This window comes from Hordeum vulgare, chromosome 7H (genome assembly GCF_904849725.1).
Source record: "Hordeum vulgare subsp. vulgare chromosome 7H, MorexV3_pseudomolecules_assembly, whole genome shotgun sequence".
NCBI classification, from domain to species: domain Eukaryota; kingdom Viridiplantae; phylum Streptophyta; class Magnoliopsida; order Poales; family Poaceae; genus Hordeum; species Hordeum vulgare.
The window spans coordinates 45,430,557-45,502,645 of NC_058524.1; the positions used below are offsets into that span (position 1 = coordinate 45,430,557).

At 47.1% G+C, this 72,089-nt stretch overlaps 1 pseudogene; it reads right to left on the bottom strand.

Moving 5' to 3' along the window:
• Positions 1 to 12,941: 12,941 nt before the first annotated feature.
• On the bottom strand, positions 12,942 to 53,907 carry LOC123408217 (annotated as a pseudogene).
• Between the last annotated feature and the right edge of the window lie 18,182 nt (positions 53,908 to 72,089).

Sequence of the window (72,089 nt, forward strand, 5' to 3'; positions counted from 1 at the left end):
GGACTAAAGACACGCTTTAGTCCCGGCTGGAGCCACGCACCGGGACTAAAGACCCCCTGCTTCCCGCCTCTTGGTCTGCCCGAAAAGAGGCCTTTAGTCCCGGGTCGTGGCTCCACCCGGGACTAAAGGGGGTCTTTAGTCCCGGCTCGAGCCACGCACCGGGACTATAGATCCACCTATATAAGCGGGACTTCGAAAATTTCCAACCCAATTCATCCATTTCTCTTCTTCTTCCTATCGTTCTCCTACACGGCGCGGCACAGCGACGAACTAAATGACGCCATCAGGCTGCCCGCCGTCCTGCTCGCCGCCGCCTGCCGTCCTCCTCGCCGTAGCGCCGTCCTCCTCGCCGCCGCGCCGTCCTCCTCCCCGCGCGCCGTCGACACCTCCGGCCGGTAAGCCCACTGCCCCCTCCTCCCCAACACTCCGGCCAGTATAGAAGAAAAGAAGAAAAGGAGAAGAGAATAAGAAAAAGGAGAAGAAAGGAAGAAAAAGGATAAGAAAAGAAGAAAAAGGAGAAGAAAAGAAGAAAAAGAAAAAGATTTTTTTGTCATTTAATTCCTATTGTTATTAGGTTTGTGCTAGATTATTAGGGTTAGTAATATTTAGAATTAGGTTAGGGTTACAAGAAGAAGAAATGTGAACAAAAATAAGAAAATAAGATTAGGAAAAATGAAAATAAGAAGAGGAGGAGAAGAAAAGAAGAAAAAGTGTATATTGTATAGTGTATATGCTTAAGTGTATAGTGTATATAGTGTATAGTGTATAAGGAGAGGAGGAATTTTGCTATAGTGTTTATAGTGTATAGTGTATAAGAAAAGAAGAAAAGAAGAGGAGGAGAAGAGAAGAAAAGAAGAGGAGGAGAAGAAAAATGAAAATAAGAAGAGGAGGAATTTTGCTATTGTATAGTGTATATGCTTAAGTGTTAATAGTGTTTCTTAGATTATTGCTTAATTTTGCTATTGTATATGCTTAAGTGTTAATAGTTTAATTTTGCTATTGTATATGCTTAAGTGTTCATAGTTTATTTTTAGCAAGAAAATTAATAGAACTAGTTTATTTTTTTAGTTCATTTTACGATGCCTATCCCGCATCCTCGTCGTCGACTCGGCGGAGGACACCTGCTTGATCAGAGGGGCCCTGTCCGGGACTGGGCTCCGCCCGGCTGGTATTGGGAGGTGCTACCTTCCGGGGGGCGTAGGTTGGTGAGGAGCCAGCCCGTCGTTGACCCGATCCTTGTTTGGTGGCGGTTGCGTGGGCCAGTGAGGGTGCCGAGGCTTCCGGACACCGCGGAGGTGGTACGTCACCGTGTCAGCGAGGAGGATGAGCACATCTGTCGCTACATGGTTGCGTTGGAGGGAAGGTTGGAGCATACCTGGCAGGTTCTTCGGGGATCTCACTGGAGCTATGATCCTGTGATGGTTCCTTCTCTTTGGGTGTCCACCGCCCGCGCTGATACCCGTCGGGCGCAACGGTTCTAGATGTATTAGTGATGCTATATGTATGATAGTATTCGAGGAGTATTAGTGATAATATTCGACGATGTACGGACAAAAGTGATGATGTATTAGCTTATAATTGAATGCATGCTAATTTGAATACTACTTTATTTTACGATTTGGTTTTGCTTATTGAATGCTCAAATTGGAAAAGTACTCCTACTTTGAATACTATGCAGAAATCTAGGAGTCCCGGGTGGAGCCACGACCCGGGACTTAAGTTGTTTTGGAACGGAGTTCCTGATAGAATAATTCTTTTTTGGTACAAAGGTTAAGAGAATCTGTTTTTTGCAGAACTATGGATCCACATATCAGGAACCTCGAAGAGGAAGAACTTCTCGAAGATATAATCAAAGACGGCCCCGACGTTGAACCAGTTGAATCTCCGTTGTCATATCTAAACCAGGACGTTGGAATGGAGGTCGAGCGACACGAAGATGAAGCCGATGGGGCAGGAGATAGGTCCAATGACGGAGAAGGTGATAGCTCCATTGATGGAGAAGCCGGTGAAGAGGAGAAGTCCGGCCAGGTATACATATGAAGTTCGACAATCACTTGTAATATGTGAAAAATATTGGAGATGGCTCTATATTGTATACATATACATTCATTTGACGAATGTTTCTCCCTCTTAGGCCTCCACATCGAGCAAAACTACGAAACGAGGCCCGACTAGAAAGTTGGATGCACGGACGCATTACACATTTGAGGTGATATTTCCTACGGGCGAACCCAAGCTTCCTAAGAATGCTGCTGACACATTCAAGAAGCAATGCGGAGTTTTCGTTAGGGATCACGTCCCGATCAGCGTTCGGGAGTGGAACAAGCGCAAAGGGGCAGCCGATAGTGACTATGTCACCGAAAGGTACAAAGATAATCTTTGGAATGATCTCATGTCACATTTCAACCTGCCAGAATGTGAGAATGAAGACGCCGCAGACAAACTGAGGGCCAAAGTCAAGCAGTGGACTCTGAAGAAGATGGCCGAACTGTTCCGTAGCTGGAAGAAGAAGCTATGGAAAAACTATCTGAAGACACAGAAAGTGCCAGTATTCGAGGGGTATCTAGCCAAGCAGGCGAATCACTGGAAGGCATTTCAAGAGTACAAGGAGTCAGAAGATGCCCAGGCATTATCAGAAAAGAACAAGATAAATGCAGACAAGAAGAAATATCACCACAAGCTGGGGCCAGGGGGCTATGAGACTGCCATCCCAAAGTGGGATAAGAAAGAGCAAGATCTGATAGATAAAGGCATCGTACCTGAACCACTCCGTGATGAGTGGGAATTGAGAGAAAGAAATTGGTTCCTTGCGCATGGTGGGTCGTACTACGAAACAACAGGGGACCTCATCTGCAGTGACGATCTTAGGATACACACGGAGAATTGGAAAAGGATAGTGAAAGAAATTAAGGAGGGACAAAGAAAGTTCACTGCAGATAGAGATAAAGATTTGCTCACACTGGTCCTCGGCAATGACGAACATGGAGGACGAACGCGAGGCTTCGGTCCTTCTTACCCGTGGGTTTGCTAGAGACGGCAAAGATGGAGGGGGAGGCAGACGGCAAAGATGGAGGGGGAGGCAGACGGCAAAGCCTCCGTTAACCCCTAACGGAGGCAACGCCTGTCGGCTGCCGTCTCAAGCGCTTTGCCAACTGCTCCTTAGGAAAGCTGACGGCAAAGAGCTTTGCCGTCCGCCTTGCGCGGGCAGACGGCAAAGAAGGTCCTATGCCGTCGTAGGCTAACGCAGAAATATTGCCGGCCGTGACAATCTTTTTCGTCTGTGGTATTGTCTTTGCCGTCCGGGATATTGTCTTTGCCGTCTGTGATGGCAGACGGCAAAGTAGGTGATTCCTATAGTGACGCCTGCCCCAAGGTGGGCGCCAACTGTCGTGGGTATAAGCCTGACAGTAGATGTGTAGGGTACGGAAAGATGGGCAGAGCCTTAGCTACGGCGAGGTTGTATGAGTTCAGGCCCCTCTGCGGTGAAGGTAATAGCCCTACGTCTCAGTGCTCTGGGAGCTTGTTGTCGAGTGGAATATGGAATACAATGATTTGCTAACCCCTGCACCAGTGGGCGAGGGTGGCTTATATAGAGTGCGCTGCCCTCCACAAGGATAGTGAAAGAAATTAAGGAGGGACAAAGAAAGTTCACTGCAGATGGAGATAAAGATTTGCTCACACTGGTCCTCGGCAATGACGAACATGGAGGACGAACGCGATGCTTCGGTCCTTCTTACCCGTGGTGGCTTGGGTTTGCCAGAGACCAAGACACTTACAGAAGCCGAGAGAGAGCAAAGAAGCGGCAGCAGGATGAGGAGAATGACAAGTTCAAGCAGTTGCTTGCCAGGATTAACGAACAACAGAAGCAGATTGATGAGCTTAGAGGAGTACCGCGCCAGGAAGATCCTGCACTTGATATTACCGGCGCCCCAGCTAAGCGGAAAAGCAACATGGCTGAATCTGAGGCCCCGCCCAACGATGAACGAAGAATGATAGAGGGCGGTCTCGGCTACCCCGTGGATGGAATCAAGGAGTCAGCATCATGTGAACTCCATCAGAAATTCAAGAACATATCCATGAAGGTGGCCATCGGACAAGCTTTACCTTCTGGCCCTGATGCACGCTGGCATGGCCGTGAGATTCCAGCTGGCTTTGCTAAAGTCGGGGTGGATGAAATCTTGACGGGGTTTAATGATATGGAGCTCGACATAGCTGGACCCGAAGATGAGAGGACACTCGGAGAAGTACTGGGTGGAGTCATCCTATGGGACAAGAACTACATCAAGCTTCCAAGCTCGGCCCCAAGGACAACACCGCCTCCGAGTCGTCGCAGGTCACCTACACCTCCATTACCTCCAAGCCCTCCACATGACGTCGGCCAACACAACACGAGTCCATCTCGATCACCGCCGCCGGACTTGGGTCGTCCGTCTCCGCCGCCGCCCACACATGATACTAAGCTGAAGCGTGCCAGCAAGAACGCTCCGTCGATGATTTCTAAGCGACGGAGCTCCCCAAAGCGCAAACTGTCGCCCCTCCCAAAGGTACCTCATGCTAATCTTCCTATCAGACCTTATGATCGTACCCCCGAGGAAAACGCCAGGATAGCAAAGGAACAGCATGATGCGCAGATGAAAAGGAAGGAACCCGAGCCCTCCCCGGAATACACCGAGAACCACATAGCATGGGCAAAAGACTTCATAACCACTCCATCACAGTATGACTTACACTATAAGCCTGATGACTATACACGCACATTGCAGAAGGAAGTGAAAAAGAGCAGCTCACGTGCAAGTGCAAGTGGGAGCAAATCAAGTTCAACTACAAGCAAGAAAAAATCAGACGTTCCTCAGCTTGGACAACGGGCCAAATAGTCGATCCCACCCCTCAAGGTGTTAACCGAGAATGTTCCCCCTTCGGTGCAGGGGCAAGCTTTTGAAAGAGCAAAGGAGTTGGCGGATGAATGTGGTATCTCGGTTGAAGATTTACTGGCTTCCCAAGACGACAGGATACCCAAGGCTGTGGTAGCCCCTAAGCCACAGTTTTTCATGGGAGAGCCTTTGGTCAGCAAAGATGATCTCCCAACAAATATGCGTTACTTGCATAAATGGTACTTAAGTGAATCAAAGAATGGGAGAACGATGATCGTGCTGAGTGTCCCACGGGACTACTACGGCCGCTCCGAAGAAATCCATATCAACTTTGATGAACTCTTCCAGATGTACAATGGCGACGCCCTCGACAAATCGCTTATGAGTTGCTATTGTCTGTAAGTTTTTTAATTCGTTGTCTACATATAACTTGTTTAGTTATTTCAATTCATTGTCTATATATAACTTGTACTCTATTATGCAGAATGAAGATTGTGGAGTGTAAAAGTAAGAGCATCCTAAATATTGGGTTTATTGACCCAGATAAAATACATATAGCGATGCTAACTGACAAACCCAAGGAGACGGAGGAAAACCTTCTAAGGTTTCTAACAGATCAAAATTTCTGTGACCACATACTGTTTCCATACAACTTCAGGTGAGGGTCTTTACTCTGTTGTGTCCATTCACTTATAAGTGTAATTGATAAGTTACTGACACACACACACACACACACACACACACACACACATATATATATATATATACATATATATATATATATACATGTGCAGCTTCCATTGGATTCTGTTGGACATTCAAATTGATAAGGGAAGAGTTGATGCCTTCGACCCATTATCGAGACCCTTGGAACAGTTCCAAAGCCTGCAGGACATGCTCCAAGGGTAATTTTAATCATTCTAGCGCTCTATCGGTCTCTTTCGATGATTTTCTGATATATCAATTAATGAAAAACTTAGCAAATCATTATCCTTGTCGGGCAGGGTTTGGAAGCGGTTCAAGTGCGTGACTCCCGGTAACTTTCCTGAGAAGCTGACCTTTAGAGCGGCTCAGGTAAGTAGTAGTATGATATACTTCTATTAATTTTCAATACATTTATGATGCTAGATTATTATTTTGATTATATATATTCTATTCTCGTAAAGTGCGACCAGCAGCCACGGGGAACGCATCTATGCGGATACTAAGTTTGCAAGACCATTCGCACGTTTACCTCTGAGTTCAAGGATCACATATTCGACGTAAGCAATGAACATTCACACCTCTATTTTTACCCGTCATTCTTTGTTATCATGATTGATATTCATATTCATCTCCTCTTCTTATATAGCAGACGGCCATGAGGACGAAGGTCCTACCACAGCAACGCGCGATTGCTGTTGCAGAGGATCTTGCGGGATTTCTGAGGACGGAAGCTATAGAAGACAAAGGACGATTTAGTGTAGCTAAGGGCCATTACTGATGTTCGTCCATGTAATCGAATAGACGGGCTGTAGTCCCGATAATTCAGATCTCCATATAATTGTATATATATGATCGCTTGTAAGATAAGTTAATCTTATATATATATGCATAATTATTTCTATTTAAATTATATGAAAACTAATTCCCGAACACCAAACGAGGCATCATGTTAATCTCCCCAACACCTAAACCCTAAAACCCTAAAACCCCAAAATAATTTCATTCAAAAAAACCCAAAAAACCAGCAAAATCTGAAAATCGTTAGTCCCGGTCCGTGTAACGAACCGGGACTAAAGGGCCTGCCCCTGGGGCGCTACGAGGCGCCCACGTGGAGCACCTTTAGTCCCGGCGTGTAAGAGGGCCGGAACGAAAAGGTTAGGCCTTTAGTCCCGCCCCTTTAGTCCCGGTTGGTGAACCAGGACTAAAGCCCCTTATGGGCCGGGGCTAAAGGCTCCGTCCCCACTAGTGGGTGGTGCCATACATGAAAGGGGGGACACACACGAGAGCGCCGCGACGGGCGTCTACGCATGTCAGATCACTTTCACACATGCATGAGGACCCGAGCGATGTTTCGGTGGCATAGCTACCCCGGACAGCCACCCGATCGGTCTAACCCTAGTCCCGTTGACCTGTAGATCTAGGCCTTTGACTTGTGTCAGATGGGCTTTGACCAGTGGATTCTTCCACCTCGTTTCGACAGGTCAGCCCATAGGAACATGTAAGGACATGGTCTGAGTCCAACCCATCACTAGGTTCCCTCCGTGTCGACCCGGCGCGGCTATTTCCGCCCTCAAAGTGACGACGACATTGCCGTACACAAAGGGGGGACACACACGGGAGCACCGCTATAGGCGTCTATGCATGTAAGATCACTTTCACACATGCATGAGGACCCGACGCGATGTTTCGGTGGCATAGCTACCCCGGACAGCCACCCGATCAGACTAACCCTAGCCTCGTTGACCCGTAGATCTAGGCCTTTGACTTGCATCGGAAGGGCTTTGACCAGAGGATTCTTCCACCTCGTTTCGATAGGTCAGCCCATAGGAACATGTAAGAACGTGGTCTGAGTCTAACCCATCACTAGGTTCCCAACATGTCGACCCGACGCGGCTATTTCCACCCTCAAAGTGACGACGACATTGCCGTATATGAAGAGGGGACACACACGGGAGCGCCGCGACGAGCGTCTACGCATGTCAGATCACTTTCGCACATGCGTGAGGACCCGACACGATGTTTCGGTGGCATAAATACCCCGAACAGCCAGGCGATCGGACTAACCCTAGCCCCTTTGACCCGCAGATCTAGGCCTTTGACTTGCATCAGACGGGCTTTGACCAATGGACTCTTCCACCTCGTTTCGATAGGTCAGCCCATAGGATCATGTAAGAACATGGTGTGAGTCCAACCCATCACTAGGTTCCCTCCATGTCGACCCCCCGCGGCTATTTCCCCCCTCAAAGTGACGATGGCATAGATTGTCGTACATGAAGGGGGACACACACGGGAGCGCCGCGACGGGCGTCTACGCATGTCAGATCACTTTCACACATGCATGAGGACCCGAGCGATGTTTCGGTGGCATAGCTACCCCCAACAGCCACCCGATCGGACTAACCCTAGCCCCGTTGACCCGTAGATCTAGGCCTTTGACTTGCGTCGGACGAGCTTTGACCAGTGGACTCTTCCACCTCATTTCGACAGGTCAGCCCATAGGAACATGTAAGAACATGGTCTGAGTCCAAGCCATCACTAGGTTCCCTCCATATCGACCGACACGGCTAATTCCACCCTCAAAGTGACGGCGGCGGTGCCGTACATGAAGGGGGGGACACACACGGGAGCGCCGCGATGGGCGTCTACGCATGTCAGATCACTTTCACACATGCATGAGGACCCGACCGATGTTTCGGTGGCATAGCTACCCCGGACAACCACCCGATCGGTCTAACCCTAGTCCCGTTGACCCGTAGATCTAGGCCTTTGACTTGTGTCGGATGGGCTTTGACCAGTGGATTCTTCCACCTCGTTTCGACAGGTCAGCCCATAGGAACATGTAAGAACATGGTCTCACTCCAACCCATCACTAGGTTCCCTCCATGTCGACCCGGCATGGCTATTTCCGCCCTCAAAGTGACGACGACATTGTCATATAGGAAGGGGGGACACACATGGGAGCACCGCTATGGGCGTCTACGCATGTCAGATCACTTTCACACATGCATGAGGACCCGACGCGATGTTTCGGTGGCATAGCTACCCCGGACAACCACCCGATCCGACTAACCTTAGCCTCGTTGATCCGTAGATCTAGGCCTTTGACTTGCGTCGGACGGGCTTTGACCAGAGGATTCTTCCACCTCGTTTCGATATGTCAGCCCATAGGAACATGTAAGTACATGGTCTGAGTCTAACCCATCACTAGGTTCCCTCCATGTCGACCCGACGAGGCTATTTCCCCCCTCAAAGTGACGACGACATTGCCGTATATGAAGAGGGGACACACACGGGAGCGCCGCGACCGGCGTCTACGCATGTCAGATCACTTTCACACATGCGTGAGGACCCGACACGATGTTTCGGGTGCATAAATACCCCGGACAGCCACGCGATCGGACTAACCCTAGCCCCTTTGACCCGTAGATGTAGGCCTTTGACTTGCATCGGACGGGCTTTGACCAATGGACTCTTCCACCTCGTTTTGATAGGTCAACCCATAGGATCATGTAAGAACATGGTGTGAGTCCAACCATCACTAGGTTCCCTCCATGTCGACCCCCCGTGGCTATTTCCCCCCTCCAAGTGACGATGGCATCGATTGTCGTACATGAAGGGGGACACACACGGGAGCTCCGCGACGGGCGTCTACGCATGTCAGATCACTTTCACACATGCATGAGGACCCGAGCGATGTTTCGGTGGCATAGCTACCCCCGACAGCCACCCGATCGGACTAACCCTAGCCCCGTTGACCCGTAGATCTAGGCCTTTGACTTGCGTCGGACGGGCTTTGACCAGTGGACTCTTCCACCTCATTTCGACAGGTCAGCCCATAGGAACATGTAAGAACATGGTCTGAGTCCAACCCAACACTAGGTTCCCTCCATATCGACCCGACACGACTATTTCTGCCTTCAAAGTGACGGCGGCGGTGCCGTACATGAAGGAGGGGACACACACGGGAGCGCCGCGACGGGCGTCTACGCATGTCAGATCACTTTCACACATGCATGAGGACCCCGAGCGATGTTTCGGTGGCATAGCTACCCCGGACAGCCACCCGATCGGTCTAACCCTAGTCCTGTTGACCCTTTGATCTAGGCCTTTGACTTGTGTCGGATGGGCTTTGACTAGTGGATTCTTCCACCTCGTTTCGACAGGTCAGCCCATAGGAACATGTAAGAACATGGTCTCAGTCCAACCCATCACTACGTTCCCTCCATGTCGACCCGGTGCGGCTATTTCCGCCCTCCAAGTGACGACGACATTGCCGTACAGGAAGGGGGGACGCACACGGGAGCACCTCTACGGGCGTCTATGCATGTCACATCACTTTCACACATGCATGAGGACCCGACGCGATGTTTAGGTGGCATAGCTACCCCGGACAGCCACCCGATCAGACTAACCCTAGCCTCGTTGACCCGTAGATCTAGGCCTCTGACTTGCGTCGGACGGGCTTTGACCAGAGGATACTTCCACCTCATTTCGATAGGTTAGCCCATAGGAACATGTAAGAACGTGGTCTGAGTCTAACCCATCACTAGGTTCCCTACATGTCGACCCGACGCGGCTATTTCCACCCTCAAAGTGACGACGACATTGCCGTATATGAAGAGGGTACACACACGGGAGCGCCGCGACGGGCGTCTACGCATGTCAGATCACTTTCACACATGCGTGAGGACCCGACACGATGTTTCGGTGGCATAAATACCGCGGACACCCACCCGATCAGACTAACCCTAGCCCCTTTGACCCGTAGATCTAGGCCTTTGACTTGCGTGGGACGGGCTTTGACCAATGGACTCTTCCACCTCGTTTTGATAGGTCAGCCCATAGGAACATGTAAGAACACGGTGTGATTCCAACCCATCACTAGGTTCCCTCCATGTCGACCCCGCGAGGCTATTTCCCCCCTCAAAGTGACGATGACATACATTGTCGTACATGAAGGGGGACACACACGGGAGCGTCGCAACGGGCATCTACGCATGTCAGATCACTTTAACACATGCATGAGGACCCGAGTGATGTTTCGGTGGCATAGCTACCCCCGACAGCCACCCGATCGGACTAACCCTAGCCCCGTTGACCCGTAGATCTAGGCTTTTGACTTGCGTCAGACGGGCTTTGACTAGTGGACTCTTCCACCTCATTTCGACAGATCAGCCCATAGGAACTTGTAAGAACATGGTCTGAGTCCAACCCATCACTAGGTTCCCTCCATGTCGACCTGGCGCGACTATTTCCGCCCTCAAAGTGACGGCGACATCGCCGTACATGAAGGGGGACACACACGGGAGCACCACGACGGGCGTCTATGCATGCCACATCACTTCCACACATGCGTGAGGACCCGACGCGATCTTTCGGTGTTATAGCTACCCCCCGACAGCCACCCGATCTGACTAACCCTAGCCCCGTTGGCCCGTAGATCTAGGCCTTTGACTTGCGTCGGACGGGCTTTGACCAGTGGAATCTTCCACCTCGTTTCGATAGGTCATCCCATAGAAACATGTAAGAACATTGTCTGAGTCCAACCCATCACTAGGTTCCCTCCATGTCGACCCGACACGACTATTTCTCCCCTTAAAGTGACGACGACATTATCGTACATGAAGGGGGGACACACACGGGAGCGTCGCGACGGGCGTCTACGCATGTGAGATCAATTTCACACATGCATGAGGACCCGACGTGATGTTTCGGTGGCCTAGCTACCCCCGACAGCCACCCGATCGGACTAACCCTAGCCCCGTTGACCCATAGATCTAGGCCTTTGACTTGCGACGGACGGGCTTTGACCAGTTGACTCTTCCACCTCATTTCGATAGGTCAGCCCATAGGAACATGTAAGAACATGGTCTGGGTCCAACCCATCACTAGGTTCTCTTCATGTTGACCCGGCGTGGCTATTCCCCCCCCCCCTTAAAATGACGGCAGCATTGCCGTACATGAAGGGGGCACACCCCGAAGAGCCGCGACACGCGTCTATGCATGTCACATCACTTCCACACATGCATGAGGACACGAGCGAGTTTCGGTGCCATAGCTACCCGCGACAACCATCCGATCGGACTCACCCTATCCCCGTTGACCCGTAGATCTAGGCCTTTGACTTATGTCGGATGGGCTTTGACAAGTGGACTCTTCCACCTCGTTTCGGTAGGTCAGCCCATAGGAACATGTAAGAACATGGTCTCAGTACAACCCATCACTAGGTTCCCTCCATGTTGACCCGACGCGGCTATTTCCCCCCTCAAAGTGATTGTGGCAGTGTCGTCCATGAAGGGGGGACACACACCCGAGCGTCGCGACGGGCGTTTGTGGATGTCACATCACTTTGACATATGCATGAGGACCCGACGCGATGTTTCGGTGGCATAGCTACCCCCGACAGCCACCCGATCGGACTAACCTTAGCCCCGTTGACCCGTAGATCTAGGCCTTTGCATTGCGTCAGACAGGCTTTCACCAGTGGACTCGTCCATCGCGTGTCGCCTCTTCGGACATGTCACCACACCGTACGACATGTATGAGGGCCCGGTGCGATGCTCTGGTCCCACTGCTACCCCAGGGCCCCCGTCCCGCCTAACCGTCTAACGATTGAACACGAGATCTAGCCTTTGACTTTCCGTGAGGGGGGCACACCCCGGACGTGAGGGGGGTCACACCCCGGAGACGCGTGTAGGGCGTTTCCAACCACCACAATATTTCTGTAGGCAGAGCTGTTTTTGATTTTAATAAAATATAAGGACCTATATTCAAAGAAAATGACGACACATCATTAACGTATTCGAAAAAAGTACAAAGTACATATATATTCATAAAAATAATAATACATTTATATTTACACATGGTACATGTAAGTTAATCAATTATATATATATATATATACACACACACACACATGGTGCAAAGAAAAAAAAATAAAACTATGCCTATGGCAAAGTCGTCGGCATAGATACGGCCATGGCCGGTGGTCGACACGCTGCGGATCAATGACGTGGCAGATATGCCGACGGCAGTCGTCGGCATAGCTGCTGGTCGGTGCGCCCCGGATCGATGACGTGGCGTTGTGTATCTATGCCGACGGCCAGACGTCTAGTCGTCGGCATAGATTCGACGGCATCAGCCCCCCGTACCGGGGGCTGTCGCCGGCCCCACATCTATACCGACGGCTCATGTACGCCGACGATGGCCGTAGGCGTACTATTCTATAGGCCGACGGCCTTTGCTATGCCGACGGAGGCTGTCGGCCTAGATGTAGATATGCCTACAGCTTTTCTGTGCCGAGGGCTTTTAGAAAGCCGTAGGCATAATGCCAACTATGCCGACGGCCCCGACAAAAAGCCATCGTCATAGAATAAGCCGTAGGCGTAGTAGGTTTTTCTCGTAGTGAGAGGCAAACCCACATTCTCTGAACTTCATTGAAGTACTGAAATTTTCTTTTGCGTGCTTTAGTTCAGCTAATGAGAACTGGCAGCACATCGCTGTACCTCTCCGGCATAAAATTTTTACCTCTTTGAGTGTAGTATCTCGTTCCTTTAGCAAGACATCATGCTTGGACTGAAGCTGGTTATATCGCTCCTTGGATTCAGTGAGCTGATGTTGCAAATTCAAACTATGCTCATTGACCTTCTGAAGTTCCTCACTATGAAACTTTTTTGACTCCAAAAGCTGATGTTCAACATGCTCAATATGCTTATTAGCTTTCTGTAGCTCATTAGCAACTTCATCTTGTCCTGCTATAACTTGTTGCATATCTTGTAGCACTTTGGAAAGATGTTCCTCTATTTCTTTCTTATGTTGAACATGGTTTGCCTCTGATGTCCTGGCCTGCAGAAATCACACACTAACATTCATATTTAACTGTGATATATGGCTTGAGTAATATGGTTTCATTTAACATAAACAGCATCCAGTCCAGATAAGATGTAGTGAGAATCTCTTAATCTAGAGAGTATGCACATATCCAATAGGGCTAATGTGCGACCTTCAATCTAAATAAGCTAGTTTTTTCAAAAATAATGCTTATCACGCTTTAGAACATCATGATATAGACTTACTGTTTGTTCAGATTCAATCCGCCTCAAGCGCTCATCAGAAGCTTCTTTCCTGACTACTGCAACTTCTTCCATGCACTTTTTAAGTTCATTAGACAAATGAATGTCCGAATGCCAATCTCTCTGAAAGGATTATTGAGAGCAAATAATTAGTCACTATGCGTAATAAAACTCAACCAGATAGTTTTGAAGTGGGAAAGATTAACTAGTAATTAGAAGGTTTTTATTGAGCTGTGCTTCATGTACACCATACATACTATTTAAGATTTCTAAGTGGTACTTTTAAAGTTTATCTACTAATTAGAAGGGTTTCATTGCCAGTCAGGATACAATTTCAGAGTCACAGTGAACCATGCATGCAAGAAATGTATGTGGAAAAATTAAAAAGAAACAAATGATGATGAAAGACTTGTCGCAAGGAAATAAACTAGACTAACCAAAATGTCTTCTAAATCCTCAGGCCCAACACCACCGTCTTTAGACTTCTCAATGCATATCACACATCTAGTCCAACAAAAACAAATGTCAATACATGTTATAGTGTCAAGAAGGCAAACAAAGGACTGGAATGCTACCTCTTAAAGCCATCAATAACAATAGTACTGTTGGGATCACACTTCAAACCCTCTATGTATATTGCCATAGCACTTTCATAATTCTGCATCAGGGCTTGAAGCTTCGCTTTACACACATAACCCATCAGATAGATAGGATCCAACTCGAGACATTTTTTTGCATCTTCCAAACCTTCGGACAGAGCTCCCAGAAAAATGTGACATTGAGCTCTGTTTCCGAAAACCTGGATGGCCAATCATAAAAGTAGCATTATCATCATAGTAAAATATTACAGTGATCAGGTGCTAAGATAAAATGGTGACCCCCATAGCATGCCATATAGCTAACGATATAAACATATAAGACAGGTCATAGATGACATATGCTATGTTACTGAATTTTTTGTAATCAAAGAAACAAATCGGTGTTGGGCCTGATTGGATAAACAAATTTAAGCAATGTATTATGTACAGTATGACAGCTCATAAAAGTGCTGTGATAGAATAATAACAGATATAAAACAGCTCATACAAGTTGCCTTCAAATGTTTAATAAGGCATAATCGCTGTAAACCAAAATCCTTATTGCGGGTTCATTTGGATTCTTTTTCAGGGCGTCGGTATAGTGACCTGCTACTTCCTGATATTTTTTGTTGTAGAAGAGTTCATTGCCTGCAACATGCATAGCAGTGTACATTCAGATTCCAGAGGCAGTAGTTCTACATCACAATAACATGTCATAGTACTAAATGGAGGTGAATGTTTCATGCTTGAAGAAAGAACATAGGTTGCTAGCAGGCTGTCCACCTGTGGTATTATCAATCCACAACACAATTCTTCAAACCGAACATGGTTAGCAAGTTAGTATTCCAGTCTAGCCATTGCATGACACATTTTTGCAAAGTTATAAGCCATAGTCCACTCATGGCATTTCTTATACATACACAAGAAGTATATATCTGCAACACGAAATGCCCACATAATATATTTTTAACTTACTACTTGCTCCCATCTAAGTTCTTTTTCTTTTGAATTTGATTCCAAATTTAGGCCTTTCTACACTCTGACTGCAAATTTTCTGATGTTGTTCCAGTTCATCCCCTAATTCGTTTCTTCGACAATTGGGACCGTAACTCTACTATTTATTGACTTGTTGTAGTTGGGAGGAAACACTAGTGGGGACGGGGCCTTTAGCCCCGGCCCGTAAGGGGCTTTAGTCCCGGTTCACCAACCGGGACTAAAGGGGCGGGACTAAAGGCCTAACCTTTAGTCTCGGCCCTGTTACAAGCCGGGTCTAAAGGTGCTCCACGTGGGCGCCACGTAGCGCCCCACGGGGCAGGACCTTTAGTGTCGGTTCGTTACACGGGCCGGGACTAAAGAGTTTGAGATTTTTCTTATTTTCGTGTTTTTTTAATGAAATTATTTTTGGGTTTTAGGGTTTTAGGGTTTAGGTGTTCGGGAGATTAACGTGATGCCTCGTTTGGTGTTCGGGAATTAGTTTTCATATAATTTAAATAGAAATAATTATGCATATATATAAGGTTAACTTATCTTACAAGCGAGCATATATATACAATTATGGAGATCTGAATTATCGGGACTAGAGCCCGTCTATTTGATTACATGGACGAACATCAGTAATGGCCCCTAGCTACACTAAATCGTCCTTTGTCATCTATAGCTTCCGTCCTCAGAAAGGTCGCAAGCTCCTCTGCAACAGCAATCGCGCGTTGCTCTGGTAGGACCTTCATCATCATTGCCGTGTGCTATATAAGAAGAGGAGATGAATATGAATTACAATCATGATAACAAAGAATGACGGGTAAAAATAGAGGTGTGAATGTTCATTGCTTACGTCGAATCTGTGATCCTTGTGCTCAGAGGTAAACGTGCGAATGGTCTCGCAAACATAGTATCCGCATAGATGCGTTCCCCGTGGCTGCTGGTCGCACTTTAGAAAATAGAATATATATAATCAAAATAATAATCTAGCATCATAAATGTATTGAAAATAGAAGTATATCATACTACTACTTACCTGAGCCGCTCTAAAGGTCAGCTTCTCATGCTCGATACCGGGAGTCACACACTTGAACCGCTTCCGAACCCTGCCCGACAAGGATAATGATTTGCTAAGTTTTTCATTAACTGATATATCAAAAAATCATCGAAAGAGACCGATACAGTGCAAGAATGCTTGAAGTTTCCCTTGGAGCATGTCCTGTAGGCTTTGGAACTGTTCCAAGGGTCTCGATAATGGGTCGAAGGCATCAACTCTTCCCTTATCAATTTGAATGTCCAACAGAATCCAATGGAAGCTGCACATGTATATATATATATATATGTGTGTGTGTGTGTGTGTCAGTAACTTATCAATTACACTTATAAGTGAATGGACACAACAGAGTAAAGACCCTCACCTGAAGTTGTATGGAAACAGTATGTGGTCACAGAAATTTTGATCTGTTAGAAACCTTAGAAGGTTTTCCTCTGTCTCCTTGGGATAATTAGTTAGCGTCGCCATATGTATTTTATCTGGGTCAATAAACCCAATATTTAGGATGCTCTTACTTTTACAATCCAGAATCTTCATTCTGCATAATAGAGTACAAGTTATATAGAGACAATGAATTGAAATAACTAAACAAGTTATATGTAGACAACGAATTGAAAAACTTACACACAATAGCAACTCATAAGCGATTTGTCGAGGGCGTCGCCATTGTACATCTGAAAGAGTTCATCAAAGTCGATATGGATTTGTTCGGGGCGGCCGTAGTACTCCAGTGGGACACTCAGCGCGATCATCGTTCTCCCATTCTTTGATTCACTTAAGTACCATTGATGCAAGTAATGCATATTTGTTGGGAGATCATCTTTGCTGACCAAAGGCTCACCCATGACAAACTGTGGCTTAGGGGCTACCACAGCCTTGGGTATCATGTCGTCTTGGGAAGACAGCAATTCTTCAACCAAGACACCACATGCAGCCGCCAACTCCTTTGCTCTTTCTAAAGCTAGCCCCTGCACTGGTGGGGGAACATTCTCGGTTAACACCTTGAGGGGTGGGATGGACTGTTTGGCCTATTGTCCAAGCTGAGGAACGTCTGATTTTTTCTTGCTTGTAGTTGAACTTGATTTGCTCCCACTTGCACTTGCACGTGATCTGCTCTTTTTCACTTCCTTCTGCAATGTGCATGTATAGTCATCAGGCTTATGGTGTAAGTCATACTGTGATGGAAGGGTCGTGAAGTATTTTGCAAATGCTATTTTCTTCTCGGTGTATTCCGGGCGGGGCTCGGGTTCCTTCTGTTTCATCTGCGCATCATGATGTTCCTTTGCTATCCTGGCGTTTTCCTCGGGGTTACGATCATAAGGTCTGATAGGAAGATTAGCATGACGTACCTTTGGGAGGGGCGACCGTTTGCGCTTTGGGGTGCTCTGTGGCTTAGGAATCGTCGGCGGAGCGTTCCTGGTGGCACGCTCCCGCTTAGTATCCGGAGCGGGCGGCGGCGGAGACGGACGACCCAAGTCCGGCGGCGGTGATCGAGATGGACTCGTGTTGTGTTGGCCGACGTCATGTGGAGGGCTTGCACGTGATCTGCTCTTTTTCACTTCCTTCTGCAATGTGCGTGTATAGTCATCAGGCTTATGGTGTAAGTCATACTGTGATGGAAGGGTCGTGAAGTATTTTGCAAATGCTATTTGCTTCTCGGTGTATTCCGGGCGGGGCTCGGGTTCCTTCTTTTTCATCTGCGCATCATGATGTTCCTTTGCTATCCTGGCGTTTTCCTCGGGGGTACGATCATAAGGTCTGATAGGAAGATTAGCATGACGTACCTTTGGGAGGGGCAACCGTTTGCGCTTTGGGGTGCTCTGTGGCTTAGAAATCGTCGACGGAGCGTTCTTGGTGGCACGCTCCCGCTTTGTATCCGTGGCAGGCTTCCGCTTAGTATCATGTGTGGGCGGCGGCGGAGACGGACGACCCAAGTCCGGCGGCGGTGATCGAGATGGACTCGTGTTGTGCTGGCCGACGTCATGTGGAGGGCTTGGAGGTAATGGAGGTGTAGGTGACCTGCGACGACTCGGAGGCGGTGTTGTCCTTGGGGCCGAGCTTGGAAGCTTGATGTAGTTCTTGTCCCATAGGATGACTCCACCCAGTACTTCTCCGAGTGTCCTCTCATCTTCGGGTCCAACTATGTCGAGCTCCATATCATTAAACCCCGTCATGATTTCATCCACCCCGACTTTAGCAAAGCTAGCTGGAATCTGATGGCCATGCCAGCGTGCATCAGGGCCAGAAGGTAAAGCTTGTTCGACGGCCACCTTCATGGATATGTTCTTGAATTTCTGATGGAGTTCACATGATTTTGACTCCTTGATTCCATCCACGGGGTAGCCGGGACCGCCCTCTATCATTCTTCGTTCATCATCGGGCGGGGCCTCAGATTCAGCCACGCTGCTTTTCCTCTTAGCTGGGGCGCCGGTAATATCAAGTGCAGGATCTTCCTGGCATGGTACTCCTCTAAGCTCATCAATCTTCTTGTGTTGCTCGTTAATCCTGGCAAGCAACTGGTTGAACTTGTCATTCTCCTCATCCTGCTGCCGCTTCTTTGCTCTCTCTCGGCTTCTGTAAGTGTCTTGGTCTCTCGCAAACCCAAGCCACCATGGGTAAGAAGGACCGAAGCATCGCGTTCGTCCTCCATGTTCGTCATTGCCGAGGACCAGTGTGAGCAAATCTTTATCTCTATCTGAAGTGAACTTTCTTTGTCCCTCCTTAATTTCTTTCACTATCCTTGTGGAGGGCAGCGCACTCTATATAAGCCACCCTCCCCCACTGGTGCAGGGGTAGCAAATCATTGTATTCCATATTCCACTCGACAACAAGCTCCCAGAGCACTGAGACGTAGGGCTATTACCTCCACCGCAGAGGGGCCTGAACTCATACAAGCTCGCCGTAGCTAAGGCTCTGCCCATCTTTCCGTACCCTACACATCTACTGTCAGGCTTATACCCACGACAGTTGGCGCCCGCCTTGGGGCAGGCGTCACTACAGGAATCACCTACTTTGTCGTCTGCCATCACAGACGGCAAAGACAATATCCCGGACGGCAAAGACAATACCACAGACGACAAAGATTGTCACGGCCGACAAAATTTCTGCGTCAGCCTACGACGGCATAGGACCTTCTTTGCCGTCTGCCCGCGCAAGGCGGACGACAAAGCTCTTTGCCGTCAGCTTTCCTAAGGAGCAGTGGACAAAGCGCTTGAGACGGTAGCCGACAGGCGTTGCCTCCGTTAGGGGTTAACAGAGGCTTTCTCATCTGCCTCCCCCTCCATCTTTTCCGTCTGCCTCCCCGCCCATCTTTGCCGTCTGCCTTCTCCTCCCCTCCCCTCCCCCTCCATCTTTGCCGTCTGCCTCCCCGTCCATCTTTGTCGTCTGCCGGGTCCTCCCCTCCCCCTCTCTCCACTCTTTGCCGTCTATCTCCTCCTCCCCCTCCTCTGTGCCCTCTTCTTTGCCTTCTGCCCCCAGGAAGCAGACGGCAAAGAGACTATATGGCCAGCTGCTACCGCCCAGGTTGCACAGCTGGCTGACACGTGGCACCTTTGTCGTCGGTCAGCTGACGGCAAAGGCCTTTGCCATGAGCTGACAGACGGCAAAGAGCCTATATTGTCACATTTTTATTTATTTTTTCTATTTCACAGCACATATACATATAATTCATAGCACATATATCATAAATAGGTCACAACACATATATGATATACATATAAAGCTCATCAATGCCATTTGTTCATCAACGTACATCCCATATATCAAAAGAACCAACACATACAAAGTTTCATCCATATATACATACATATAGTTGCACATATATTGTTCATCCATATATACATATACATATAGTTCCACATTGTTCATCAACTCAAATAAAAACGAAAACTAAAGCACTCCAACGCCAGCTTCCATGCATGTAGTACATCCAATCTGCAAAATGGGAATAAGAAAGTCAGAAGAAGAAGAACAACAACATATATATGACAAATAAGCTAAATTGAAGAAGAAAGAGAAGAAGCAAGAAGAGAACAAGGAGAAGAAAAACAAGAAGGAGGAGGAGGTGGAGGAGGGGAAGGGGCAGGAGAAGGAGAAGGAGGAGGAGAATAAGAAAAAAGAAGAGAAGAAGAAGGAGAAGAAGGAGGAGAAGAAGGAGAGAAGAAGAAGGAGAAGAATGAGTGCTCCTTCTCCTTCTTCTCCTTCTTCTTCTCTTCTTCTCCTCCTCCTCCTTCTTCTTCTCCTTCTCCTTCTCTTCTTCTTCTCTTCTTCTTCTTCTTCTTCCTTCTCCTTCTTTTTGAGCTAAATGGGCTAATTATGTTATTTTAGAGGAAAACAAGCTAAGTATATAATATTCATGACCTAACCAAGGTTCTTATGCCATTTTGAGCTTATTATGGTATTTTGGAGCTAAATGGGCTAATTATGTCATTGTTGGGTTAATTAAAGCAAGGATAATATGAAAGAGGAGAAGAAAGAGGAGGAGGAGGAGAAGAAGAAGAAATCAAGAAGAAGGAGGAGGAGGAGAAGGACTAGAAGGTCCTTCGCCTTCTCCTCCTCCTCCTCCTCCTCCTCCTCCTTCTCCTTCTTGTCTTCTTCTTCTTCTTCTTCTATCTTTTCATTTTGCCTATTTCTTCTCCTCTTCTCCTCTTGTTGGAGCTAAATTACCTAATTATGTCTTTTTTGAGCTAAATGTTCCAATTATGTCATTTTAGAGGAAAACAAGCTAAGTATATAATATTAATGTGCTAACCAAGGTTCTTATGCCATTTTGAGCTTATTATGGTATTTTGGAGCTAAATGGACTAATTATGTCATCGTTGGGGAAATTAAAGCAAGGATAATATGAAAGAGGAGAAGAAAGAGGAGGAGGAGGAGAAGAAGAAGAAATGAAGGAGGAGAAGGAGGAGGAGGAGAAGGACTAGAAGGTCCTTGGCCTTCTCCTCCTTCTCCTCCTCCTCCTCCTTCTCCTCCTTCTCCTTCTTCTCTTCTTCTTCTTCTTCTTTCTTTTCATTTTTCCTATTTCTTCTCCTCTTGTTGGAGCTAAATTACCTAATTATGTCTTCTTGGAGCTAAATGGGCTAATTATCTCATTTTAGAGGAAAACAAGCTAAGTTTGGAGGATAAACTTACCGTAGTGGTCATCAAGGAGGAGAAACACCACGGTTGCTCGCGCCGGCTTCGTTTGGAGACGGTTGCCCTGGAGAAGGGTCGTGCGATGCTGCTCGGGAGTTATTCTGTAGAAAAGATATTTTGCAATGTCTCAGTTAGCATGATGACACTCAATTATTAATACTAGTTTACAATGAAACTCACCGTGCCAATCGAAGAGAAGACGGTCATCGGCGGAGGGACTTGACCGCTCTTCTCGCACAGACCCTAAAGAGTGGGTCGTATTAGTTAGTATTGAAACAGACATTACACACATGATTTGGCTAATGTGAAAAAAAACATACCACAAAAAGCTCGTACAGGGCCCGTTAACCCGCCTCATTCCGGGCCCTCTCCTCCTCAAGAAATCGTGTCGTGGTCTCGTCCCTCTCATCAAGAGCAGCCTGAAGAGCAGCCTGGCTTGCCAATCTCTCTTTCTCAAGAGCAGCCTGGTTTGCCGCTCTCTCTTTCTGAAGAGCAGCCTGAAACACCATTCCTCGTTACCACAGTAATGATCTATGGTGACACACATAATGAAATGGATGAAAGTGTTCTTCGTCCGTACAACTAACCTTGATGGCAAGTTCGACTGGCCGTGGACGACGCGTTATCTCAGGACAGCTGCTCGACTGGCGCGCCTTGATCTCCGGAAGAGTGAGTGGACAACGTATTATCCCATTTCCAATGGCTATCGAGCCATGGGGCCTCCCGCCACCAGATATCATCACCAGCTCTGGATCCAAAGGTTCCTGGCTAGGGTTAAAGTCATCCCCTTTCGTAGCCTTCCCCGCGTCCCTGTATGCCACGAGCTTCTGGTGGGATGATATGTTGGTGAAGTTATTGGGATCATCCAGGTCAGACTCAGAGAATGCCTTCGCCTTCTTGTACGAGGCAGTATGGGCCATGCCATAAAGGTCGTACAAGTGTGGCATCTTAGTCTTATTGTGATGCGCCTAAAAGAGAGGAACAAAATATTAGCATCAAGAATGAATTGCATGAATGATGAAGCAAATCACGTAACCAGTTTCGTCCAAACTAAAGTAAGTTGGCGCTGCCTTGATGGTGTGGCACACCAACCATTTGGCTACGCCGATCCTTCGCATTCTCATGGACGGCTCGCCAGCTGCCTGTGCACCACTCATCAACCAACGCCTCCCAACAATCCATCTTATCCGCACACCATCTCGGGGGCACATGTAAGTTATTAGAAAGAATTTTCAGCGCTACGCCTATGAATGAAATCAAGAAAACTAGGTAGAAGGACTTAAGAATAGGTAATTACCTTCATGTATTGCTCCTTCTTCAGAAACTTTCCGCGGCAATCCTTCTTCTCCTTCTTAATACCATGTGTGGCGTAGTAATCTCGAATAGCCTGCGGCCGAGCCTCGTGGCGCAAGTTCTGGAGTAACCGCCTACACTCGACGTCGAGAACCCTGGCCGCCTCCTCCTCATATCCATCCTCACACCTATAGAAGGTCTTCAATCAAACGTGAAAACACCGATTAGTACAATAATTAGGTATATTGTTAATTTTAGATTCTGTAAAAGGATAATTTACCCAAAAGCTCTTGATCACCATCTCGGCCCTCGTGTGGCACAAGACACCATCTATAATCTCCTCCGGCGGGGCCTGCGCAACCTGGTAGTGCTCCCAGGTAAATCCTAGTGTAGGAACCTGACCCTCACCAAGCAACGTGACAAACCCCGGGAAATTTGTCCGGCAAAGCACACCAAGGACGGAGTTCATCCTGCGGACTCCAAGAGGGTGTACCCATCCCCTCAGTATGATAAGGTCAGCGCATTAGATATTTGAACAAACTTGAAGGCAAAAGCTAAAAAAAGGGTAAATGTACTTACCTATCTCCTTCAGGTTTAATCACCGGCCTCTGCTCGCGGGTAGCCGGGGCGACCGGGAGACGTGTACTACCACGCTTGTACACGATGGCCCCGTCCACCTGCACATCGCCCTCACTATCCGTAAGCTCATCCCCGCCATCCCCGCCCCCTGAGCCACCCGGACCCTCGGTCCAATCCGGCAACTCGGTACGATCCGGCCAAGGCTCCCATCTGGGCCTCTCCACGTCGGGTGAAGCCTCCAGAACCGTAGTCTCCTCCGGCTGCTCCTGGGCCGAATGCACCTCGACCCGAGGCTACTCCTGGACCGGAGTCTCATGGGACGAATGCCCGTGAACACCAGGCTCCTGGACCGGAGTCCCCGTAGCCTCCTCCGCAAACGGGTCGACCATACTAGTCCTATGCTCGGGTGAATGAGCTGGTGGTGGTGGCGAGGACGGCTCAATAGTCCTCCTGGATCTTCCGCGGCCACCACTTCTCCCTGTACCCTTCCCCTTCCTCCCTACCCGACCAGCACCTCTCCTAGTGGGCAATGCCGCCGACGAAGAAGAACCCCCGGCTGGTGTCGAAAGACTGTCTGCCAAGGCTCTACAGAGAGATAGGGGTGGAAGGGAAGTACCACCCCTCGTGCGGGGCGCCTGGGAAGAACCCGTCGAGCGCTCTGGACCCGTGCCCACCATCTTTCAACACCTGCCATGATAAAGATTAAAAGAAATTAGTACAACATAAAAAAATTGAATGACTGAAATGATTAATAATATGTACATGAATAATAAATATTAAAATATATATAATTTAAGTTGTGAATCTTACAAACTAATAATCATCATCAATAAATGCATCATCATCATCACTATCACGCATGTCTTCATGAATGACGTGCTCATCGGGTTCAACGGCGTGAAGTTGTGAAAGGCCTTCCTTTAATCGTTGAAGCATTGACAGGTCATCCGCATCAGTAACCTCTACGAGTTCCAGGTCTTCTGGTTCCGGCTCAGGGCTGGAGTCGGATTCATTGTCGCTGTCTACTTCCATGTTCTTGGATGAAGCACGACGGTTCTTGAAACGTTTCTTGGAAAGACGTGTTTCTTGGAAGAATTCTCCATCATATGTGTCTGGGTTAATGTGAGGTTCATAGTCCTATTCATTTGGGAGAGGTGGTCTGACATGTGGCGGCACTTCATAAACAACATACCAACCTTCCAGATTCTTATCCGTTTGGCATGCCTACGGTAGATAGAAAACTTGGGTCGCCTGTTGAGCCGTAATATAGACATCGGGAACATCTAAATGGGTGTTTGGATTGATTTCGACTAGTCCTATATGTTCTTGAGTCCTTCTAGTCTTTTTCGGCTAGAACCAATAACATTTGAAGACTACGACGTTCGGTGGGTTTTTACCATAGAATTGAAGTTCATAAATTGCTTCAACTCTTCCATAATACTCGATAACACCTTCGCCGATAGCAGAGACACCACAATTTGTAGATTTCCGGTCGGCCATAGATAGCTCTTTGCCAAAGGTACGAAAGAGATACCCGTTGATGTTGTATTTCTCAAATGAACGGACCTTATAGTCAAAACGATTAGCGACTTGTCTCAATTAGGCGTCCATAGACTCTGAATTAGCCTACAAGTTTAATACGAAACGCTTGTTGCATTAGCCGCAAGTTAGACCAAGAATGAAATGGTCCATTATTGATAATTACCGTTTGTTTAAACCAAGAGATGAAACCGGGATAGCCGCCTCCTGTCTTTGACAGAAGCTCATACTCTTCGACAGAATCATTTTCGATCACCGCTCCATCCGAGAATTTGATGACGTAACGGCTGTTTGAAATATCCGAGAATAAGAGCAGTTCAAATGAATTAGAAGCTATGGGAAAATGTGCCGAGAACTCACTCGATGTACGGACACACTTCTATTAGGTTGTTGAAGATATACAACCAAATGTTCCGCCATTCTTCGATATCCAACGTTATTGGTTTCGAAGCACCAGCTGGTGCGAGCTTCCCTTTGAATAGGCTGAGGTTGGACCCACCTTTTTTAGGGTCTCCATCATTGTGCCGAGGCTTCGGATTATGCAAATGATGATTTTTGGCTTCGTAGTGTGCTGTCACAAAGTTTGCCACCTCCTCAGTAATGAATGCCTCAGCCATCGATGCTTCAATTCTACGCTTATTTTTACATTTAGCTCGAAGGGTCTTCTGCATCCTCTCAGTTGCATAGCACCAACGATCTTGCACGGGCCAACCCAATCTTGCCTCGGTCGGTAGATGTAAAATCAAATGCTGCATTGGATTAAAGAAGCCCGGTGGAAAGATCTTCTCTAACTTGCACAACAACTCCGGTGCAAACTCCTCCATGTCTTCTACCACGCCAGGCGACAATTCTTTCGCACAAAGAACACGGAAGAAATAGCTCAGCTCCGCCAGTACTAGCCATTCATCCTCAGGAATAAAACCACGTAACATCTCCGGCATTACCCGCTCTAGCCATATGTGCCAATCATGACTCTTGAGACCAAAGATTTTTAATTTTTCAAGACTCGCTCCCCTCTTTAGATTCGCTGCATACCCATCGGGGAACATCAAGTGCATTTTGACCCACAAGATAATTTCCCTCATAGCTGGCCTTCCAAGATTGAACCAGGCCTTTGGCTTCGACCACTTCTGCTTTCCTTTGCCTTCTCGCATGTTTTGTAACGGTCTATGACATAGTGTCTCTTGATCGACTCTAGCCTTAATTTTATCCTTTGTCTTCCCATCTATGTCGAACAATGTACCAAAAATAGCCTCTCCGATATTCTTTTCAGTGTGCATCATGTCGATATTGTGTGGAAGAAGGAGGTCTTTGAAGTAAGGCAAATCCCAGAAGCATGGCTTGTGAGTCCAGGCATGTTTTGAATTATACCCCTTGAAATACCCTGGACGCTCTTGATCAGGCTCGAGGGCGTTTAACTGATCCAGGATATGTTGGCCTATGAACGCAGCTGGTGCCAAGTTTTTGACAAATTTACCTTTGGTAAAGTTCTTCTTGTCTTTTCTGAACTGATGGTCAGGATCCAGGAACTGTCTATGCAAGTCAAAGCAAGAATACTTCCGACCCTCCTGCAACCAATGAAACTGAAGAGCTGCCTTGCATTGGGGGCACGGGAACCTTCCATGCACACACCATCCAGAGAATAGCGCATACGCTGGCAAGTCATGCATAGAGTACATGGACCACACATGCATTTTGAAGTTTTCTTTTCTAGCAGCATCGTATGTCTTGACCCCATTTTCCCAAGCTTCTTCCAATTCATCATTAAGCGGTTGCAGGTACACATTCATATTCTTCCCTGGATAATTGGGCCCTGGAATTATCAACGTCAAAAATATGTTCTTTCTTTGCATAATCTGCCCGGGGGGAGATTGAGTGGAATGACAAATACAGGCCAACAACTATATTGGGTTGCCGTCATGCCGAAGGGATTAAAACCATCCATGGCGGTGCAGACTCGAGGATTCCTTGGATCTGCCACTTTATCCTAATGCAATCCATCGAAATGTTTCCACGCTTCCCCATCCGATGTGTGTACCATCATCTTATTCCCATCCGCATCTAGTTCGGTTCTTTTGCCCAATTTGTGCCATGTCATCTGTCTGGCTGTCTCTTCGACCATGAAAATACGTTGAAGTCTTGGTACGATTGGCATATACCGAAGAACATTAACTGCGATTTTGGTCTGCCTCTTCTCACCCATACCATTGTCTACCACAAGATACCTGCAAGACTCGCAATTGGGACAATAGTCCAAGTGTGCATACTCCTTCCTAAATAAGACACATCCTTTCTCACATGCATCTATCTTCTCATAGGGCATCTTAAGTACACGAAGTATTTTGTCCGACTGGTACAGGTTTGCAGGCATGACATGGCCTTTGGGTAGGAAACGTCCAAATAGTGTCATCATCGCGTCGTAGCATTCTCTTCCCAAGTTGAACTGAGCCTTCAGAGCCATTACTTGTGCAATTGCATCCAGCTGACAGAGCTCAGTGTGCTCATGGAGAGGACGTTTTGAAGACTCCAACATTTCATAAAAGGTCTTTGCAGATTCCTCCATCTCATCTTCCGAATCCCGAGCATCATCAAAGTCTTGCACCATGTCTTCGATCCCAGTACCATGCTCGTCCGTGCGACGACAGACCACCTCAGCTCTTGTGCGTTGTATAGACTCACCATGAAATGTCCACACTGTATAATTTGGCTTAAAACCCCTCCTCTGCAGGTGTTTAATCATTACAGCCTCTCTCGTCTTTTTATAGTTGTCGCATCCAGGACAGGGGCAATAGTTTCTTTCCTGGCCATTTGCGAATGCGGCTTTCACAAATTCCTTTGTTTTTAAAAACCATTCTTTCGTCATCTCTTTCTGACTAGGGTGACCGGTATACATCCACGCACGATCACTCATCTTGCGTAGCTACAAAAGACAGAAGAAATATATTTATATATAATTTAGCATTTATATTCATCGGTTAATCAGGTTTGCCATTTTTATTATGTCCAGGCAACCTACACGCTAATAGGTAAAGATAGGTCCTAATCCCACCCGAGTATGTGTAGATTCGGTTCGTTTTCCCATGCTCTGCTCCGGATCCATCGCAAAATTTCGGCAGCACCTCCCTGCTGTTCTCCTGATACACGTCTCCGCAATAAACAGAGAGGATGTGCATCCGGAGAACAACAGGGAGGCACTGACGAAATTCTGCATCGGATCTAGAGCACAGCATACGGGAAAACGAACCCAATCTACACATACTCGGGCTGTCCATGGATAATGTTGGACAATTCGAAAGGATGGCGGTTATAAATATGCAAAGACAAGCATATTTATAGATGTCGCCCTTTCGAACGGGAGACGCATACTGGTCACGCATACTGATAAATTAATTGAATTACCTAAATCCAGAAAGTTTCATCCGGAAACCGAGCCACAGTAAATGAAGGGGCGGGGAGGAGATGAAATTTGTACTGACCCACGAATGCAGGGGTGGAGCTCGTACAACGCACGGGCAGGTCTTCGCACAACAGACCTCACAGTGACGAGACAACTATCACATGTAAATCCACCCGATCAACACAAATATTCCAATTATGTCATTTTAGAGGAAAACAAGCTAAGTATATAATATTCATGAGCTAACCAAGGTTCTTATGCCATTTTGAGCTTATTATGGTATTTTGGAGCTAAATGGGCTAATTATGTCATTGTTGGGTTAAATAAAGCAAGGATAATATGAAAGAGGAGAAGAAAGAGGAGGAGGAGGAGAAGAAGAAGAAATCAAGAAGAAGGAGGAAGAGGAGGAGAAGGAGGAGGAGGAGAAGGATAGAAGGTCCTTGGCCTTCTCCTCCTCCTCCTCCTCCTCCTCCTCCTCCTCCTCCTTCTCCTTCTTCTCTTCTTCTTCTTCTTCTTCTTTCTTTTCATTTTGCCTATTTCTTCTCCTCTTCTCCTCTTGTTGGAGCTAAATTACCTAATTATGTCTTTTTTGAGCTAAATGGGCTAATTATCCCATTTTAGAGGAAAACAAGCTAAGTATATAATATTAATGAGCTAACCAAGGTTCTTATGCCATTTTGAGCTTATTATGGTATTTTGGAGCTAAATGGACTAATTATGTCATTGTTGGGGAAATTACCCTGCTGCATGGACATTCACCTACCACGCAAAGTTCGCAGGTCCAGAAGTTGCCCTTTTGGTCCAGAGGACTTTCCAGGTTACCTATACTACTTTTCCGTTTATATAAAACTTTCGATATTTTCTACATTTGAGGATGGCAATATTATTTAAGTTGTCCTGTTTTGCTCCGGTACCAATAAATATAGACGATACATTATTTTGACAGACTTGATTTCAACAAAAGAACATGTGATCTTCTTTGAAGTAGTCTTGAACCTAAGCAATAATGATGGGCGAATAAACTAACAGAATCTACCACTAAATCTACTAATTAACTAACAGAATCTACCACTAAAACTACTAATTAATTCCAAAAAACTAAATACCAAACATGTGATCTTCTTTTTGTCTTCTCCTCCTCCTATTCTTCTTCTTCTTCTTCTTCTCCTCCTCCTCCTCCTCTTCTCCTCTTCTCCTCCTACTCCTCTTCTTCTTCTTCCTATTCTTTCTAGTAAGCTAACTAACTAACTAACCTAACTAACCAAGCTAACTAAACCTATCGCTAAACCTAGATAGCACTAAACAGCAAAAAAATAACAAAAACAGAATCTACCACTATAACAAAAACAGAATCTACCACTAAGTAATTAAAAAAGAATCTAGCTACCACTAAATACCAAACAATAAAAAATCAACTTCTTCTTCTTTTTTCTCTTCTTCTCCTTATTTTTTTCTTATTCTCTTCTTCTCTTCTTCTTCTCTTCTTCTTTACTTCTTCTCCTTCTTATTTTTTCTTCTCTTCTTCTTCTTTTTCTTCTTCTTCTCCTTCTTATTTTTTTCTTCTCTTCTTCTTCTTCTTCTTCTTCTTCTTCTTCTTCTTCTTCTTCTTCTTCTTCTTCTTCTTCTCCTCCTCCTCCTCCTCCTCCTACTCCTCTTCTTCTTCTCCTCTTCTTGTCCTCCTCCTCCTCCTCTTCTCCTCTTCTCCTCCTAACTAAATCTACTAACCTAACTAAAACTACTAACCTAACTAAATCTACTAACCTAACTAAAACTACTAACCTAACTAAATCTTCCACTAAAAGTACTAACAATAACAACTACTAAAACTACTTAAAAATAATAAAACCAGTAAAAAATAAGAAGGGTGGGGGGGTGGGGGTGGGGGTGTGGGGGCTCACCGAGAGGGGCGGCTGTGGAGGGGCCGGGGTGTTGGGGGTGGCGGGGCGGCGCCGGGGGCGCTGGGGCGGCGGCGCGACGGTGGTGGGGCAGCGGCAGCGGCAGCGGGGATGAGGTGGGGAGAGAGAGAGAGGGGCGGCGGCGGGGGCGACAGGGGCGGCAGTGGGGCGCGACAGGGGCGGCGGAAGGGGCGATAGGGGCGGCGACGCGACGGGGGCGGCGGTGCGACGGTGGTCCTGGCAGCCGTTACAGAGAGAGGAGCGCGCGGGGTGGGGAGAGAGAGCGAGGGGCGCACGGAGTGAGCCGTTACAGAGAGAGAGAGGGGCGGGGTGGGGGGGCGAAGGAGCCGTTAACGGAGTTAGCGCTTTGCCGTCTGCCGGCGGACGGCAAAGAGTCTAGACTCTTTGTTGTCTGCCTCCGGACTCTTTGCCGTCCGCTAGCAGACGGCAAAGGTCCGACTCCTGTTTGACCTAGCCACCCCGCGGTCAGGTGGGCCTCTCTATATCTTTGCCGTCTGCCTCTGGACTATTTGCCGTCCGCTAGCAGACGGCAAAGAGGTGACAGATGGCAAAAAGACTCTATGCCATCAGCCAGTACTGTGCCGTCTGTTTTGCTAAAGCTGACGGCAAAGACACTCTTTGCCATCAGCTAGCAGACGGCAAAGACTAGGCAGATGGCAAAATACTGATTTCCAGTAGTGCGTCTAAGCGACTTCCGGCGAGTTTGCAACTACTTCATTCTGTCATGTCGTCCGGTGGAGATTCGAGCATGGGTCACGAGATCTTCTTCGGCGCTCTCTCCTTCATCGTCGATGATACGGCATGGCTTCGGGACGCCCCTCCCGACGTCGAGGCGCTTCCCCGCCGCGGGGCTACGCACTTCTGTGCCGACGCCCGTGGCATTCTTCTTCTCCAGCAGTCGGCTCCGGTGTCGACCTACGCCGCCGTCACGCACCGCAACAAGCGGTCCCGCCGTCCGCGGCTCCAGCGTTGGGTGCAACATGCCCAGGCGCGCCTGAACGCGTCTTCACAAGTGGCAGTTCTAGAGTCAGTTGTGGTTGCCCCGCCGTCCCAGCGCTCGGACTCGGTTCTGACTGAGTTTCCTTCCGAGTACACGGGTTGCGGGCCTGCAGCAGAAGTACACATGGCCAACTCCCACGAAGATCCCCGTCAAGCTGGCCGGAACGAGCACGAGATCGGCGAAACGTCCGGCGCGCATCGTCCGCCTCGCCGTTTTGCTAGTCGGCACACTCGGCGGAGCAACGTGGAGTTGTTCCGCACACCCCTCCTGAACTTGGCTGCGGCTGCCAAGATACCCGATTCCCTTCAGCCGACTGATTCAGAGGCTGGCAGGGGGATCGAGCAAATCCGCGCCCTGTTGCACACGGCGCAGCAGCAAAATTCGGCTGTTTCCGAGTCGCACAACAGGATCGAGAATAGTTCTGTTCATGCGAATATGCATCGGTCTGTTCACAGCCCTGGTTCCCATCAGCGACACAGGGGAGGCAGCCGTTCCACAAATCCCGAAAATCGTCGCCGTTGACGCACCCCTCCGTGGGGTGGGCCCTATGTGTTGGGGAACGTCGCATGGGAAACAAAAAATTTCCTACGCGCACGAAGACCTATCATGGTGATGTCCATCTACGAGAGGGGATTTTCGATCTACATACCCTTGTAGACCGCACAACAGAAGCGTTAGTGAACGCGGTTGATGTAGTGGAACGTCCTCACGTCCCTCGATCCGCCCCGCGAACCGTCCCGCGATCAGTCCCACGATCTAGTGCCGAACGGACGGCACCTCCGCGTTCAGCACACGTACAACTCAACGATGATCTCGGCCTTCTTAATCCAGCAAGAGAGACAGACAGGTAGAAGAGTTCTCAGGCAGCGTGACGGCGCTCCGGAGGTTGGTGATGATCTTGTCTCGGCAGGGCTCCGCGCGAGCTCCGCAGAAACGCGATCTAGAGCTAAAACCGTGGAGATATGTGGTCGGGCTGCCGTGGCAAAGTTGTCTCAAATCAGCCCTAAAACCTCTGTATATATAGGGGGAGGAGGGGGAGCCTTGCCTTGGGGTCCAAGGACTCCCAAGGGGGTCGGCCGAGCCAAGGGGGGCAACCCTCCCCTTCCAAACCGAGTCCAACTAGGTTTGGAAGGAGGAGTCCTTCCCCCTTTTCCCACCTCCTCCTTTTTTTTCCTTTTCTCTTTGATTTTCTTCCTATGGCGCATAGGGCCTTCTTGGGCTGTCCCACCAGCCCACTAAGGGCTGGTGCGCCACCCCCAAGGCCTATGGGCTTCCCCGGGGTCGGTTGCCCCCCCGGTGAATACCCGGAACCCATTCGTCATTCCCGGTACATTCCCGGTAACTCCGAAAACCTTCCGCTAATCAAATGAGGTCAGCCTATATATCAATCTTCGTTTCCGGACCATTCCGGAAACCCTCGTGACATCCGTGATCTCATCCGGGACTCCGAACAAAATTCGGTAATCAACCATATAACTCAAATACGCATAAAACAACGTCGAACCTTAAGTGTGCAGACCCTGCGGGTTCGAGAACTATGTAGACATGACCCGAGAGACTCCTCAGTAAATATACAATAGCGGGACCTGGATGCCCATATTGGATCCTACATATTCTACGAATATCTTATCGTTTGAACCTCAGTGCCAAGGATTCATATAATCTCGTATGTCATTCCCTTTGTCCTTCGGTATGTTACTTGCCCGAGATTCGATCGTTAGTATCCGCATACCTATTTCAATCTCGTTTACCGGCAAGTCTCTTTACTCGTTCCATAATACAAGATCCCGCAACTTACACTAAGTCACATTGCTTGCAAGGCTTGTGTGTGATGTTGTATTACCGAGTGGGCCCCGAGATACCTCTCCGTCACACGGAGTGACAAATCCCAGTCTCGATCCATACTAACTCAACGAACATCTTCGAAGATACTTGTAGAGCATCTTTATAGTCACCCAGTTACGTTGCGACGTTTGATACACACAAAGTATTCCTCCGGTGTCAGTGAGTTATATAATCTCATGGTCATAGGAACAAATACTTGACACGCAGAAAATAGTAGCAACAAAATGACACGAATAACATGCTATGTCTATTAGTTTGGGTCTAGTCCATCACATGATTCTCCTAATGATGTGATCCCGTTATCAAGTAACAACATTTGCCTATGGCCAGGAAACCTTGGCCATCTTTGATCAACGAGCTAGTCAACTAGAGGCTTACTAGGGACAGTGTTTTGTCTATGTATCCACACAAGTATTGTGTTTCCAATCAATACAATTATAGCATGGATAATAAACGATTATCATGAACAAAGAAATATAATAATAACTAATTTATTATTGCCTCTAGGGCATATTTCCAACACTATGGGCCCCGACATCATGATGATCGGCGTTCAGTCGGTGACACTTACGACCCAAGGCCCGACGCGAGAGGGCGTATCGCCCAGCGGAGGGTCGACAGGGGCCGAGCCCACCGCGATGGTTACGATATTGACCGTCCGAGTGGAAGCAGGACCATCGTTTCTGGTCCCGAGTGTTTCAGTCGAGCCATCCGTTCGGCTGACATCCCTCCCAATTTCCGATTGGCGACGGGAATCAGCAAGTTTACTGGAGAGTCCAAGCCACAAACGTGGCTGGATGATTACCGAGTAGCAGTCCAGATCGGAGGAGGAGACGACCATGTCGCCATGAAGCACGTCCCTCTGATGCTCGATGGCTCGGCACGAGCGTGGCTGAACCAGTTGGCCCCCTCAAGCATCTACAGTTGGGCAGATCTGGCCCGAGTGTTCATCAGGACCTTCGAAGGGACGTGCAAGCGCCCTGCAGGCCTCGTGGAGCTCTAGCATTGCGTCCAGAAGCAGACTGAGCCCCTGCGTGATTTCATTCAGCGTTGGACAACTCTCTACCACACGGTGGAGAACGTCACAGAGCATCAAGCAGTCTGCGCCTTCAAGGCAGGCGTGCAGTACAGGGATCTGTACCTAATGTTCGGCCGAACAGGCGACATCTCCATGAGCAAGATGATGGAGATAGCAGCACGCTATGCAAATGGCGAAGAAGAAGACCGCATCCGAAGCGGCAAGAACAAGACAGTCGGCGATGGAGACGGGGGCAACACTCGGAAGCAGAAGTAGAAAGCTCCGTCCACTCCACAGGAAGAAGCTGCAGCCGTAACCAATGCCAAGTTCAAGGGCAAAGGGAAAGCTCAGTTTACCCCCAAGAAGAAGCAGTTCAATAATCCCATCCTGGACCAGCCATGTCCGGTTCATACGAAGATGGATGAAGAGGGTAACCCCATATATCCGAAGCATACCACTCGACAGTGTCGCCTCCTGATCCAGGGGTTCGGCGAAGGACAACCGAGTGAAAAGGACAATGAACAGGATGAGGAGGATAAGCAGGATCCGTTCCCCCAAGTCCATGCAACACTCATGATTTTTGCTGACGTTGAGAGCAAGAGTCGACTGAAGCTGGTGAGCAGGGAGGTGAACATGGCCACCCCTACCAACCCCAAGTTCCTCAAATGGTCTCAGACTGCGATTACCTTTGACCAGTCGGATCATCCAGCACACGTACCCACCCTAGGAAGACAGGCTCTGGTCGTCGACCCGATGGTGGAAGGAGTCCGACTGCGCGAAGTCCTCATGGACGGTGGCAGCGGCTTGAACATCATGTACGTCGACACTCTCAAGGGGATGGGCATTCTGATGTCCAAACTCAGTGAGAGCAGCATGCAGTTCCATGGAGTCGTCCCTGGACGGAAGGCCAAGTCAGTCGGCCAAATCGCGTTGGACGTTGTTTTCGGCTCCGACAAGAACTTCCGCAAGGAAAAGCTGACGTTCGAAGTGGTGGACTTCCAGAGCGCTTACCACGCAATTCTGGGCCGCCCAGCGTATGCGCGTTTCATGGCCCATCCATGTTACGTATACCTGAAGCTGAAGATGCCAGGCCCGAAAGGTGTGATCACCATCACGAGCAATCGACAGCGGGCCGAAGAGTGCCTGCAGCAGGGATCAAGAATCGCCGACCAGCAGATGGCCATCCTCGAGCTCGACGAGTACAAGAAAGCAGTCGACCCCGCTGACTTGATGCGCTCGAAGAAGCCAGCTTCGGAGTCTGCATTCCAGTCGGCGGGAGAGACGAAGAAGGTCAGCATCCACCCGACGGACGACCCTGCTGCCCCGACGAACATCTCCGCCACCCTCGATCCTAAATAGGAAGCCGAGCTCACCCAATTTCTCCGTGAGAACTGGGACATCTTCACATGGAAACCCTCTGACATGCCAGGTGTACCCAGGGAGTTGGCTGAGCACCGACTGCATGTGGATCCCACCGCTCGGCCTGTCCGAGAACGCCTGCGACGGTCCGTCGCGCATAAGAGGAAGGCAATCGGGGAAGAGGTGGCCAAGCTATTGGCAGCCAACTTCATTCGCGAGGTTCACCACTCCGAGTGGCTCGCCAATGTTGTCATGGTGCCCAAGAAGGACAAGTCGCTCTGAATGTGCATCGACTTCAAGCACCTCAATAAGGTCTGCCCGAAAGACCATTTTCCGCTCCCCCGCATCGATCAAATTGTCGATTCGACTGCGGGCTGCGAACGTTTGTCATTTCTTGATGCCTACTCGGGCTATCATCAGATCCGTCTGTATGGCCCCGATGAATTAAAAACAGCCTTCATCACCCCATTCGGGTGCTTCTGCTACATCATTATGCCATTCGGTTTGAAGAATGCAGGAGCTACCTTTATGTGCATGATCCAAAAATGCCTCCTCGAACATATCGGTCGGAATGTGGAGGCGTATATGGATGATATCGTAGTCAAGTCACGCAAAGGTTCCGACCTGCTGACTGACTTGGCAGAAACATTCGCCAACCTTCGTAGGTACGATATCAAGCTCAACCCCGCCAAATGTTCATTCGGCGTTCCCAGCAGAAAGTTACTCGGTTTCTTTGTTTCCGAATGAGGGATCGATGTCAACCCAGAAAAGATCGGGACCATAGTCCGAATGGAGAGGCCGGTCAGAATACACGATGTTCAATGGCTCACAGGTTGCCTAGCGGCTTTGAGCAGGTTCATCAGTCGACTCGGCGAGAAAGCACTTCCTCTGTACCGACTCATGAAGAAATCAGATACTTTCGAGTGGACAGACGAAGCCCAAGTCGCATTCGACGACCTCAAAGTCCTACTTTCCACGCAGCCGGTTCTTACTGCTCCGCTCAGTAAAGAGCCCCTTCTTTTGTATATCGCGGCTACAAATCAAGTCGTCAGCACTGTTCTTATAGTCGAACGAGAAGAAGAAGGCAAAGCATACAAAGTTCAGCAGCCAGTGTATTACGTCTCCGAAGTCCTGACTCCTTCCAAGCAGAGGTATCCCCACTATCAAAAACTTATCTATGGGATTTACATGACTGCGAAGAAGGTAGCCCATTATTTCCAAGACCACTCGGTGCCTGTTGGTTCTGATGCCCCGTTGTCGGAAATCCTCCACAATCTGGACACATCAGGCCAAGTGGCGAAGTGGGCAATGGAGATGTTGTACTGCGATATCAAGTTCGAGGCCAAGAAAGCTATAAAGTCTCAAGCCCTGGCTGACTTCATAGCAGAATGGGTAGAACAACAGCAACCGACCCACATCTACTCGGCTCATTGGACAATGTTCTTTGATGGGTCCAAGATGTTGAATGGCTCCGGCGCTGGCGTTGTGATCGTATCGCCAAAAGGCGACAAACTCAAATATGTGTTATAGATACACTTTGATTCCTCCAACAATGAGGCAGAGTATGAAGCTCTCCTTTACAGACTGCGTATGGCCATCGCACTCGGCGTCCGTCGTCTGATGGTCTATGGCGATTCGGATTTGGTGGTTAATCAAGTGATGAAAGAATGGGACGTCAGGAACCCCACCATGATCACATACTGCAATGCAGTGAGGAAGCTTGAGAAGAAGTTTGAAGGTCTAGAACTCCACCATGTACCGCGACTGAAGAACCAAGCAGCTGATGAGTTGGCAAAACTCGGATCCACTCGGAGACCAGTCCCGACTGACGTCTGCCTCGAGCACCTCCACCTTCCCTCAGTCAAAGAAGATCCTTTCATAGAGGAACCAGTACAACCAAAGAGTTCGACAGATCCGACTGAAGTCGACGTACCTGTTGTGGTTGATTTGATCATGGAGATTCTTGCTGTCATCCCCGATTGGACTGTGCCGATCATTGCATATATCCTGAGGTAGGAATTACCAGAAGACGAAGTCCAGGCCAGGCAGATAGTCCGCAGGTCGAAGTCGTTCACTGTCGTTGATGGCCAGTTGTACAAGGAAAGCGTTTCCGGTGTTCTTCAACGATGCATCTCCCCAGAGGAGGGGCAGCTAATCCTGGAAGAAATTCATTCGGGAACCTGCGGTCATCACGCCTCTTCGAGAGCAATCGTCGCCAAAGCATTCCGAGCTGGTTTCTTCTGGCTGCAGGCAAACGAAATGGCTAAAGATATGGTCGACCGATGTGAGGGCTGTCAGTTCTACTCCAACAAGTCCCACAAGCCAACATCTGCGTTGAAGACTATCCCTCTTGTGTGGCCGTTTGCAGTATGGGGATTAGATACAGTCGGTCCATTCAGGACAGGCCAAGCAGGATACACACATCTGTTGGTGGCAGTCGACAAGTTCACAAAATGGATTGAAGCCAAGCCCATCAAGAAGCTTGACGCCCTAACAGCCATCAAGTTTGTCAGGGACATCATCTCCAGATTCGCTGTGCCTCACAGCATAATCACTGACAACGGGACAAACTTTGACTCGGACAGATTCAAAGGTTTCTGTGAAAGCCAAGGTATCCGAGTGGATTTTGCTTCCGTGGCGCATCCTCAATCCAATGGACAAGCAGAGCGGGCGAATGGACTTATTCTGCAAGGTTTGAAGCCCTGACTCCTGTGAGAGGTGGGACATGCCACTGGCGCATGGGTCACCGAGCTACCTTCAGTGCTTTGGGGTCTCCGCACAACCCCGAACAGATCTACAGGGCGATAACCGTTCTTCCTCGTTTACGGAGCAGAAGCAGTCCTTCCGAGTGACTTGCTTCACAATGCTCCCTGAGTCGAACTCTTCTCCGATGCTGAAGCAGAACAAGCAAGGCAAGATGGAGTGGACCTTCTAGAGGAGGAGCACGAGATGGCACTGACTCGCTCAACCATTTATCAACAAGATCTGCGGCGCTTTCACGCACGCCATGTCAGGAGTCGCACGTTCCAAGCAGGCGACCTGGTGCTCCGAGTGGATCAGCAAAGACCTCACAAGTTGGCTCCTGCCTCGAAAGGACCCTTCATCATCTCCAAGGTGCTGAACAACGGAGCATACAGACTCTACAACATCGACAGGGAGACAGACGAGCCGCGGGCATGGAACGGAGATCTCCTGAAGCGCTTCTACACGTGACCGTTGACTGAAGCAATGTAAAGAACAAGTATTGATGAAATAATATAAAGCAGATTGAGCTTTTGCAGATTCAAAATTCTTCCGCCGTCGCAGACTCCGGTCTCCAAAAAAAAAAACTTAGCTGCGATCCAGAATCGCCTAAGTTCTAACTTTCTCCGAGTGTGCACTAAACGTCGCACTCGGGGACTTAGCTGCGATCACGAATCGCCTAAGTACAAACTTTCTCCGAGTGTGCACTAAACGTCGCACTCGGGGACTTAGCTGCGATCCAGAATCGCCTAAGTAATAACTTTCTCCGAGTGTGCACTAAACGTCGCACTCGGGGACTTAGCTGCGACCAAGAATCGCCTAAGTAATAACTTTCTCTGAGTGTGCACTAAACGTCGCACTCAGGGACTTAGCTGCGATCACGAATCGCTTAAGTACTAAATTTCTCTGAGTGTGCACTAAACGTCGCACTTGGGGACTTAGCTGCGATCAAGAATCGCCTAAGTACTAACTTTCTCAGAGTGTGCACTAAACGTCGCACTCGGGGACTTAGCTGCGATCCAGAATCACCTAAGTAATAACTTTCTCCGAGTGTGCACTAAACGTCGCACTCGGGGACTTAGCTGTGATCCAGAATCGCCTAAGTAATAACTTTCTCCGAGTGTGCACTAAACGTCGCACTCGGGGACTTAGCTGCGATCAAGAATCGCCTAAGTAATAACTTTCTCCGAGTGTGTACTAAACGTCGCACTCGGGGACTTAGCCGCGATCAAGAATCGCCTAAGTACTAATCTTCTCCGTGTGTGCACTAAACGTCGCACTCGGGGACTTAGCTGCATCAAGAATCGCCTAAGTAATAACTTTCTCCGAGTGTGCACTAAACGTCGCACTCGGGGACTTAGTTACGATCAAGAATCGCCCAAGTACTAATCTTCTCCGTGTGTGCACTAAACGTCGCACTCGGGGACTTACCTGCGATAAAGAATTGCCTAAGTATTAACTTTCTCCGTGTGTGCACTAAACGTCGCACTCGGAGACTTAGCTGCGATCAAGAATCGCCTAAGTACAAAGCTTCCTGCGACTGTATCCCACAGATATACTCGGGGACTCAGCAGACCCTCATTGAGGCTCATGTGGATGTCAAAACAACTGACAACTACATGAGTAGCAGACCCTCATTGATGCTCATGTGGATGTCAAAACAACTGACAATTACATGAGCAGCAGAACCTCATTGAGGCTCATGTGGATGTCAAAACAACTGACAATGACATGAGTAGCAGACCCTCATCGAGGTTCATGTGGATGTCAAGACCACTGACAATTACATGAGTACCAACTCGCTTCGAGTGAGGCCTGTCCGACGCACTCGACGACTTAGCCGCGATCATGAATCGCCTAAGTACTTTATTGCCTTCGAGTGTACCCTACAGATCCACTCGGAGACCCCGCAAGACCCTCACAGAGGCTCATGCAGATGTCAAGAAAACTGACACTTACATGCTCCGCATGTTTGCCATTGGCTTCACCAAGAAACGCCAAACAAAAACTCGAGCCAAAATTGCAACAGAAGAGCAAACGATTTGATTCAAATTCGAAGTTCACCTAAAGATAGTTCACTCGGTGTGGATCAAGCTTACCCGCACCGAACCAAGAATGTGACGGCCAACAGAAGTGGCCAAGGTTTCTTACAATCAACACTCGGCATACCGAGGATAAAGTTTTCTTACACGTCGTCCGGATTAGCGCCAGAACTGGAGGGCTCCACGAATGTGTCCAGATCGATCCCGTTGGCGATGCGGGTGGCACTCTCAAGGAAGGTTTCCATGAAGTCTTCGAATCGAAGTTTCTTCGTGTTGGGGACCTTCAATGCTTTCAGCTTCTCCTCGCGCACCTCCTTGCAATGCACTTGGACCAGGGACAGAGCAACGTCTGCACCACAGCGAGCCGCAGATTTCTTCCATGACTGCACTCGGTTTGGGACTTCCTCCAGTCGAATCATCAAGTTTTCCATCTCTTGCCGCGACTCATCTTCAGGCCAAAGCTCCTTGTCGATCCGGCCGACGACTTCTCTCAGTCGACCGATGAAAGGACCAACTTTGCCCACGTGAATGTGCGCTGCGAGCAGATCTCGATTGGCGTCCTCGCCGAGTGGAATGTTCTCGCGAATCGACCGCTCCACGTCAGCTGCTTCAGCTTCAGCGTCCATGCAAAAATCTGCAATCACAGGACAAGCAAACAATAAGCGCCGAGTGTAACGCACGTACCACAAGCACTCAGAAAAACAGGACTTACCACCCAGACGCGTCATCATCTGCCGAGCCCAGTCACTGACGTATTTCTCCTGCGCTATACACCGTTTGTTCAGCACATCCATTTGTCCCATCAGCGCGGACCTTTGTTTCCCCATCTTCTCAACTTCAGCAGTCAGTGCCTTGTTCGCTTCACGAGCCTGCTCCAAAGACTTCTCTCGTTCCGCCAGAACCTCCTTCATTCCAGCCATTGCAATCAGTGCCGCATCCAGCTCACCGGCAAACTGAACTTTTTCCGCCCTAAGAGTCTCGTATGTTGTCCCCATCTCTCAAGTTTTCTGCCAGTCAGCGCCAAGAGACGATCAGACAAATCCAACAATAACAAGTCTAAGTTCTTCAGACCCCTGCCGACGCAAGCAGTCGACAGCGGTCTCGGGGACTACACCCAGTGGGTTCACTGAGAGTGACCCCACTGGCATGCAACTCAAACAGGTCCGCCCTATTGAGATACATGACAACTCCTATGCCTACAAGGCTAATATTACCCGACCTGAGTAAAATTACTCTCGGGGACTCTTACAGTAGGTACCCTCCGAGTGCCCCAACTGTTAGCAGTAAACCATATTATTTACGGATATGACCAAGTCAAAGACAATATGCATAAAGACAACTGCCGGTGCAAGCACTCGACAGAAGTCTCGGGGACTACACCCACTGGGTTCACTCAGAGTGAACCCATTGCAAACATCATACGGTATCCGAGCACACCAAGTGGGTTACAAGAGAAAAGTAAATACTTACTAGCCCACTTACTCGGATATCTTCCCGCAGCTCCAAGCTCCGCTGGTACAAGGATGCGATGGAGTCGTACGCCTTCTTGGCTTCTCCCGCCATCAGCTCCGCCTGCACCATGGCCCCCTTGGCCGCTCCCACCTGACCCTCTGGGAGGCGCTGGACGTTGAACTCGACATTTGACGGTCCTGGCATCGTTGGAAGCTCCTTGGCAATCCCAAGGCCCGCTCCAGTCGGTTCAGCAGCCACCAGCGCCTCCTTAGTCGGCGGCATCGCCTCAGTCGGCGACACGTCCGCGGCAAGAGCAGTGACTGGCGGGACAGCCTCAAGGACAGGCTCCGCAGCTTGCTCGGGTCTCCCTGGTCACCCTCATCCACATAAATCACCCCTGCCAGACCGAACGGCGCGAGATCTCAGAAAAAGAAAGGGGCAAGACCGAAGACAGAATTTGAGATGCGATAATATAAAACTTTCGGAATCGCTACAACGTATCTGGCTGGGACGAGACGACGTTGTCCGCGTCCATGGGATCATCTTCCTGGCGCGCCGGAGAGGTAGCAGAGGTGGCAACCATGTCGAGTGAAATTCATTCGACCATCAAACAGGAGTTCAATCGAATATCAGAAGAAGAACAATGCACTTACGTTGAGGTGACGGGAACAGTGACCCTCATCCGCGGCAAAGCCTTCCGAGGTTTAGATCCGCTCGGTTTGGCCACCTTGGAAGGCTAACCCGCAGGCTCGGCAGCAACGTCCCTGGTCCTCTTGGCGCTCCGAGCACTCGGGACCACGGGAGCAGTGGGCGGAGCACTCGAGGATGCTGGAGGGGCCGAGGGAACCGCCGGTTCATGTCGACGCTTGGTTCGGTGCTCTGGCAGCGGGGGAGGCGAGTCCTGCTCTTCGTCTTCCTCCTCCTCCCCACTAGACTCTTCCTCCGTTTCCCCACTGTCGGAGACATACTCGGCGCTCTCCACGCTGCCCTCCTGGCTGCCCTCCTCCTCCTCCTCGACCGGGTTCCCGTTCGAGACAGGAGAAAACCAGTTGGTCCACTTCTGCATAGAATACAGCCAGCGACATCAGATGCCAGGCAGAGATTCAAGAAAGCAATAAAACTAAGACAGATACGTGCACTCGACAAATGGTACTCACCTAGTTCGGAGGAGGATTGTCCGTGCAGAAAGCCCTCACTCGCCGAGACCCTCTGGCGTTCTCACAGGCGCCTGTGATCTGGAGCACCCACGACGCCACCTTCTCCTCGGTCACGCCCAAGACGTTGGTCCGAGTGGAGTCTTCGGACCCCGTGTAGTGCCACATGGCATGGTCGTGAGCCTGTAGTGGTTGTATGCGCCGACCGAGGAAAATCTCCAGCAAATCTATGCCGGTGACTCCCCTTCTGACGACATCTACGAGTGTGTCGACCAGAGGCTGGATGTCGACCTTCTCCGCCTTCATGAGCGCAAGCTGCTTAGGCGGAGCGGGTCGATCTAAGCTAAAGGGAGGCAGCCCTGTCGTGGCATTCGGGCAGGCAACGTCCTGGCAGTAGAACCACGTCGACTGCCAGTTCCTAACCGACTCACTCAGCTAAAGTGCAGGATAACTACTCCTACTCTTCTTCTGGAAACCTAAGCCTCTGCAGAGCTGGAGAAGGTGTGTCTTATCATCCGACTGGTGAAGTCGTTTGATAGTTTGGGATCTAGCAGAGAGAATATGTTTCAACAGCCCCCAATGGGGGGGACAGCCGATGAAGCACTCGCACATGACTATGAAAGCAGAGAGATGGGCTATAGCATTCGGGGGAAAGTGGTGAAGCTGTGCCCCGAAGTGGTTCATAATGCCTTTGAAGAAAGGATGCGGGGGCAGAGAGAAACCTCGATATACGTGGCTGAGCAGCAGGACCCGCACCCCCTCCCGGTGCGCCGGCTCGATCTCATTCTCCGCCGGCAGCCTCCACGACTTGTGCACGATCATCCCATGCTCCACCAGCTGCAGCAGATCCCCCTCCGTCACCGTGGAGGGGAGGAAGTCCCCCTGGATCCACCCCGCCTGCAACGCTCACTGCCGCCGCTGAGCAGGAGCCGCCGCCTTCCCCTTCTTCTTCTTCGCCTCCAGCTTGCTAGTCTGACCCTTGGTCATGGCGGAAGCTGCGGGTCTGCGAAGGAGAAGGAAAAGGAGGAAGCTTGGGTGCGCAGGAGGAGGCGAGAGGAGCGGAGCAAGCAAAGGCAAGAGATCCGGCGAGCGTAACGAGAAAACTGCTGAGCGTGCGGTAACCCCAATCCGGCGAGCGTCATCCCTGCTGAGCGTGCGGTAACCGAAATTTGAGGATCCCGGAAAATCCGCCGCTGTCAGTTGACTGGTCACGTCAAGAGATACCCTGGAAGCACTCGGTTTCCGACAGTTTGTTCCACAAATACTTCCACTCGGATCGTTGGTCAGAAAAGATAAAATGGATCGAGGCAAGCAACGCCAAAGTCACATCCGTTCCAGTCAGATCCAAACTTCGAGCATCGCTTCGTCGTTCCAACCCCAATCTATTCGGGGACTAATGATGGGGTCATAGTCCTAGGGTAGGGTCATAGGCCTGCCTTGTAGGCCCAACCCAAGGACTACCCCTCATAAGGGACAAGGCCCTTAGTCAATTCCGACTGAACTAAGGAGTTCCCTCCATCCAGTCGGTAACAGATCCTCGACCGTCCAGTCGGAGATTAGCATTCGGAGTTTATCAAACTAACCGACTGGATTCCACTCTGTGCATCGTAACCCCCCTGAAGGGAAACGGTCATACGTTTCCATGTGCCTTTATTAGCATTTAAGACGTACGTTACCTGTAACGTAGGCATTTAATCGCCACTACTCCACCCTTGGGCACCGAACCGTTGTGGAGGGCAGCGCACTCTATATAAGCCACCCTCCCCCACTGGTGCAGGGGTTAGCAAATCATTGTATTCCATATTCCACTCGACAACAAGCTCCCAGAGCACTGAGGCGTAGGGCTATTACCTCCACCGCAGAGGGGCCTGAACTCATACAACCTCGCCGTAGCTAAGGCTCTGCCCATCTTTCCGTACCCTACACATCTACTGTCAGGCTTATACCCACGACACTATCCTTTTCCAATTCTCCCTGGGTATCCTAAGATCGTCATTGCAGATGAGGTCCCCTGTTGTTTCGTCGTACGACCCACCATGCGCAAGGAACCAATTTCTTGCTCTCAATTCCCACTCATCACGGAGTGGTTCAGGTACAATGCCTTTATCTATCAGATCTTGCTCTTTCTTATCCCACTTTGGGATGGCAGTCTCATAGCCCCCTGGCCCCAGCTTGTGGTGATATTTATTCTTGTCGGCATTTATCTTGTTCTTTTCTGATAATGCCTGGGCATCTTCTGACTCCTTGTACTCTTGAAATTCCTTCCAGTGATTCGCCTGCTTGGCTAGATACCCCTCGAATACTGGCACTTTCTTTGTCTTTAGATAGTTTTTCCATAGCTTCTTCTTCCAGCTACGGAACAGTTCGGCCATCTTCTTTAGAGTCCACTGCTTGACTTTGGCCCTCAGTTTTCTGCGGCGTCTTCATTCTCACATTCTGGCAGGTTGAAATGTGACATGAGATCATTCCAAAGATTATCTTTGTACCTTTCGGCGACATAGTCACTATCGGCTGCCCCTTTGCGCTTGTTCCACTCCCGAACGCTGATCGGGACATGATCCCTAACGAGAACTCTGCATTGCTTCTTGAATGTGTCAGCAGCATTCTTAGGAAGCTTGGGTTCGCCCGTAGGCATTATCACCTCAAAGGTGTAATGCGTCCGTGCATCCAACTTTCTAGTCGGGCCTCGTTTCGTAGATTTGCTCGATGTGGAGGCCTAAGAGGGAGAAACATTCGTCAAATGAATGTATATGTATACAATATAGAGCTATCTCCAATATTTTTCACATATTACAAGTGATTGTCGAACTTCATATGTATACCTCGCCGGACTTTATTATTTCTTCACCGGCTTCTCCACCGGCTTCTCCATCAGTGGAGCTATCACCTTCTCCGTCATTGGACCTATCTCCTGCCCCATCGGCTTCATCTTCGTGTCGCTCGACCTCCATTCCATATACGGAGTCGTTTACATATGACGTCGGAGATTCAGCTGGTTCAACATCGGGGCCGTCTTTGATTATATCTTCGAGAAGTTCTTCCTCTTCGAGGTTCCTGATATGTGGATCCATAGTTCTACAAAAAACGGACATTTGATTAACTAATAAACTAAGAAACTATATAAGAGGGTTTGGAAACTTCGAAGTGTCGTTTTATATAGGAGGACCTTTAGTCTCGGGTCTTGGCTAGAACCTAAACTCTAAAATACCAGTCGGGCGGAGCCCAGTCCCGGACACTTAAGCATATACAATAGCAAAATTAAACTAGTTCTATTAATTTTCTTGCTAAAAATAAACTATTAACACTTAAGCATATACAATAGCAAAAATAAACTATTAACACTTAAGCATATACAATAGCAAAATTAAGCAATAATCTAAGAAACACTATTAACACTTAAGCATATACACTATACAATAGCAAAATTAAATGACAAAAAAAAATATGTCTTCTTCTTGTAACCCTACACTAATTTTTCCTCTTCTTCTATTTATCCTCTTCTTCTACTTCTACTTCTCCTCTTCTTCTACTACTTCTCCTCTCCTCTTCTTATATTTTTCCTCTTCTTCTCCTCTCCTCCTCTTCTTATTCTCCTTTTTCTTCTTTTCTTCTCCTCCTCTTCTTATTTTCCTTTTTCCTAATTCTACATATTACTAACCCTAATAATCTAGCACAAACCTAATAACAATAGGAATTAAATGACAAAAAAATCTTTTTCTTCTTTTCTTCCCTTTTTCTTCCTTTCTTCTCCTTTTTCTTCCTTTCTTCTCCTTTTTCTTCCTTTCTTCTCCTTTTTCTTCTTTTCTTCTCCTTTTTCTTCTTTTCTTCTCTCCTTCCCTTTTTCTTCTTTTCTTCTCCTTTTTCTTCTTTTCTTCTCTCCTTCCCTTTTTCTTCCTTTCTTCTCCTTTTTCTTCCTTTCTTCTCCTTTTTCTTCTTTTCTTCTCCTTTTTCTTCCTTTCTTCTCCTTTTTCTTCTTTTCTTCTCCTTTTTCTTCTTTGCTTGTGCTGGTCGGAGTGTTGGGGATGAGGGGGCGTGGGGCTTTCTGGCCGGAGGGGTCGACGACGCGCGGCGAGGAGGAGGTGGCGCGCGGCGAGGAGGGCGGCGCGCGGCGAGGAGGACGACGGCGGCGAGGAGGACGACGGCGACGACGAGGAGGACGGCAGGCGGCGGCGAGCAGGATGGCGGGCAGCCTGACGGCGTCGTCGAGTTCGTCGCTAGTTGTGCTGCGCCGGGCAGGAGAACGAGAGGAAGAAGAAGAGAAATGGACGATTTGGGTTCGAAATTTTCTAACTCCCGCTTATACAGGTGGATCTTTAGTCCCGGTTCGGGGCTCGATCCGGGACTAAAGACCCCTTTAGTCTCGGGTGGAGCCACGACCCGGGACTAAAGGCCCTTTTTGGGCAGACCAGAAGGCGGGAAGCAGGGGCCTTTAGTCCCGGGGCGTGGCTCGAACCGGGACTAAAGACACCCCTTTAGTCCCGGGTGGAGCCACGACCCGGGACTAAAGGCCCTTTTTCGGCAGACTAGAAGGCGGGAAGCAGGGGCCTTTAGTCCCGGGGCGTGGAAAGAACCGGGACTAAAGTGTTGCCTATATAAACCCTCGCCCCTGCCCACCATATTCCCTGTTTTTTGGTTGTTGAAGTGTGACCATGCTATGCTCTTGCCACTCTAGTTCATGCACATGACGTGTTCGATGAAATGCCCGAGCCACTCTACTTAAGCTTTCTCCTCTCCAAGCTCGACCTCCAAGCTCCATTTTCCATAATATTTGTCTAGGTTTGGCCGTGCACCAACTGCACAAGTGTTTTAAAAGGTTAGCTACTTCATCCTTTCATTTGTCACTACTAGTGTAGCTCATTTCAAATGCTCAAATTAACTTCTTAGAGTCTGCACATGCGTAGGGTGTCGTCCCGTGCCCGCCCTCACCATTGTCGATCGCCCCGTGCCGATCTCGTCGCGAGCACCACCGTGGTGAGCCTCTTGTTCTTATCTTCTTTTTAAAAGAACAAAAATCTTACTTGTATGATTTAGATACATACTTGTATAAATTACTCACTTTCATTATTTTTTGTTATTATATAGTGCGATGGTTTTGGTATCCGCCTCCGTCGGCCCTCGTCCTGTCTATGATTCGGATGTGGTATATATTATCTTTTATAACTATTTGTTTTATTTAGTGTTTGTGACAATTATGACGACCAACGTGACATATATTTTTTTAATCTAGGAGGTATGTGAACCGGAAATTCCAACCCACATAAAAATTCTTGTCGAGAAGTTAAATTTGGTTGAAAAAGAAAACAAATACTTGAAGAAAAAATTGAAAATAATTGAGGATAAGAATATGGAACTCGAGTTGCATGTCGCCGATGTCATCGATGATCGCAAGATGAAGATCGATGCGATGCGGTTGAAGATGGATGCAATGCGCTTGAAGATGGATGAAATGCGCTTGAAGATTAGGAATATTAGAAAATATGCCATTGATAAAGAGGCTTGGTATCATTATGTTGTTGGGTCAATTGTTACCTTAGTTGCGATTTTGATCGCGTTTGTTGTTGCATTTAAATGTTTTACATAGTTGTATGGTGTTTTATGAGAGAACTTTATGTATTTATTTTTTGCAATAATAACATTTGATCACTACTGTTCTTTGGCTTTAATGTGATGATGAACTTGTATTAATTTGGTCATATGTTCTGCAATGGTTTTTTGAGCTAGTTGACCCTGAAATTGAAAAGCACTACAAATGAACTCTGAAAATGTTGAAAGTTGGCATGCTATCATCATTTCACCCACATAGCATGTATTAAAACTTGAGAGGGCTACAACAAAAACTGGATGCACTTCGTGTACAAAACGGACAATCTCTCTCGAAGTATCAGGGTTTCGAACGAGAACTCATCTCTTACAAAGGGATTTCATTTTTTTGACCTTATTTGAACTTCATACTTTTTGTGTGTTCAAAATGCACCATTCAAAGGCACATCACAAAATTTCAACAATTTCTGACTTCATTTGGTATATTTCGTGCATTTACTTTTTTTTTTTGAGCTAGTTGAACCTGAAATTCAAAAGCACTAAAATGAACTCTGAAAATGTTGAAAGTTGGCATGCTATCATCATTTCACCCACATAGCATGTGTTAAAAAGTTGAGAGGGCTACGACAAAAACTAGATGCACTTCGTGTACAAAACGGACAATCTCTCTCGAAGTATCAGGGTGTCGAACGAGAACTCATCTCTTACAAAGGGATTTCATTTTTTTGAACTTATTTGAACTCCATACTTTTTGTGTGTTCAAAATGCACCATTCAAAGGCACGTCACAAAATTTCAACAATTTCTGACTTCATTTGGTATATTTCGTGCATTTACTTTTTTTTTTAGCTAGTTGACCCTGAAATTGAAAAGCACTACAAATGAACTCTGAAAATGTTGAAAGTTCGCATGCTATCATCATTTCACCCACATAGCATATGTTAAAAAGTTGAGAGGGCTACGACAAAAACTGGATGCACTTCGTGTACAAAACGGACAATCTTTCTCGAAGTATCTGGGTTTCGAACGAGAACTCATCTCTTACATGGATACTATGAAAATGAAAAGTGTTTGAAATTTAGTACATTCCATACATGCATTACATAAAAGGTTTAATACATTATTACATTATTGCACCAATATTCCTATCTATTATTTCTGTTTTCTTCTGGGTCATAGCCATGGAGAATCTTCATCATTCAGTAGGATGCTTGGGACAGTTTTCACTTTAAAGGGCGGAATTTCATGAAACTTATTATAATCTTCTGACATGTCTGTCTTGTCATCTACTCCCACGATGTTTCTTTTCCCTGAAAGAACTATGTGGCGTTTTGGCTCATCGGACGATATCTTCTTTTGCTGATTTCTTTTTCTCATTTTTGTAGACATGTCCTTCACATAGAAAACCTGAGCGACATCATTGGCTAGGACAAATGGTTCTTCCATGTACGCAAGATTGTTGAGATCCATTGTTGTCATGTCGTACTTTTGGTCTAAAACTACCCCGCCTCCTGTCAGCTTCACCCATTTGCACCGAAACAAAGGGATCTTAAAAGTAGGTCCATAGTCAAGTTCCCATATCTCCTCTATGTACCCGTAATATGTTTCCAAACAGTGCCCATTCTCGTCTGTTGCATCAAAGCGGACACCACTATTTTGGTTGGTGCTCTTTTTATCTTGGGCAACCGTGTAAAATGTATTCCCATTTATCTCATACCCTTGGAAAGTACATATAGTCGAAGATGGTGGCCTAGCCAAACAGTACAGCTCATCTCTAACGGTGTCGTCATTCATGAGATGTTTGTGCAACCAACTGCCAAAAGTCTTCTCGTGTTCCCCTTTAATCCAAGAGTCGGCCTTCCCCGGGTTTTCGGAGCGTAGAATATTCTTGTGTCTCACGATATATGGAGCCACCACGGTGGAATTGTGTAGAACTGTGTAGTGTGCTTGAGAAAAAGAATGCCCGTCCATACATACTTTTGCTTTCCTTCCTAGTGTGCCTTTTCCTGTCAGCCTACCCTCATACCGAGATTCAGGAACACCAATCGGCTTAAGGTTAGGAAGAAAGTCCACACAAAACTCAATGACCTCCTCTGTTCCATAGCCCTTGGAGATGCTTCCTTCTGGCCTAGCACGGTTACGAACATATTTCTTTAAGACTCCCATGAACCTCTCGAAGGGGAACATATTGTGTAGAAACACAGGACCGAGAATTCTAATCTATTCGACTAGGTGAACTAGGAGGTGTGTCATTATATTGAAGAAGGATGGCGGGAACAACAACTCAAAGCTGACCAGACATTTGACCACATCAATCTGTAACCCTGATAGACTTTCTCGATCGATTACCTTCTGAGAAATTGCATTGAGGAATGCACATACCTGCACAATTGCCAGGCGAACATTTTCCACTAGAATTCCCCTCAATGCAACCGGAAGCAATTGCGTCATAAGCACGTGGCAGTCATGAGACTTTAGGTTTTGGAATTTTTTGTCTTTCATATTTACGATTCCCTTTATATTCGACGAGAAGCCAGTCGGGACCTTGATACTGAAAAGGACTTCAAAGAAGATTTCCTTCTCTTCCTTAGTAAGAGTGTAGGTCGCACGCCCTTGAAACTGCCCTGGATGCATGCCATCTCTTCCTTTATGACGTTCCTGGTCCTCCCATGCTTCCGGTGTATCTTTTGACTTCCCATACAAGCCCAGGAAGCCTAGAATATTCACGTAGAGATTCTTCGTCAGGTGCATCATGTCGATTGCCGAGCGGACCTCATGGACTTCCCAGTAGGGTAGCTCCCAAAATATAGATTTCTTCTTCCACATGGGTACGCGCTTATCAGGGCCGTTAGGAACAGGTTGGCTGCCAGGACCCTTTCCAAAGATTACTTTTAAATCTTTGACCATATCAAATACTTCAGCACCAGTACGGATGACAGGCTTCCCCGGGGGTTCTGCCTTGCCATTGAAATGCTTGCCTTTTTTCTTTAAGGGATGCTTGGGTGGAAGAAAACGACGATTGTACAGATACACATTCTTCCTACATTTGTCCAGATATATACTTTCTGTCTGATCCAAACAGTGTGTGTATGCATTGTATCCCTTGTTTGACTGTCCTGAAATGTTACTAAGAGCAGGCCAATCATTGATGGTTACGAAAAGCAACGCTCGAAGGTCAAATTCCTCTTGTTTGTGCTCGTCCCACACACGTACACCTGGTTCGGCCCACAGCTGTAAAAGTTCATCAAGTAATGGCCTTAGGTACACATCAATATCGTTGCCGGGTTGCTTTGGACCTTGGATAAGCACTGGCATCATAATGAACTTCCGCTTCATGCATAACCAAGGAGGAAGGTTGTAGATACATACAGTAACGGGCCAGGTGCTGTGACTGCAACTCTGCTCCCCAAAAGGATTCATGCCATCTATACTCAGACCTAACCATAAGTTCCTTGCATCAGCTGCAAATCTCGGGAACTCTCTCTCGATTTTTCTCCACTGCCGACCATCAGCGGTGTGCCTCAACTTATCGTATTTCATACGATCTTCCATGTGCCATCGCAACAACTTCGCATGATCTTTATTTCTGAACAGACGTTTCAACCGTGGTATTATAGGAGCATACCACATCACCTTGGCAGGAACCCTCTTCCTGGGTGGCTCGCCCTCAATATCACCAGGGTCATCTTTTCTGATCTTATACCGCAATGCAGTGCATACCGGGCATTTATCCAGATTCTCGTACTTCTCACCGCGGTAGAGGATGCAGTCATTAGGGCATGCATGTATCTTCTGCACATCTAATCCTAGAGGGCAGACAAGCTTCTTTGCATCGTACATGCTGGTGGGCAATTCGTTCTTTCTTGGAAGCATCTTCTTCATCAGTACCAGCAACTTTTCGAATGACGAGTCAGTCACACCGGTCTCTGCCTTCCACTTCAGCAATTCCAGTGTGCTACCCAGCTTCTTCTAGCCATCTTCACAAGTTGGGTACAACAATTTGTTGTGGTCCTGTAACATCTGCTCGAACTGCAACCTCTCCTTTTCTGTGTCGCAACCTCGCCGTGCATCAGAAATGACCCGGCCAAGATCATCAGCGGCCTCATCTGGTTCCCGTTCTTCATCCTGATCTTCTTCTTCATTGTCTTCGGTTGCGGTATCAGCATACTCAGGGAACATATATCGGTAGTTGTCATCATCGTTCTCTTCTTCTTCATCGTCGTCTTCCATCATAACCCCTCTTTCTCCGTGCTTGGTCCAAACATTATAGCCCGACATAAAACCGGACCGAAGCAGGTGGCTCTGAATGACTCTTGAGGAAGTGTAATCCTTCTCATTCTGACATTCAACACATGGACAAAACATATAGCCACCACCATGCTTGTTCGCATCGGCTGCATCTCGAAAAGAATGCACGCCTTCTCTGTAAGCGGCTGTGCGTCGATCACCGTACATCCATGGATGGCTCATCTGTGTTATACGATAGTATATCAAATACAATCACGATCCTAAAAATTAGTACCGCACGGTCTAAACGAGGAAATATAGTTGCTAACCTTTTAGAATAAGTAGAAATAAAGAGGAAGAGGTTTAAGCGTGGCTCAGGCATCTCATATCGTAGTTGTGTTCGGTGAACTGAAGCGGCATCGCTCTAACACACATTTCAACAAACACCTCTAGTGCATCAAAAAAAGTGGAGAGCAAGCACCCACCCACAATCCTCCATCCAAGAAAAATGCAAGCAAGAGGGGAGAGGGGGGTTGTGCTATATATAGACAGAGGACTTTAGTCCCGGTTTTGAGACACAAACCGGGACTAAAGGTGGTGCACATGCGGGCTGCACACCGCGTAGCCCTTTAGTCCCGGTTTGGGACACGAACCGGGACTAAAGGCTCCTTACGGGACGGGACTAAAGCCTCGAGGGAGGCATTGAGAATTGGGGCGACGTGCTCGGGCCTTTAGTCCCGGCCCAGAGGCAGGCCAGGACTAAAGGGTCCAGGCCAAAGGCCCGATTTCCACTAGTGAAACAAAAAAGGTGTTTGAAATAGGTGAATGGTGATATTGGCATTTTACAAACAATCCTAACACCTTGCGCACTCTAAATGGACCTACATTTTGGATGGGAGGAAGTATCTATTTCTTGCAAGTTAATTAAAATACTAAAATTTCCAAGAACGTCCACGCTCAGTGCAGAGTTCATGAATCATGACTCTGCTTTTAGAGAAATTTCCTAACACCTCCTTGTTGGCTCCATAGAACCGAATAGATAGATAGGGTCAGTTGCATTCAAAGCCTGATAATTTGGTAGGATTTGTACTCGATTCTATATGATTTCATTCTCAAGAAAATTCAAACATACATATAGATGAAGAGATAGAGAGAGAGAGAGAAGTGGTGTACAAGGGGGAACAACGACCAACCTTGCTCCCATGAACGGGGGTAGTCAGCCTCTTCCGCGTCGAGCCGCTCCTCCTCCTCCCTCTTCCTCTTGGCACTCTACGTCTCGCGCCGCTTGGAACTGGCCTTGGCGCGCGCCCGCATGGCCACCTTCTTCTCGCGCCGGAGCTCCCTGTCGCCATCTGCGGCCTGGTCGGTGCCGCCGGGACCCATCAGCGGGCGAGGGGGCTGCACACTGAACATGATCACGAGACAGGCGGCGGCGAGGATGGCCCAAGGATCCGCTTCGGTACCCGGGGGAAGAGTTTGGTTGCCGCCGACCCTCTTCCTCCGTTATATATATATATATATATATATGTGTGTGTGTGTGGTAGGCTGGTAGGACTGCTAGTGTGCGTGCGCGACTGGGCCTGCAGGGCGGTGCCACTGCTCACTGGTGCACCGGCGGCTTTTGAATTTGGAATGGCTCTGGTGACTGGGGCTCGGGAGTCGGGACATGTGCATTGCGCTGGCTATTCTTGACTTCCCGTCGCCACCTTTGTGCACCGCACGAGTAGTCCAGCAGTCAAGTAATTATAGCGCTGTGCGTTCCCCAGGCGCGCGCGCCCTTCCAACTGCAACGAGTGATTCGAGCCAGGCAGGCACGCGAGCACACATAAATCTCCCTACCACTCAAATCGCCGACTGTCATCCTCTAGCCGCCCAATACATTTAGGGCCTTCGGGACTGCTCTACTTCAAGAAAATTGACTTCGCTCTAGAAAACATAAGAGCATGGTTAATAATGTAGCCAGCTGCCAGCTACAAAGAGATGCCATGTCATCTATAATTTTTTTAAAAGCCCACTCATATAATAAGTTGGCTATAGATTAGCTGTGAATCAACTATAGCATTTAATGCTTGCATGTGAAAGCAGCCCTGTGATTGAAAGGGAAGAGCTAGAGTAAGTTGCATGCAAACTTTTTCATCGTTTGTGCTACTACAGCCGGGCTGTACATCTAGCTCCCGCTACTCTCTCTCTCCTTCTTTCTCTTTCTTCCACCTAGGATTTTAATGACATGGCATCTGCTATAGCCTGCCGACTGGGTATTATTAGACTTGCTCTAAGTCAAACGGGATAGCTCTAGGATATACAACTCCACAAAAAAACTAGAATCTGGGTCCAACTTCTTGTTTTTTATGAAGCTCTTTAGGAGGTGCTTCCTAAAATTGTAGAAGCTGGAGTTGTAGCAAAATTACCCACCACTGCCACCAGTAGGTGAATACCCATTCGTTTCTCCCCTCTCATCCAATCAAATAGATCTTTGTCACCAAATTTTCATTCGTGAAGCTGAAGCTGGATAAAAGCCAAACATTCTCTTTAAAAGAGCTACAACTCCTATATAAAACTGCTCCAAAGTGGATTTGGTGGAGCGGAGCTACTTTTGATGGAGCGGAGCGGTCCCAAACAAGGCCATGATGCAGCTCCGGATTTCCAATTTCTACTCCAGGAAGTAGCAATCACTCCCGGACGCTCCGGCTGAGACGCGCCCATGGTGGACAGAGAGCCCCAAACCATTCATGCATCGCTGCCGAAATTTTCGTTCATTCAGAATTTCCGATCCTAACAATCTTGTATAAATGCGGTTTTTCTCCGATCACTAGACTTTGGCTTATATCATGACACACTAAAAGCTGCATTTTATATATTTTTTACGAATACGCTAAGCTTGTGTATCATTGCATCTACTACTTTTATAAAAGAACAATAGGGAAGATCCAACATAAAATCTAGACCATCTAATCATACAATTAAGGGCCTAAAAAAATTGTTAATGAAATTGCCTTCGTTAATCGTTAATGAAACGCTACTAAACGCAATCCCCACGTTCGCACACCACACCAGCCCCACACAACTTGGCCCCGCCTCCCACGTTCCCGACGAAGCGACTCGCCCCCGCCTCCCATGTCCCCGAGGTAGCGACTCGCCCGTGCGTCCCACGTTCATTGCATTGAGATAGAAGAAGTAGAGTGAGTATAGCGAGGGATACAACACATGACACAAACACAGACAAACGTGAACATGATGCCCGAAGATAGACAAGCTTAGGCTGGTTGTAATGGGTAGTATCATAGACTAGTATCATGCATATGATACTAGTGTATGATACCATATCCGTAATGCATAGTATCATGTGTTAGTATTATAGAATAGTTCATTTATTGTCATGCAAGACACATAGTAGCACATCATTTAATATGATACAGGATCATAATATGATACTCAACTCCCTATTTCTTCATTTAATTCTACGACACATCATGGAAATTGCTTAGTTGACATGCATGATACTAGCTATGATACTCCCATTATGAGCGTCCTTAAGGGATGCTTAGTCTGAAAAGGAGAACACCACAACTAAAACCTACCAACCAGAGCCAACATCGCCAACTAGCAATAAGTTCCAACAGGGACAATGCAAGCAAGACCAGAACCGAGGCCACACCTAAAACCTACCAACCAGACCCGACGCCACTGACACCCGACTCCAAACCCCCGACACCCGACACCACTGACCCCCGCCACCCCACTCCCGACCCCCGACGCCCGACGCCACCAACCCTCGACGCCCGACGCCACCAACCCCCGACCCTCGACCCCCGACCCCCGACGCCACCGACGCCCGACTCCCGACCCCCGACCCCCGACGCCCAACAACACTAACCCCCGACCCCCAACTCCCAACGCCCGACACCACTGACCCCCGACCCCCGACTCCCGACCCCCGACGCCCGACACCACTCACCCCCGACCCCTGACCCCCGACGCCACTGACCCTTGACCCCCGACCCCCGACCCCCGACGCCACTAACCCACAACCCCGGGCCCCCGACACCTCTTTGGCCTCTTGTTGATCGAAAAGACCCCAACCCCCGACGCTAGTAACCCTCGACCCCCGACCATCGACGCATTTAACCCGAGTCCCGACCACCGACACCCGACACCGCCGACCCTCGACGCCACTAAGCCCCGGCCCCCGACACCTCTTCTACTTACTGTTGAACGAGAAGGTGCTTTTCGACCTTCTAGAGGCCCACGGGGTCATAGTTTTGTAAATTATGAGTTAGGTCACATATTTGCCGATTATGTTAATTATAAAAACATCATATTTGTGTTGATCATGTGAATTTCAATGTGCAGTTGTTCGATGACCTCCACGTGCGTTGGACTAGCTCCGCCCTTGCGTTTGTTGGTGAGCACAAATGACTTCTCCTCCTACCCCCTTAATTTGCTCTGTCCCGGTCTTCGTGCCAATGAAACTTGCTAGCTATAGGTTTCTTCAATCATGAGTATGCGTGACCAGTATGCGTCTCCCGTTCGAAAGGACGACATCTATAAATATGCATTTCTTTGCATATTTATAACCGTCATCCATTAGAATTGTCCAACATTATCCATGGACAGCCCGAGTATGTGTAGATTGGGTTTGTTTTCCCGTATGTTGTGCTCCGGATCCGATGCGGAATTTCGTCAGTGCCTCCCCTATCGTTCTCCGGGTACACATCCTCTCTGCTTATTGCCGAGACGTGTATCAGGAGAACAGCGGGGCGATGCTGCCGAAATTCTGCGTCGCATCTAGAGCAGAGCATGGGAAAACGAACCCAATCTACACATACTCGGGTGGGAGTAGGATCTATCTTTACCTATTAGCGTGTAGGTTGCATGGACGTAATAAAACTGACAAACTTGATTAGTGTATGAATATAGATGATGAATTATATATTTATTTCTTGTGCCCCCATAGGTAGCTAGGCAACATGAGTGATCGTGCTTGGATGTACACTGGTCACCCTATTCAGAAAGACATGACCCATGAATGGTTAACAAAAACCAGGGGGTTTGTGAGAGCCACATTTGCAAATGGCCAGCAAAAAACATGGTGCCCCTGTCCCAACTACGACAACTGGAAAAAGCAGACAGAGTTTGAAATGGGTAAACACCTGCATAAGTGGGGTTTTACGCCTAATTATACGGTGTGGACTTTTCATGGTGAGTCTGGCCAACGTGCCAGAGCTGAGGTGATTCGTTGTTGCACCGACGAGCATGGTACCGGGATTGAAGACATGGTGCAAGACTTTGATGATGCTCGGGATTCGGACGATGAGAAGGAGGAATCTGCAAAGGCCTTCTATGAAATGTTGGAGTCTTCAAAACGTCCTCTCCACGAGCAGACTGAGCTTTGTCACCTGGATGCCATCGCGCAAGTAATGGCTCTGAAGGCTCAATTCAACCTAAGCAGAGAATGCTACGACGCGATGATGACGATATTTGGACGCTTTCTACCCAAAGGCCATGTACTGCCTGCAAACCTGTACCAGTCAGAGAAAATCCTCCGTGTACTTAAGATGCCCTATGAGAAGATACATGCCTGTGAGAATGGATGTGCCTTATTTAGGCTTGAGTATGCGGCCTTGAACTATTACCCCATTTGCAATTCTTCCAGGTATATTGTGGTAGACAACGGTATGGGTGAGAAGAATCAGACCAAAATCCCCATTAGTATTCTTCGGTATCTGCCAATCGTACCAAGACTTCAACGTCTTTTCATGGTCGAAGAGACGGCCAGACACATGACATGGCACAAATTGGGCAAAAGAACCGAACTAGATGCGGATGGGAACAAGATGCTGGTACACACTTTAGATGGTTTTGCGTGGAGGCACTTCGATGCATTACATAAGGATAAATCGGAAGATCCAAGGCAACCTAGAGTTGCCATCAGCACGGATGGGTTTAATGTGTATGGTATGACGGCAGCACAATACAGTTGTTAGCATGTATTTGTCATTCCACTAAATTTGCCACCCGGAGAGATTATGAAAAGAAAGAACATTTTCCTAACGTTGATAATTCCAGGGCCCAACTATCCGGGGAAGAATATGAATGTGTACATGCAGCCGCTTAAGGATGAGTCGCAAGAAGCCTGGGATAATGGGGTCAAGACCTACGACGCGGCTACCAAAACGAATTTCAAAATGCATGTGTGGTACATGTACTTGACGCATGATTATCCGGCGTTTGCGCTATTCGCTGGCTGGTGTGTGCTTGGAAAGTTCCCGTGCACCACATGCAAGGCAGCTCTTCAGTTCCGTTGGCTGTAGGCTGGTCGCAAGTATTCTTGCTTCGACATGCATAGACAATTCCTGGATCCTGACCATAAGTTCAGAAAAGACAAGAAGAATTTCATCAAAGGTAGAGTTGTCAAAAACACTGCACCAGCTGTGTTGACAGGCCAACAGACCCTTGATCAGTTAAACGCTCTCGAGCCTGATCCTTTGCGTCCAGGATACTTCAAAGGGTATAATACGGAACACGCCTGGACTCACAAGTCATGCTTATGGGATCTTCCTTACTTCAAAGACCTCCTTTGTCCACACAACATCGACGTGATGCACACTGAAAAGAATATTGCGGAGGCCATTTTTGGTACATTGTTTGGCATAGAGGGGAAGTCAAAAGATAATCCTAAGGCTAGAATCGACCTGGAGGCTCTATGTGATAGACCATTGCAAAACTTGCGACAACGGAAAGGAAACCAAAGCATAGCGAAGCCAAAGGCATGGTTCAATCTTGAAAGGCCAGCTATGAGGGAAATGCTATTGTGGGTGAAAATGCGGTTGATGTTCCACGATGGGTATGCTGCGAATCTAAAGAGGGGAGCGAGTCTTGAGAAATTGAAAATATTTGGGCTCAAGAGTCATCATTGGCACATATGGATTGAGCGGGTAATGTCGGTGATGTTGCGTGGCTTTATCCCTGAGGATGAATGACTAGTACTGGCAGAGCTGAGCTATTTCTTCCGTTCTCTTTGTGCCAAAGAACTATCGCCTGGCGTGCTAGATGAGATGGAAGAGTTGGCGCCGGAGTTGATCTGCAAATTAGAAAAGATCTTTCCACCGGGCTTCTTTAATCCAATGCAACATTTGATTTTGCATCTCCCGACCAAGGCAAGAATGGGTGGGCCGTTCAAAATCGATGGTGCTACTCAACTAAGAGGATGCAGAAGTCGCTTCGAGCTAAGTGTAAAAATAAACGTAGAATTGAAGCATCGATGGCCGAGGCATTCATTACTGAGGAGGCAGTAAACTTCGTGATAGCACACTACGAAGCCAAAAATCATCATTTGCATAACCCGAAGCCTCGGTACAATGATGGCGATCCAAAAAAAGTTTGATCCAACCTCAGCCTATTCAAAGGTAAGCTCGCACCATCCGGTTCTTCGAAAGGGAAATCGTTGGATGTCAAAGAATGGCGGACCATTTCTTTGTATGTCTTCACCAACCTAACAGAAGTGCGGCCATACATTGAGTAAGTTCTCGATAATTTATTGTTCCACAACTTCTAATTGCTTTGAACTACTCTTATTTCCGGATATTTAATATAGTCGATACGTCGCCGACTTCTCGGATGGAGCGGTCATCGAAAAGGATTCCGTCGAAGAGTATGAGCTTCTCGCAAAGCATGGAGGCGACTATCACGGTTTCATCTCTTGGTTCAAACAAAGGGTAATTAATTACCATTAAGGGTCCATTTGATTTCTTGGTCTAATTTGCGGCTAATGCATCCATTCTTTCGTATTAAACTTGTAGGCTGATGCAGAGTCTATGGACGCCGAGTTGAGACCAGTCGCTAATGGTTTTGACTATAAGGTTCGTTCATTTGACAAATACAACATCAATGGGTATCACTTTCGTACCTTTGGCAAAGAGCTATCTATGCCCGACCTAAAGACTACAGATTGTTCTGTCTCTGCTATCGGCGAAGGAGACATTGAGTATTATGGAAGAGTTGAAGCAATTTATGAACTTCTATTCTATGGTGAAAACCCACCGACCGTCGTAGTCTTCAAATGTTATTGGTTTGAGCCGAGGGAGACTAGAAGGACTCATGAACATATAGGACTAGTCAAAATCAACCAAAACTCCCACTTAGATGTTCCCATGTCTATATTACGACTCAACAGGCGACACAAGTTTTCTATCTACCGTGGGCCTGCCAAATTGATCCAAATCTCAAAGGTTGGGATGTCGTTTATGAAGTGCCACCACATTTTAGACCACCTACCCTCAATGAAGAGGATTACGAACCTCACATTAACCCAGACACATATGAAGGAGAATTCTTCCAAGAAACACGTATGTCCAAGAAACGTTTCAAGAACCGCTCTACTTCACCCCAGAACATTGAAGTAGACAGCGATAGTGAATCCGTCTTAGCCCCTGAGCCCGAACATGAAGAGCTGGAAGAAGAAGAGGTTACTGCTGCGGATGACCTGTCACTTATTGACTGATTACATAATGGTGGCCTTCCACATGTCTTCATGATAGTGATGATAATGATGCATTTATTGATGATAGTGATGATCATGATGCATTTATTGACCCCAAACCATATATAGACGAGCACGATTGTTATTAGTTCATGTCAGGTATTCAACTATTATACTATATATAAATTTTGAGTTCATGTTAGGTATTCAATTTTTATTAGTCATGTTGGTATTTATGTTGTACTAATTTCATTTACTCTTTGTCATGTTGGTATTTATGTTGGTATTTGTATTATACTATATATACATTTTATTACTCATGTTGGTATTTATGTTGTACTAATTTCATTTACTCTTTGTCATGACAGGTGTTGAAAGATGGTGGGAAAGGGTCGAAAGCACTCCGCGGCTCCTTCTTCGTCGGCGGGTGATGGGATGGCTACTTCCATTCCTTCCTCGCCTCTTCGGAGAGCGTTGCTCTCTACTCTGCAAGGAGCGCCCCCGTGAGAGGAGGTCGACCCCCCGCGAAGCCGAGAGGTACTAAAGGTACACATTGTATTCATGTTGGTATTTATGTTGTACTCATGTTGTATGCATATTGGTATTTATATACATTTTATTACTCATGTTGGTATTTATGTTGTACTAAAGGTACACGTGGCCGCGGGAGAGGTAGGGCGGTGGCTGCCACGCCTTCTGAGGTGGAGGCTACATGGTCTCCGCCACCACCCCAAGCTGATTCACCTCAGCACAGAACTTCTAGAGTGGATTCGTCTGAGGTGGAGGCTACACGGTCTCCAGTTCACGAGCCTCGGGTCGACGAGCCTCAGGTCGACGAGCCTTCGACCCGCGAGACTCGTGTCCCAGAGGCTTCATTCCAGGCGACTCCGGAGCAAGGCAGGGATGAGGGTACGTCCCAAGAGACCCAGTGGGATACCTGGGCTGAGCCAAGTGGCCATGCTGGTAGCGACGAGGAGCTAGGTGAGGGGGCTACCGTCTACCAGCGTGGTAGTTCGGGGCTCCCGCTCATGCCGGCGACCCCCGAGAAGAGGTGGTCGATTAGGCCAAATGGGAACAAGTAAGTTAATTTACTCTTATTTAACCTTTTGCCTTCGCGTTTTCTCATATATCTAATGTTTTGGCTTTAATTTGTCATATTGTAGGGGTTGGATTGTTGCCAAGGGTGTCCGCAAGCCCAACAGCGTCCTTGGTGTGCTTTGCCGTAGAAACTTCCCAGGGTTTGTTACGTTGCCCGGTCGGGAACGAGAGGTAGGAATGACCTCGGAGCACTACTTGGGTGCCCCGACCCCGCCGGAGGTCGAGATCGATGGTGTTTTGTGCGACACGAGGGCGGACATGGTGATCCAAAAGTTCTGGGTAATTTCTCCTTCACACAATTATAAATCAACCATAGCTATTTATTGTACTAATTGGTGTTGTATCGTTTGACTACAGGTGTGAGGAGGGATACGAGGAGGACGCGGCAAAGGTTATCGAAACCGAATGTCGCCGCCTATTTCAAAACTTTCGGCACGAGGTTCGGGTGCAGGTTGTTCGAGAGTACTATGCCACGCGGCATATTAGGATTGACAAGGCGAAGTGTCCTGATGCTAAGATGGAGAAGGAGCATTACATGAAGGTAATTACATATTATTAAGGCTTTGTAGTTAGTTTCCTTGATTTGGTTCTTACGCGCTCAAATTTCTCTTTATTAACTTAGGTGCCCCCGAGATGGCGTGTGGATAAGATGGATTGTTGGGAGCCCTTGGTGGATCAGTGGTGCTCCGAAACGTGGGAGGCCAGCCACAACAACGCCAAGGAGAGGCGCGGGAAAATGGTTGGTGTGCCACACCATCAAGGGAGCGTCAACTTAATCCAATTTGGCGAGAACTGGGTATGTGGTTTGCTTCATGCCTCATGCAATTCATTCTTAATGCTATCTTGATCCCTTTACTAATACAATTTTCCTCTCTCTCTCTTTTAGGCGCGTCACAATAAGACGGAGGTGCCAAAGATGTACGACCTGTATGCGATGGCCCATACTGCCTCGTACAAGAAGGTCAAGGCATTCTCTGAGTCTGACCTCGAGCATCCAGAAAACTTCACCAACATCTCCTCCCACGACAAGCTCGTGAAGTACAGAGATCATGGGAAGGCGAGGAAAGGGGAGGACTTTAACCCGAGCGAGGGGCCTATTGATCCAGAGCTGGTGATGATAGCTGGCAACGGGAGGCCCCATCGCTAGATCGACATTGGAGACGGCCTTATACATTGTCCTAGCACTCTCCGGCAGATAAAGGCACGCCAAACGAGCTCTTGTCCGGAGATAACACGTCGTCCACGGCCAGTCGAGCTCGCCATCGAGGTTAGTTTAATGGACTCAACTATCTTTCCGCATTATGTTGTGCGTTGGAACCAATATGATTACATTGCTAACAATGAGTTGTGTTGCAGGCTGCTATTCAGAAAGAGAGAGAGGCAACGCAGGCGGCTATGGCGGAGAAGGATAAGGAGATTAGGGAGCTGGAGGAGAGGACGACTGCATTGGTGGAGGCGGAGAGGTCACGGAATGATGCGTCTAACAGGGCCATGTACGAGCTCTTCGTGGTAAGTTTCTTCTTCATGTTATTTCAAATCTTGCATTTGAATGTCCGTTTCATTAATAAATAAAAAGTTTGACTTGTCGAAACCAAATGTACAGTCTATGTGCGAGAAGAGTGGCCAAGTCCCTCCGCCGATAACAGTCATTAACGTGGCGGCGACGGTGAGTTTCATTTCAGTGGAGTGATCTTAAGAGTGTCCTCATGCTAACGACACATTGCAAACAATGTTTGGTGCAGAATATCTCCCGAAACGCGTCGCACGACCCTTCTATAGTGGAGCCTTCTCCAGGGCAGCCCTCTCCACGTGAAACAAGCCACAGCCACCGTGCTTCACCGCCGTGATGACGATAATGGTATGTTATTTCTAGTGTTTTAATAAAAAATGGCTAGACTTCCATCTAAATGACATAATAAGCATAGTTTGCTCCGGAATGACATATTTTACCCAAGTTAGCTTCGAAACGACCTATAGTTAGCTAGGGTTCCACCTAAATGACATAATTAGCTTAGTTAGCTCCAAAATGGTATATTTAATAAAACATGACCTATAATTAGCTAATTATCCTCGAAATGACATAATTAGCTCCAAAAAGGCATTCTTAGCTAATTTAGCCCGAAGAAGGGGACAAGAGGAGAAGAAAGAGGAAAAATGAAAGGAAGGAAGGAGAAGAAGAAGAGAAGAAGAAGAAGAGAAGGAGGAGGATAAGAAGAAGGAGAAGAAGGAGGAGAAGAAGGAGAAGGAGCTCCTCCTTCTCCTTCTTCTTCCTCCTTCTTCCACCTTCTCCTTCTCCTTCTCCTTCTTCTTTTCTTCTTCTTCTCCTCTTCCTTCTCCTTCTCCTCCTCCTCCTCCTCCTTCTTTTAGTTCTTCTTCTCTTTCTCTTCTTCTACGTAGCTTAGACTCATCCAAGAAAGACTAAATTGGCTAATTATCCTACAAAATGACATAATTAGCTTAGTTAGCTCCAAAATGACCTATTTAATAAAAAATGACCTATAGTTAGCTAAGTTCTCTCCTAAATGACATAATAAGGCTTTCGTAGCTCCAAGATGACCTATTCCCCCTAACTTAAGTATTAAATGGCCTATAATTAGCCTAGCTAGATCCAAAATGGCTTAATAAGCATAGTTTGCTCTCGAATGACCTATTTTACCCAAGTTAGCTCCGAAATGACCTATAGTTAGCTAGGGTTCCACCTAAATGACATAATTAGCTTAGTTAGCTCCAAAATGGTCTATTTAATAAGACATGACCTATACTTAGCTAATTATCCTCGAAATGACATAATTAGCTCCAAAAAGGCATTCTTAGCTAATTTAGCCCGAAGAAGGGGACAAGAGGAGAAGAAAGAGGAAAAATGAAAGGAATGAAGAAGAAGAAGAAGAGAAGAAGAAGAAGAAGAAGAGAAGGAGGAGGATAAGAAGAAGGAGAAGAAGGAGGAGAAGAAGGAGAAGGAGCTCCTCCTTCTCCTTCTTCTTCCTCCTTCTTCCTCCTTCTCCTTCTTCTTTTCTTCTTCTTCTCCTCTTCCTTCTCCTTCTCCTCCTCCTCCTCCTCCTCCTTCTTTTACTTCTTCTGATCTTTCTCTTCTTCTACATAGCTTAGACTCATCCAAGAAAGACTAAATTGGCTAATTATCCTACAAAATGACATAATTAGCTTAGTTAGCTCCAAAATGACCTATTTAATAAAAAATAACCTATAGTTAGCTAAGTTCTCTCCTAAATGACATAATAAGGCTTACGTAGCTGCAAGATGACCTATTCCCCCTAACGTAGGTATTAAATGGCCTATAATTAGCCTAGCTAGATCCAAAATGGCTTAATAAGCATAGTTTGCTCCGGAATGACCTATTTTACCCAAGTTAGCTCCGAAATGACCTATAGTTAGCTCGGGTTCCACCTAAATGACATAATTAGCTTAGTTAGTTCCAAAATGGTCTATTTAATAAAAATGATCTATACTTAGCTAATTATCCTTGAAATGACATAATTAGCTCCAAAAACGCATTCTTAGCTAATTTAGCCCGAAGAAGGGGACAAGAGGAGAAGAAAGAGGAAAAAGGAAAGGAAGGAAGAAGAAGAAGAAGAGAAGAAGAAGAAGAAGAGAAGGAGGAGGATAAGAAGAAGGAGAAGAAGGAGGAGAAGAAGGAGAAGGAGCTCCTCCTTCTCCTTCTTCTTCCTCCTTCTTCCTCCTTCTCCTTCTCCTTCTTCTTTTCTTCTTCTTCTCCTCTTACTTCTCCTTCTCCTCCTCCTCCTCCTCCTCCTTCTTTTAGTTCTTCTTCTCTTTCTCTTCTTCTACGTAGCTTAGACTCATCCAAGAAAGACTAAATTTGCTAATTATCCTACAAAATGACATAATTAGCTTAGTTTGCTCCAAAATGACCTATTTAATAAAAAATGACCTATAGTTAGCTAAGTTCTCACCTAAATGACATAATAAGGCTTACGTAGCTGCAAGATGACCTATTCCCCCTAACTTAGGTATTAAATGGCCTATAATTAGCCTAGCTAGATCCAAAATGGCTTAATAAGCATAGTTTGCTCCGGAATGACCTATTTTACCCAAGTTAGCTCCGAAACGACCTATAGTTAGCTAGGGTTCCACCTAAATGACATAATTAGCTTAGTTAGCTCCAAAATGGTCCATTTAATAAAACATGACCTATACTTAGCTAATTATCCTCGAAATGACATAATTAGCTCCAAAAAGGCATTCTTAGCTGATTTAGCCCGAAGAAGAGGACAAGAGGAGAAGAAAGAGGAAAAATGAAAGGAAGGAAGATGAATAAGAAGAGAAGAAGAAGAAGAGAAGGAGGAGGATAAGAAGAAGGAGAAGAAGGAGGAGAAGAAGGAGAAGGATCTCCTTCTTCTTCCTCCTTCTTCCTCCTTCTCCTTCTCCTTCTCCTTCTTCTTTTCTTCTTCTTCTCCTCTTCCTTCTCCTTCTCCTCCTACTCCTCCTCCTCCTTTTACTTCTTCTTCTCTTTCTCTTCTTCTACGTAGCTTAGACTCATCCAAGAAAGACTAAATTAGCTAATTATCCTACAAAATGACATAATTAGCTTAGTTAGCTCCAAAATGACCTATTTAATAAAAAAATGACCTATAGTTAGCTAAGTTCTCTCCTAAATGACATAATAAGGCTTACTAGCTGCAAGATGACCTATTCCCCCTAACTTAGGTATTAAATGGCCTATAATTAGCCTAGCTAGATCCAAAATGGCTTAATAAGCGTAGTTTGCTCCGGAATGACCTATTTTACCCAAGTTAGCTCCGAAACGACCTATAGTTAGCTAGGGTTCCACCTAAATGACATAATTAGCTTAGTTAGCTCCAAAATGGTCTATTTAATAAAAATGACCTATACTTAGCTAATTATCCTCGAAATGACATAATTAGCTCCAAAAAGGCATTCTTAGATAATTTAGCCCGAAGAAGGGGACAAGAGGAGAAGAAAGAGGAAAAATGAAAGGAAGGAAGAAGAAGAAGAAGAGAAGAAGAAGAAGAGAAGGAGGAGGAGAAGAAGAAGAAGAAGGAGCTCCTCCTTCTCCTTCTTCTTCCTCCTTCTCCTTCTCCTTCTCCTTCTTCTTTCATTCTTCTTCTCCTCTTCCTTCTCCTTCTCCTCCTCCTCCTCCTCCTCCTTCTTTTACTTATTCTTCTCTTTATCTTCTTCTACATAGCTTAGACTCATCCAAGAAAGACTAAGTTGGCTAATTATCCTACAAAATGACATAATTAGCTTAGTTAGCTCCTAAATAACCTATTTAATAAAAATGACCTATAGTTAGCTAAGTTCTCTCCTAAATGTCATAATAAGGCTTACGTAGCTGCAAGATGACCTATTCTCCCTAACTTAGGTATTAAATGGCCTATAATTAGCCTAGCTAGATCCAAAATGGCTTAATAAGCATAGTTTGCTCCGGAATGACCTATTTTACCCAAGTTAGCTCCGAAATGACCTATAGTTAGCTAGGGTTCCACCTAAATGACATAATTAGCTTAGTTAGCTCCAAAATGGTCTATTTAATAAAAAGAAGGAGGAGGAGGAGAAGAAAGAGGGAAAATGAAAGGAAGGAAGCAGAAGAAGAAGAGAAGAAGAAGGAGTAAGAAGAAGGAGAAGGAGAAGGAGGAGAGAAGCTCCTTCTCATTCTTCTACTCCTTCTTCTTCTTCTTCTTGTCCTTCTTCTTTTCTTTCTCTTCTCCTTCTCCTCCTCCTTCTCGTCCTCCTCCTCCTTCTTCTTCTTCTTTTTCTTCTCCTTCTTCTTCTCCTCTTGCTTCTTCTCTTCTTGCTTCTTCTCTTTCTTCTTCTACGTAGGTTATTTTCCCCAACAAAGACATACTTAGCTAATTATCCTCCAAAATGACATGATTAGCATAGCTAGGTAAAAACATCATAAGAACCTTGGTTAGCTCATTAAAATGACTAATTTAGCTCCAAAATGACATAATAAGGTCAAAATGGATTAATAATAATAGTTGACTACAAAATGACATATTTTTATCCAAGTTAGCTCTAGAATGACCTATAGTTAGCTAAGTTCTCTCCTAAATGACATAATAAGGCTATGTAGCTCCAAGATGACCTATTCCACCTAATTTAGCTATTAAATGGCCTATACTTAGCTAATTTCTCTTCGAAATAACCTATATATACTTCTTCATCTAGTATTATTCTTCTAACTTTCTTATTTGTCATTTTGTAGATTACATTTACTTCACGGGAAGCTTGGATTATATTGATGGGATGCTTGAAGATGATTTCTTGTACCATGGCTTCACGGAAGCTTGTATTGAAACTATTGTAGTATATGGATATATATGAAACTTTGTATGCATGTGAATGAAACTGGTGTAATATATGGTTTGGTACGGTTGCAACTTGCATAATATGTATGCACTATGGATGAAAGTTATTTTAATATGGTTATGAGTATGGAAAGAAATTTATTTATGTCAAATATATATATATATCCTGATTATTGTTAAAAATGCTGGATATAATAAGAAATAAATTAAAAAGGGGCTGGTCCCCCCTTTGCCGTCTGTCCCCACATGGCAAAGGTGGGATGGCAGACGGCAAAGAGGGGAGAGAGAGGGGGCTGGTTCCCTCCTTTGCCGTCTGCCCCCCCCCCCCACATGGCAAAGGGGGGAACGAGCCCCCCCCCCCTCTCTCCCCTCTTTGTCGTCATCCCCCACATGGCAAAGGTGGGATGGCATACGACAAAGAGGGGAGAGAGAGCGGGCTGGTTCCCCCTTTGCCGTCAGGCCCCACATGGCAAAGGTGGGATGGCAGACGACAAAGAGAGGAGGCCTGCCGTTAACACTTAACGAGGCCGTTGGAGTATGTGCCATCCCATTTAATTTGCCATCTGCCCCCTCATGAAAAAGATTCTTTGTCGTCCGCTTTAGAAAAGCAGACGGCAAAGAACCTCTTCACCGGATTTTTTTTGCCGTCTACTTTGCCGTCTGCGGACCGACGGCAAAGCCTTTGCCGTCAGTGGTTCCCCCCTTTGTCGTCCGCCATGGAAGATGGCAAATTTCTGAATTTCAGTAGTGATTGTTGTTGCCAAACTTGTTCCTACCAACAAAGTTAACGTCCAAACTAGCGTTGCTACCCTCAATCAAGGAAGATACTGGCATGTCATTAGGATCTAAAGGAGCATTTCTACTAGCAACCAAATTCATCAACTCGTCCATCTTAGCACTAAGCGAGTTAATTTCTTCTATAGCGTGTACTTTTTGCTAGCAAGTGACCTTTCAGTGTGCCACTGAGAGTAGTTGGTCATGATATTGTCTAGGAGTTTTGTAGCGTCTCCTAACGTGATTTCCATGAACTTTCCACCTGAGGCGGAGTCCAAGATATTGCGAGAAGAGAAATTCAAGCCAGCGTAAAAGATTTGTATAATCATCCACAAACTCAAGCCATGAGCGGGACAATTTCTAATCATAAGCTTCATCCTCTCCCAAGATTGTGCAACATGTTCATGATCAAGTTGCTTGAAATTCATTATATCGTTACGTAAGGAGATGATATTAGCCGGCGGAAAATACTTGGATATGTAAGAAACTTTGCACTTATCCCAAGAATCGATACTATTTTTAGGCAAAGAAGAAAACCAAGTTTTTGTGCGATCTCGCAACAAGAAAGGAAAAAGTTTCAACTTAATCACGTCATTATCCACATCTCTTTTCTTTTGCATATCACAAAGCTCAATGAAGGTATTGAGATGGGATGCGGCATCTTCACTAGGAACGCCAGAGAATTGCTCTTTCATAACAAGATTGAGCAAACCTGCATTGATTTCATACGATTCCGCACTAGTGGCGGGAGCAATCGGAGTACTAATAAAATCATTATTATTGGTACTCGAGAAGTGGCAAAGTTTGGTGTTTTCAGCCATGATGACTTCAACAAACAAACAAGCACACAAGCAAGCAAGAAAACCGGCAAAGGAAAACAGCAAAAAGGCAAAAAGCAAAAGAAAACGGCAAAGGAGAAAGGCAAATGAAAACGGCAAATGTGAAGTGTGGGAGAGGAAAACGAGAGGCAACTGGCAAAAAAGTAAATGCAAGAGATGAGTTTGTGAGACCTACTTGGATAGATCTCTCCTTCCCCGGCAACGGCGCGAGAAATACTTCTGCTACTGCAACAAAAGACCTTGCAACGGCGCCAGAAACGTGCTGACGGGAGACTGTTCTTGTCTTGATACTCCTCAGCAACGACACCAGGAATCCTTCTGCTACGGCTACGCCTTAAGGGACTTCCTAGGCAAATATGCAAAGGATTTCCCCCGTGGCCTTGGATCCTTGCGTCGGTGTTCCCTCGAAGCGGAAAGAGTGATGTAGCGCGGCGGAGGTAAGTATTTCCCTCAGTTTGAGAACCAAGGTATCGATCGAGTGAAGGAGTATCTCAAGTGCCTGCACAAACACAAAATGCTTCCTCCCAACGCTATGAAGGGGTTGTCAATCCCTTATAGATTGTTCGCCAAGTGAGAACTGAAAGCAACAAAGTAACAAAGAAAAGTAAAAACGAAAGTGGAAACGATAGGTGTTAATAGACCCGGGGTCGTAGTTTTCACTAGTGGCTTCTCTCATGAAAGCAAGTAGACGGTGGGTGAACAAATTACTGTCGAGCAATTGATAGAACCGCGCAAATTTGTGACGTAATCTATGGCAATGATTATATCTATAGGCATCACGTCCAAAACAAGTAGACCGATACTTTCTGCATCTACTACTATTACTCCACACGTCGACCGCTATCCAGCATGCATCTAGTGTATTAAATCCAATAGAACAGAGTAACGCCTTAAGCAAGATGACACGATGTAGATGGACAATCTCATATCTACGACAAAGCCCACCTTGTTACCCTTGATGGAAACTACACAATGTGTGCCTTGCTGCCCCTACTATCACTGGGAAAGGTCACCACACGGTAAGAACCCAAAACCAAGCACTTCTCCCATTGCAAGAATCATAGATCTAGTTGGCCAAACAAAACCCAAGACTCGGAGAGACTTACAAGGATATCAAATCATGCATATAAGAAATCAGCAAAGACTCAAATATATATCATAGATAATCTGATCACAAATCCACAATTCATCCGATATCGACAAATACACCGCCAAAGAGGATTACATCGGATAGATCTCCATGAAGATCATGGAGAGCTTTGTATTGAAGATCCAAGAGAGAGAAGAAACCATCTAGCTACTAACTACGGACCCGTAGGTCTGAAGTGAACTACTCACGAGTCATTGGAGGGGCGATGATGTTGATGTAGAAGCCCTCCAACTCCAAAGTCCCCTCCGGCAGGGCACCGGGAAGGGTCTCCAGATGAGATCTCGCGGAAACGAAAGCTTGCGGCGGCGGAAAAGTGTTTTCGTGGATTCCCTGATTTTTTTCTGTATTTTAGGGAATATATAGGCGAAGGAGCTAGGTCAGGGGGGCGCCAGGGAGGCCAAAAGCCTGCTACCCGCCACCCTCCCCCCCTTAGTGGCGGCTACAGGGCTTGTGGGTTCCCTGTAGCTCTCCTAGCTTGGCCCACAAGCCCCCTGATCTTCTTCCGTTCGGGAAAAATTTATTTCGGGGATTTTATTCCGTTTGGACTCCGTTCCAAAATCAGATCTGAAAAGAGCCAAAAACATAGAAAAAACAGGAACTGGCACTTGGCACTGAATTAATAAGTTAGTCCCAAAAAAGATATAAAAGGTACATAAAACATCCAAAGATGACAAGATAACAGCATGAAACCATCAAAAATTATAGATACGTTTGAGACGTATCAACCAACTACATCAACTCCTTGATTTTTCAACCCAAAAATAGATAACACATCATCATGCCCTATTGATATAAGGCCTTTACTACCAGATGACTCTTGAACCATGAATTTTTTATTATGGCAAGTGTAGCCTTGGATCAAAAAGTGAAGTAAAACTTCACGCATCTTAACGGACGACATTTGTCACATGCCTTGCAAATCCGTTTCATAAGACGTAAATTTTTGACTT